This window comes from Macrobrachium rosenbergii, chromosome 23, assembly GCF_040412425.1.
Source record: "Macrobrachium rosenbergii isolate ZJJX-2024 chromosome 23, ASM4041242v1, whole genome shotgun sequence".
Classification (NCBI taxonomy): domain Eukaryota; kingdom Metazoa; phylum Arthropoda; class Malacostraca; order Decapoda; family Palaemonidae; genus Macrobrachium; species Macrobrachium rosenbergii.
The window spans coordinates 32,681,471-32,752,497 of NC_089763.1; the positions used below are offsets into that span (position 1 = coordinate 32,681,471).

The 71,027-nt window shown below is 37.1% G+C and overlaps 1 protein-coding gene and 30 non-coding genes across 31 annotated transcripts; 2 read left to right on the plus strand and 29 right to left on the minus strand.

Annotated features, from left to right (window-relative positions):
* Nucleotides 1–21,562: 21,562 nt before the first annotated feature.
* TRNAR-CCU (transfer RNA arginine (anticodon CCU)) lies at nucleotides 21,563–21,635 on the minus strand. The gene has a single exon. It is a non-coding gene; the product is annotated as a tRNA-Arg (tRNA).
* A 247-nt stretch (nucleotides 21,636–21,882) lies between these two features.
* On the minus strand, nucleotides 21,883–21,955 carry TRNAR-CCU (transfer RNA arginine (anticodon CCU)). The gene has a single exon. It is a non-coding gene; the product is annotated as a tRNA-Arg (tRNA).
* An 88-nt stretch (nucleotides 21,956–22,043) lies between these two features.
* Nucleotides 22,044–22,116, minus strand: TRNAR-CCU (transfer RNA arginine (anticodon CCU)). Its single transcript has one exon. It is a non-coding gene; the product is annotated as a tRNA-Arg (tRNA).
* Nucleotides 22,117–22,198: 82 nt separating this feature from the next.
* Nucleotides 22,199–22,271, minus strand: TRNAR-CCU (transfer RNA arginine (anticodon CCU)). The gene has a single exon. It is a non-coding gene; the product is annotated as a tRNA-Arg (tRNA).
* An 88-nt stretch (nucleotides 22,272–22,359) lies between these two features.
* On the minus strand, nucleotides 22,360–22,432 carry TRNAR-CCU (transfer RNA arginine (anticodon CCU)). Its single transcript has one exon. It is a non-coding gene; the product is annotated as a tRNA-Arg (tRNA).
* Nucleotides 22,433–22,520: 88 nt separating this feature from the next.
* Nucleotides 22,521–22,593, minus strand: TRNAR-CCU (transfer RNA arginine (anticodon CCU)). The gene has a single exon. It is a non-coding gene; the product is annotated as a tRNA-Arg (tRNA).
* Nucleotides 22,594–22,846: 253 nt separating this feature from the next.
* On the minus strand, nucleotides 22,847–22,919 carry TRNAR-CCU (transfer RNA arginine (anticodon CCU)). The gene has a single exon. It is a non-coding gene; the product is annotated as a tRNA-Arg (tRNA).
* An 88-nt stretch (nucleotides 22,920–23,007) lies between these two features.
* TRNAR-CCU (transfer RNA arginine (anticodon CCU)) lies at nucleotides 23,008–23,080 on the minus strand. The gene has a single exon. It is a non-coding gene; the product is annotated as a tRNA-Arg (tRNA).
* An 88-nt stretch (nucleotides 23,081–23,168) lies between these two features.
* Nucleotides 23,169–23,241, minus strand: TRNAR-CCU (transfer RNA arginine (anticodon CCU)). Its single transcript has one exon. It is a non-coding gene; the product is annotated as a tRNA-Arg (tRNA).
* Nucleotides 23,242–23,329: 88 nt separating this feature from the next.
* TRNAR-CCU (transfer RNA arginine (anticodon CCU)) lies at nucleotides 23,330–23,402 on the minus strand. Its single transcript has one exon. It is a non-coding gene; the product is annotated as a tRNA-Arg (tRNA).
* A 252-nt stretch (nucleotides 23,403–23,654) lies between these two features.
* Nucleotides 23,655–23,727, minus strand: TRNAR-CCU (transfer RNA arginine (anticodon CCU)). The gene has a single exon. It is a non-coding gene; the product is annotated as a tRNA-Arg (tRNA).
* An 89-nt stretch (nucleotides 23,728–23,816) lies between these two features.
* Nucleotides 23,817–23,889, minus strand: TRNAR-CCU (transfer RNA arginine (anticodon CCU)). Its single transcript has one exon. It is a non-coding gene; the product is annotated as a tRNA-Arg (tRNA).
* An 89-nt stretch (nucleotides 23,890–23,978) lies between these two features.
* On the minus strand, nucleotides 23,979–24,051 carry TRNAR-CCU (transfer RNA arginine (anticodon CCU)). The gene has a single exon. It is a non-coding gene; the product is annotated as a tRNA-Arg (tRNA).
* Nucleotides 24,052–24,139: 88 nt separating this feature from the next.
* Nucleotides 24,140–24,212, minus strand: TRNAR-CCU (transfer RNA arginine (anticodon CCU)). The gene has a single exon. It is a non-coding gene; the product is annotated as a tRNA-Arg (tRNA).
* Nucleotides 24,213–24,301: 89 nt separating this feature from the next.
* Nucleotides 24,302–24,374, minus strand: TRNAR-CCU (transfer RNA arginine (anticodon CCU)). The gene has a single exon. It is a non-coding gene; the product is annotated as a tRNA-Arg (tRNA).
* Nucleotides 24,375–24,464: 90 nt separating this feature from the next.
* On the minus strand, nucleotides 24,465–24,537 carry TRNAR-CCU (transfer RNA arginine (anticodon CCU)). Its single transcript has one exon. It is a non-coding gene; the product is annotated as a tRNA-Arg (tRNA).
* Nucleotides 24,538–26,067: 1,530 nt separating this feature from the next.
* On the minus strand, nucleotides 26,068–26,140 carry TRNAR-CCU (transfer RNA arginine (anticodon CCU)). Its single transcript has one exon. It is a non-coding gene; the product is annotated as a tRNA-Arg (tRNA).
* Nucleotides 26,141–27,085: 945 nt separating this feature from the next.
* Nucleotides 27,086–27,158, minus strand: TRNAR-CCU (transfer RNA arginine (anticodon CCU)). Its single transcript has one exon. It is a non-coding gene; the product is annotated as a tRNA-Arg (tRNA).
* A 91-nt stretch (nucleotides 27,159–27,249) lies between these two features.
* Nucleotides 27,250–27,322, minus strand: TRNAR-CCU (transfer RNA arginine (anticodon CCU)). The gene has a single exon. It is a non-coding gene; the product is annotated as a tRNA-Arg (tRNA).
* Nucleotides 27,323–27,413: 91 nt separating this feature from the next.
* Nucleotides 27,414–27,486, minus strand: TRNAR-CCU (transfer RNA arginine (anticodon CCU)). Its single transcript has one exon. It is a non-coding gene; the product is annotated as a tRNA-Arg (tRNA).
* A 91-nt stretch (nucleotides 27,487–27,577) lies between these two features.
* TRNAR-CCU (transfer RNA arginine (anticodon CCU)) lies at nucleotides 27,578–27,650 on the minus strand. The gene has a single exon. It is a non-coding gene; the product is annotated as a tRNA-Arg (tRNA).
* Nucleotides 27,651–28,219: 569 nt separating this feature from the next.
* On the minus strand, nucleotides 28,220–28,292 carry TRNAR-CCU (transfer RNA arginine (anticodon CCU)). Its single transcript has one exon. It is a non-coding gene; the product is annotated as a tRNA-Arg (tRNA).
* Nucleotides 28,293–28,383: 91 nt separating this feature from the next.
* TRNAR-CCU (transfer RNA arginine (anticodon CCU)) lies at nucleotides 28,384–28,456 on the minus strand. The gene has a single exon. It is a non-coding gene; the product is annotated as a tRNA-Arg (tRNA).
* Nucleotides 28,457–28,708: 252 nt separating this feature from the next.
* On the minus strand, nucleotides 28,709–28,781 carry TRNAR-CCU (transfer RNA arginine (anticodon CCU)). The gene has a single exon. It is a non-coding gene; the product is annotated as a tRNA-Arg (tRNA).
* A 90-nt stretch (nucleotides 28,782–28,871) lies between these two features.
* On the minus strand, nucleotides 28,872–28,944 carry TRNAR-CCU (transfer RNA arginine (anticodon CCU)). Its single transcript has one exon. It is a non-coding gene; the product is annotated as a tRNA-Arg (tRNA).
* Nucleotides 28,945–29,034: 90 nt separating this feature from the next.
* Nucleotides 29,035–29,107, minus strand: TRNAR-CCU (transfer RNA arginine (anticodon CCU)). Its single transcript has one exon. It is a non-coding gene; the product is annotated as a tRNA-Arg (tRNA).
* A 686-nt stretch (nucleotides 29,108–29,793) lies between these two features.
* On the minus strand, nucleotides 29,794–29,866 carry TRNAR-CCU (transfer RNA arginine (anticodon CCU)). Its single transcript has one exon. It is a non-coding gene; the product is annotated as a tRNA-Arg (tRNA).
* Nucleotides 29,867–29,960: 94 nt separating this feature from the next.
* Nucleotides 29,961–30,033, minus strand: TRNAR-CCU (transfer RNA arginine (anticodon CCU)). Its single transcript has one exon. It is a non-coding gene; the product is annotated as a tRNA-Arg (tRNA).
* Nucleotides 30,034–31,478: 1,445 nt separating this feature from the next.
* LOC136851072 (submandibular gland secretory Glx-rich protein CA-like) lies at nucleotides 31,479–31,913 on the plus strand. Its single transcript, XM_067125043.1, has one exon. It carries the CDS (start codon nucleotides 31,479–31,481, stop codon nucleotides 31,911–31,913), a length of 435 nt encoding a protein of 144 aa, XP_066981144.1.
* A 6,326-nt stretch (nucleotides 31,914–38,239) lies between these two features.
* TRNAN-GUU (transfer RNA asparagine (anticodon GUU)) lies at nucleotides 38,240–38,313 on the minus strand. The gene has a single exon. It is a non-coding gene; the product is annotated as a tRNA-Asn (tRNA).
* A 12,633-nt stretch (nucleotides 38,314–50,946) lies between these two features.
* Nucleotides 50,947–51,028, plus strand: TRNAS-UGA (transfer RNA serine (anticodon UGA)). The gene has a single exon. It is a non-coding gene; the product is annotated as a tRNA-Ser (tRNA).
* Nucleotides 51,029–71,027: the final 19,999 nt, after the last annotated feature.

Sequence of the window (71,027 nt, forward strand, 5' to 3'; positions counted from 1 at the left end):
AAAATAAAAAATTCAAAACACTACAACGTTACTACATTGGAAAGCAAATGGACCCAATCCCTTTAAACTTCGAAAAAGAGAGCAATCACAAAATACCTCAAATCCTCGACAAAAGGGAAACTCACAAACTCCTTCACCTTCTCCCGAGGGGAGAAATATCACGATCCTTCTCACCTTCCTCAAATAGAAAAATCTCTCTCTCTCTCTCTCTCTCTCTCTCTCTCTCTCTCTCTCTCTCTCTCTCTCTCTCTCTCTCTCTCTCCTCTTCAAAGGAGCTGAACGAGGTAATGATCGCCTCGCAATGGGCACTTACGAAGTTGATCGGGTGTGACGAACGGAGAGTTTGCCTTCGTCTGTGCTTGCAGGACGCACAGCATCGTTTCACTCTTACTCCGTTGCATGATGAAACTTTAAGAGCCAAGTGCTTGTATGCATTATGGAACATAATTAATAAATAGCATTTTCTAATCGCTTCTTTATTTCGTCTTTTAAGGACGCGTCTATATAGGTTTGTGTGGTCTTAAATTTACTCGCGTGATTTTTGGAGCGGTCTTAGTTTAAGTTTAAATATGTATATAGTATGTATGTATATATATATACTATCATACATACATACATACTACAATACTACATACTTAATATCAAATATATCAAATTCACGCTACCTCGGGAATATCCCCGATGGGGAATTATCACCGAAGGTGAATTTATAAGTGATAAATGGACTGGTACTGCCGAGTCTCGAACCCACGACACAGATACTTATCCAGCGACTCCAGTCGACCTTCTACTCGGCAGTACCAGTCCATTTATCACTTATAAATTCCCTTCGGTGATAATTCCCCATCGGGGAAATTCCCCGAGGTAGCGTGAATTTGATATTAAGCGACATTTGTAGCTTCATGATTGTATATAAATCACAGTGTGATAAAAATTTCATACATACATACATACATACACATATATATATATACATACAATATATATATAATAACGTATAACGTATGTATACGTGTGTATATATGTATGTATATAGCAACGTCAGTCATCTAACGAGTCAGTTGCTTTTAAGAAGCGGTACACTATACAGGTGGAAAAGACTATGACATAATACACAAGATACAACGACTTCATATTTGGTCTTCGCGATTAACTGTTGTCACCAAGGTCGAAACAAATCCAATCGGCAAGATGACAATACGCAACAGAAAAAGTGCAACGGCGATGACCTGCGTCATTTGAAAGCCGGAAACAGCGACAAAAACAGACTCCGCCAGCGCTTCTTAACATAAATAAAAATAAACAAACAAATAAATACTTAAATAAATAAGGACACGTCCTGAATCGAGCTCCAAAATCTGATCAGTTTCTTGGTTCGTTGCTCTAAACTCAAAAAAAAAAAAAAAAAAAAAAAAAAATCACTGAAGTGCACTGATGAATGTTTTTGCCAAGCAGACATGAATGGACAGAGCACTTCGAATATGTTCAAGTGTTTACACCTGAAAAAGGAAACAATGCGGTGCAATTTCACGATCATTACATGCACATCAAATCAGGTCCCCAAGAATAATGTTTGCCTACCAAAGCAAATGAAAGCAATGTTTAAAAAAACACAGCTTCAAAGGATGACAGAATCAATTTATCCGTTTTTAGTTTTCTGTAAAAGAAATCTATTGTGACGGCTTTGTCTGTCCGTCCGCAATTTATTCTGTCCGCACCTTTTTCTGTCCGCCCTCAGATCTTAAAAACCACTGAGGCTAGAGGGCTGCGAATTGGTATGTTCATCATCCACCCTCCAATCATTAAACATGCCAAATTGCAGCCCTCTAGTCTCAGTAGTTTTTATTTTGTTTCCAGTTAAAGTTAGCCATAATCGTGCTTCTACAACGATACAGGACACGCCACCACCGGGCCGTGGTTAAAGTTTCATGGGCCAAGGATAATACAGCATTATACCGAGCCCACCGAAAGTTACATTAACGTAGTTGAGATTCACTGTTATTGACTGACTGCCTGGAATTCTCGCAAAAGTTAACCTCAAGCATAAACAGAAGGAAATATGAGAACAGAAGAGTACTACTGTTGTATTTCTCTCTCTCTCCCTCTGACACATGTACGCGTATATAGCCACAGAATATTATGATATTACTGCATCATCATCTGTGTTGATGGGCACAGACTCATTAACTCTCTTTTTCGTTCTCTTAAACACACTCACATCGTCTGCGTATCAATATATTAGGTTATTATCTAATCTTTTAATGGGAACAGGCTCGTCCAACTGGAATATCTATCTCTCTCTCTCTCTCTCTCTATCTCTCTCTCATATATAAACAGTACATTTTATTAGTAGTTTAATATCTCCTATAAACAAATGGACTGTGCATTGCTTCCTAAGACTATATATCTTTTAATTCGAGAGAGGCAGTCTCTCTCTCTCTCTCTCTCTCTCTCTCTCTCTCTCTCTCTCTCTCTCTCTCTCTCTCTCTCTCAACATTTCCTCTCCGAAAAAAGGCGAGTGTTGCTTCTCCATTTCTCCGATCGTTTGAACTGTCATGTCGACTCCAGCCACACGATATCGCCAAAGATTTAGTGTCTCAAGAAGGCTCCTGCCGCATTTGCCGTGGAATCTCGTATTCGGGAATTCCTCTTCATTTCGGCTTTTCCTTTTTAAGCTTTAAATGGTTATTTTTGGTTCTGATCCTTCAGTAAATCATCTGCTTAATCTGAAGAGGTGATTATGACTCTGAACAACGCATAAGTGATCGGTCAAGGGAGAGCGTTAGAATGTATAGGGCGTTCGACTTTTGCAATAAATATTTTATATATATATATATATATATATATATATAAATATATATATATATATATATATATATATATATATATATATATATATATATATATATATATATATATATATATATATATTACATATATATACATATATATATATATATTATATATATTAATATATACAGTATATGTATGTATGTATGTACGTATGTATGTGTGGGTGTGTGTATGCATATATAAATGAAATTATTCACGATAATTAAACAGACTCTACTAAAATTAAAATAGAAATTATCAAAATCATATTATTTTCGTTTATTCAAAAAAAATTCTTCTCTAAAGGAATTTTCAAATAAAGACTTTAGAAAAATTTAGTCTTCAAAAACTGATGTGACCATTGCTGGGAAAAGTGCAAATCTTGTATTTTATAGGAATGAATGTGACAAACTGTCATTGTCAAATAAAATTATCTTATATTATTGTTTAGGGTTATAATATAATTACTCGTGTGTAAAATTTTACCCTTCTCTGGGTTCATCTTTTGACTTGAACCGAGATTATTCGAAATATATTTTTAGTCTTTATAACAATTATATTATTTTTATTAGTTTTTCGCCCAGTTATTATTATTATTATTATTATTATTATTATTATTATTATTATTATTACCTCTCGTGATAGAGAGTTTTTCTCCCAGTTATTATTATTATTATTATTTGCGACTGGACTTACAAAGAAGGGACACAATGAGGCCGGAGAGGCCATGGTTGGGCGGGTGAGTTATTCCAGATGAATAATAAAAAAAAAAAAAAGTGGGGATGGGGGGTGGAAGAGAATATGATAATCCCTATTGATCCAACTGTTAACAGTGTTCTTACATTTCCGATGAAGGGGAGTTTTCAAAACAAACACTAATCCATTTGATTGATTCAGTTATAAAAAACTGGGGTTGGCGTTCACAACGGATACGGCCGCCGACGCTTAAAAAAAAAAAATAAAATAAAATAAAAACTGGACTCTGTACAAGAAATTTTTTTAAAAATGGACTGTACAAGAAAATTTAAGAAAAATTGACTGTACAAGAAAGTTTAAGAAAAATTGGCTGTACAAGATCATTTAAGAAAAATGGACTGTACAAGAAAATAACAAAAAATGGACTGTACAAGAAAATCAATGGACTGTGCAAAGAAATAAAAAAACTGGACTGTACAAGAAAATAAAAAAAAACTGGACTGTACAAGAAAATAAAAAAAATGGACTGTAAAAAAAAACTGTACTGTAGAAGAAAAATAAAAATCGGGACAAGAAAGTAAAAAAACTGGACTGTCAAAGAAAAAAAAAACTGTACAATAAAATTAAAAACTGGACTGTACAACAATATAAGAAAAACTGGATTGTACAAGAAAATAAAAAAATGGACTGTACAAGAAAAAATGGACTGTACAAGAAAATTTCAGCATCCCACAACTTTACTTTGGTTATTATGCAAATAAAGACAATCTTTTCTTCTCTAATTTACTGGTTGGTGACCGAGATGTTTCATAAAGGCAGTGGTATGTTGACAAGTATTTCTCAGTTTTACATGTCTGTGTACCTTTGCTTGTTCCTGTTTTATTCAGCTCTCATTTTGATTTGTATTTTCTTGAATTTATTTATCTTTGATCTTTGCTTGTCTATCTATTATATTTATTCTTCTGAATTCACTACGTATACAGTTCCCTCCACAGGAAAAAATTTCTTTACTTCGAGACCTTCATAAAGAGTAAATGTCTTCTAAATTTTTCTCAATTTATTTTTTATTTACTCTTTTTATCTATTTATTTCTTTCCATTTAGATTTCATGTACAAGAGTAATTAATGTCTTATATTGATGTCCAAATGTGTTGAGATTCATATATAACCTACTTATAATTTCCTTAGCTCAGTTTTGTATTTGTTTCACATACGGTAATTCTAGCCAATGAAACTTCTTTTGTAGCTAAAGGGCCTTATGTGCTTACACTAGCGGATCCAGGGGGGTGGATACCTGGGCACGTGCCCCTCCACGGAAAATAATGACAAAATAATAATATTGAAGATTTAGATAATAATAACATAAATATATATAAAAATGGGAAAAATGCAAAATCCACTATAGAAATTTAAACGGTATACACACACACACACACACATATATATATACATATAATTTATGTATATGAAAATTGGTACCCCCCAACGAAATTTTTCTGGATCCGCTAGTGAGTGCTTATATCGCATAAATGGGGCATATTTTGAAAAATAACCCCCCAAAAAACAGAAAAATATTTAATGGCGCATATTTTTAAAAATAATTAAAAAATTAACAAAATATTAAACCTTATTTGTTTTTTATTTCATCTACCATCGAAGCGGACCCTCCCAATCTCATTCGAAGTAAACAAAGGACCCACGAATATTGAAAAAAAAAAACCCACTACAGCAAAAGTACACACACGATTAACGCATGTCAAGTAATATACGGAGGACATTCCCGTTATGGAAACTGCGCAGCTGATCGCATATTGGCGAGAAATGATATGCTGTACACACGAGGGGAGACTTGAATCGAGGGGACTTAGGGACGTGGGAGGGGAGACCGGTGAGGGGGGGGAGGGAATAGCAAGAGATAAGGGGAAAATGGGGAAAGGACGTGGGGGGGGGGGGGGGTAGAGAAGAAGACTGTGTACGAGCGAATGAGGAGATTTCAAAAAGAAAAGTCGGATCGGTAAAATGGTCACTCGAGCGTGAGAGATGATTGGCTTTTGTAATCAACAAGGCTTCCATTTCCTTTGAAACTTATCAGCGTGTACATACATACACACATACATTCATACACACGCATTATATATGTATATATGTATATATATATATATATATATATATATATATATATATGTATATATATATATATATTATATATATATATATTTAAGTATATATAAATATATATATATATATATATATATATATATATATATATATATATATATATATATATATATATATATATTTAAGTATAAGCCTACATCGTAAGGGTGACTTGATCTGAAGTGGTGACTTTACTGCCTCTTGCAGAGATGCTATTTGAATCCTTCTGGAAAGCACTTTATTTATTTATTTATTTATTTATTTATTTTGTATCTCAAGTACGTCATTCTCCGTTGGCTCGACACGGTCCGGTGGTACAAACCAGGCATGCCAGTCTTTTACACGCCTTACCAACACGGGAAAAAACCCCCGTGTTGGCATTTGGGCAACTTAATAGAAATCAACCTCCAAGAAAGTCCGTTTGATTAGTTTCCTAAAATAACGGCTGACTTGCTACAGTGTCTGGCAACAGTTTTCTGACGAGTAGTGTGGAGAGTGGCCATTTCTTTCATAGGTCTCGATGTATGAATGATAAAATCGTTGTGAGAAAAAGGCAATAATACACAATTTGGGAGTTAACACTTCATGAAAAGGTCCGAAAACCAGTATCATAGAGTGACAAAGACTTACAGGAAGAGGAGACTGAAAAGTCATATATGCAATCTGTGAAAAAAAAATTACCCATTAAGACTAAACATTAAACAATACTTTAAGAAACAGGACTCAAAATATACATCATTACATCACTGCACAGCAAAAGGCATTATGAAATCCTAAAAACCAAGTTTATCATAAAAAGAGATAAGAGAATTTTTGTAAAAAGATAAAGCTAACGTTGAGCTTAACATGTCCGTTATAAATACAACTGGTCTTTTTATAAAAAATAAAACTGTTCGATCCAGCCCCGGCTTTAAACTCGTAGAGCACACATAACTGGAGGACACTGACGCCAAACATGCGCGGGAGAGATTTCGACTTTATTAATAAAGTGCGACTTCCCTCGTGGAATAAAGTGGAAGACGAATAAGGAGCCTCACGCGTTGCAACCAAGCGATGGGATATCAACCGGTCGTTGCATCCATCCACTTCCTCTCTTTCCCGCCCTGGGAGAAAGGGTTTGCGATACTAAACCCCTTTAACCCAGTACTGATTACATTTGAATTTTCTCATGCAGTGTAAGGTTCATTTGAATTCTCTCTTCTTATACGTCAAAATGAATCAGTAAAGTGAAATAATATGTAAGACGTACGGTTTGTTGAAAAGTCAGCCTTATATATAGTAAAGTTATGATGACAGATAACTTATAATTCGAACAGAAACAACCCGTAAGTGAACAAAATGTACATCGTTATATATCAGTTGCAGATAATTATGCTTCCATATCCTTCGCTAATAATAAACAAAACGAATGATTTCGAACACAAACCAAAGAGAATATTATCAAAATCAATCGCAGTCACAAACACAATCTGCCATTCGCCTTACCCGAACGTAACAAATAACCTTGAACGAAAATCAAAAGCAGAACAATCCTTAATAGTGTGACGATGAAGTACAAGCAGAAAGCAAGTAAGAAATGCGCCGAAGTTTCTTCGGCGCAATCGAGTTTTCTGTACAGTCGCTACAGTGTATGATCAAGGCCACCGAAAATTGATCTATCTTTCGGTGGTCTCGGAATAATGCTGTATGAGCCGCGGCCCATCAAACTTTAACCAAGGGCTGGTAGTGGCCTATCCTATATCGTTGCCAGAAGCACAATTATGGCTAAATTTAACCTTAAATAAAACTTACTGAGGCTAGAGGGCTGCAATTTGGTATGTTTGATGGTTGGAGGGTGGATGATCAACATACCAATTTGCAGTCCTTTAGCCTGGGTAGTTTTTAAGATCTGAGGGTGGACAGAAAAAGTTCGGACAGAAAAAAGTACGGACAGACAGACAAAGCCGGCACAATTGTTTTCTTTTACAGAAAACTAAAAAATAAAATAAGAAAAAAAAAAAACACCTCAAAACCAGATGCCACGAAAAAGCCACCGAATCCCCAAGGCGTCAACCAAAGGGCTTGAGCCACGAGGGAATTCGCAAAAACTGGCTTAGAGAATAATAATAGAGATAAAACAAAATAACGGGGAAGAAATACAAGAAGCGGGAACGGAATGCCAGAATAACGGAAATGGAAAAGGGAAGGGGGAGGAAAGGCAGTCACGGCAGAAGGGTAAAGAATGGAAAAGAAAAAATGAGGAAGGGTGCAAGGACGAAAGAAAATGGGAGGAAAGGCGTAGAAAAAAGAAAAAAAAAAGAGATAGAGAGAAGAAAAAGATAGGAAGGGGTTCAGGATGAAAGAAAATGCGAGAGAGTAGACACGGAGTGGGATAACGCAGAGAGGGGCTTGATAAAAGGGGAAAAGGCGGGGAGATGTACAAAAAGATGAATAAAGTGATAAAATAATGCAAATAAATGTGAACGGAAAAGGGGAAGAACCAAAGCGTACAGAGAAGAGGGAAAAAGAAGCATAAAACGAAGTAATGGATATGATAAAGTGATGAGATATTATAGAGGGTTAGGCAGGCGGGACGGGATGGGAGAGGGATTAATAAAAGAGGAGGAGGAGGGGAAAGGAGGGAGGAGGAGGAGGAGGAGGAGGAGGAGGAGGGGGATTGGGGGGAGAGCGTTCTCGGGTGACTTGAGCACGTCCATTAGACGGATTAAGAAGCAATCACCGTGAAATGACCGCACTTACCTTGTCTAAACTGACACTTTTGAAATTGCGAATGTCCTTCAGTCGTGAGGCACGCGAGAGAGAGAGAGAGAGAGAGAGAGAGAGAGAGAGAGAGAGAGAGAGAGAGAGAGAGAGAGAGATTAATTTTATCAAGATATATTGGTAGTACAAATCACATAATCTGCTTGCTTAAAAGAGAATATGGAATACGGAGAGAGAAAGAGACTAGATGCACCTGTCAAAATAAGAGAGAGAGAGAGAGAGAGAGTGAGATTAAATTTATCAAGGTATCTTGGAAGTACAAATCACATAACCTGCTGGTTTACATGAGAATATGGACAGAGAGAGAGTGAACGATGCAGGGAGTTTACATGATTAAATAGAGAGAGAGAGAGAGAGAGAGAGAGCGATTAATTTGATTAAGATATATTGGTAGTATTAATCACATATTCGTCTTGTTTAAATGACAATATGGAATATGGAGAGAGAAAGAGACTAGGTGCACCTATCAAAATGAGAGAGAGAGAGAGAGAGAGAGAGAGAGAGAGAGAGAGAGAGAGAGAGAGAGAGAGAGAGGTTAAATTTATCAAGATATCTTGGAAGTACGAATCACATAATCTGCGAGTTTACATGAGAATATGGAGGGAGAGAATGAACGATGCAGGGAGTCTATATGATAAAAGAGAGAGAGAGAGAGAGAGAGAGAGAGAGAGAGAGAGAGAGAGAGAGAGAGAGAGAGAGCGCTGCCTGTATCAAATCAAAAGGTAGTCTTAGGACATGGTGCATAGTCCACATGTTTATAAGCGAGAGAAAATAAGCTATTAATAAAATACACGTTCTGTGAAAGAAAGAATGAGGGAATCCCATTTGACAAGCTGTCCGCATTCAAAGAGCAGATTATAGCCCAATATAATGATCCGCAGACGATGTGTGTACAGCATTATGAAAGAGCGAGAGAGAAAGTTAATGACTCTGTGCCCATCAACATAGATGATAATACAATTCTTCTTCTTTAACGTGGTGTTTTCCCATTTTTGTATGGGGTAAGCACGATGCCTTCTTTTGAAGGACTTTGATTTGGCTTTGGGGTAGACCGTATAGTCCCGATCGGCTGCCCTGCCTGACATAGATGATAATACAATAATAGCGACTATATTCGTGCGTCACAGAGAGAGAGAGAGAGAGAGAGAGAGAGAGAGAGAGAGAGAGAGAGAGAGAGAGAGAGAGAGACCGGGATTTTTTATGCATCTCATCATGATGGGAAAAAATAACCACAAAACACTATTTACATTACGGCCGAGTGCACATTTGCCTTTAGGCGTCCGAAACAGGAACGAAAAAAAACAAAACAGATAATAACTGAAAGCATTAAAAATTTAAACCAATTACAGATAATATAAAAAGCGAAATTACAACTTCACTGCCAAATCGAGTCAATAACTGGCCCAGGGCAAAAACAAATAAATAAGTAAATAAATACAAAATGTAAAATGGTAAAAAAAAAATCAACGTTTGCCCCAGGGCAAAAAACAAAAAATTAATACAACACGAAAAAATGGTAAAAAATCAAATGAAACAACTAACACTACAAAAAAGTATAAATGAAAACATTAAACAGTGAATTCTCTACCTGGTAAAGATAGAATCTGCCCAAGGGCACCGGTAATAGAATACAAATAAAATCTTAAAAATAAAACAGAATAAATAACGAGAATGAAACAGTGATACTACAAATCATCTTAATGCAAAAAAAACCGGTATTGACTTCATTGCCAAGTACAGTAGAGACAGAATTTGCTGAGAGGCAGCAGAAATTAAAAATTAACAAGTAAAAAATGCGCCTAAGTTTCTTCGGCGCAATCGACTTTTCTGGAACAGCGTATAAATGCTGTATGAAACTCTCAGCCGCGTCCCATGAAACTTTCAGCCACAGACCGGTGGTGGTCTGTGTTGTTGGCGCCTATAGCGGTGCCAGAAGAACGATCATAGGTAACTTTAACCTTAAATGAAATAAAAGCTACTGAGGTAAGAGGGCTGCAATTGGGTATGTTTGATGATTGGAGGGTGGATGATCAACATATAAATGTGTAGCCCCTCTAGCCTCAGTAATTTTTAAGATCTGAGGGCGGACGCACAGACAAAAAGCCGTCTCAACAGTTTTCTTTTACAGAAAACTAAAAAAGGAAAGATTAAAAAACACAGTAACTCATAGTCAACATTCAACTTAAAGGATAATGATGTCTGTCCTGACAATATAATTAAAGCATCTTATTGACACCGCACTACATTTGGTCCTTCGAGTTTTTTTTTTTTCTGAGGAAGGGCTGCCATCTCGTGTCGAAGGGTTCAAGAATTCTTTTTAAAGCTGGTACTCTCTCTCTCTCTCTCAAATAAATCAGATATCAGATAAAAGACCTCTCAAGATTCCGTCCAATATTCTCGCGTTCCTCTTCTCTCGAAAGAAGGAGAGAAAGATATTAATATAAAGCAACATATTTAGAGAAATAATCCGGGCACCCTCTCTCTCCAGAGCTATTAATAAATGGCAAAGTATTTTAGTGTAATATCCAGGCAACTCCTTCTCTCTCTCTCTCGCTCTCTCTGTATAGATCTTGACAAAAAATAAAGCATTCCTCCTTCATAACTAGCCAGTGATTTATATACCTCCACAGACGAACAAATTCAATTGCACAAATTAATCGAACCTGATCATTACTGATTCTGAACATTCGTTCAGGACAAAAAGTTTTTGTGGTTAATATTTTAAGACCTACAGTATATTCTACCTCAGTTGAATGTTTCAGTAAGGACGAAGTGTGAATTTTACATTAATAAAATGTATAAAATACACACACACACTATATATATATATATATATATATATATATATATATATATATATATATATATATATATATATATATATATAAGATCTATAGACAGAGAGAGAGAGAGAGAGAGAGAGAGAGAGAGAGAGAGAGAGAGAGAGAGTGTTGCCTGGATATTACACTCAAAATATTTTGCCATGTATATAAATATATTGTTCTGTGTCCCTTTTAATTTAGTTTAGTCCACAGAAGGATGGACGAAAGCTTTAAGCTTTCATACACACACACACACATATGTGTGTGTATATATATGTATACAGTATATATATACACATAGTTTCTGTTGTTCTTAACCAGCTTGCCAGCCTTTCTTATATATATATGATTTGTAGAACACAACCGTCTCTTAATTTTTGTGCACCGGGAGATTGCATTAAAACCGTAATGAATCACTGAAGAAACAAAAATAACCAAATAAAAACAAATAAATAAATAAAATAAATAAAATAATTTATTATTGCTGTGGTAGGCTGGGCCCGCTCGCTGTCCGTTATTATCTTGTCTAACCAGATCATTACGTTGGCTTCCTTCTGACGTCAGTGTATTGTACATGTTTATTACGCGGCGCCCTCATTACCCGCAATACAGTACTCATGAATTGTCGTGAAGGTCATTTATTCTGACAACACACTGCTCGTAAACCGGCGTTTATGTTGGGAATAAATGACTGAATAAATGAAAAAAAATGAAATTATCGTGCTGATCGCCGATTTTTGTTTTCGTAAAAAGTTGGGTGAGAGAGAGATTACTTACTGGTCACATCCACTGTTCCGTGTATTGTAATACACAAAGACTCTTAACTTCTTGAAGTTGTGTGTGTGTGTGTGTGTGTGTGTGTGTGTGTGTATATATATATATATATATATATATATATATATATATATATATATATATATATATATATATATATATATATATATATATATATATATATATATACTGTATATATATTTATATCATAAGCACCAACAATTATAACGGAATAAAATTTCACACAAATGTAAATAAATTATCTTTACTGCTTTTCTACAATAATGTAAAAAAAATATATATACAAAACCAAATATCAGCTTGCCGTGAATGCGCAAAATCATTGCACCACCTTTATAACAGGAAAATGACTTTTAAAGTATTACCAAACTTCACCCCACCAATAAGCAATTATGCAAAAGTTATACGAAAACATGACTCAACAATTACCAGGAGTTTTCACTCTGCTGCTGACAATAATTCCTACTGAAAATACCGTATGAATTACATGTATTTTCTGCGGAAAATACTAAGCGAGGGGTTGGGGTGACATTCAAGCGTATTATGTGTGCGGTAAGGACTGAAAGGGAGAATGTGGATATAAGCAAAAACGCAAATAAAAGTAGTAGTAGTAATCAAGTAAAAAATGCGCCGAAGTTTCTTCGGCGCAATCGAGTTTTCTGTACAGCGTATAATAAAAGCCACCGAAAGTAGCTCTATCTTTCGGTGGCCTCGGTATAATAGTGTATGAGCCGCGGACCATGAAACTTTAACCACGGCCTGGTGGCGGTTTGGCCTATATCCTTGCCAGATGCGCGATTATGGCTAACTTTAACCTTAAATAAAATAAAAACTACTGAGGCTAGATGGCTGCAATTTGGTATGTTTGATGATTGGAGGGTGGATGATCAACATACCAATTTGCAGCCCTCTAGCCCTAGTAGTTCCCAAGGTCTGAGGGCGGACAGAAAAAAGTACGGCACAATAGTTTTCTTTTCAGAAAACCAAAAGGGTTGGTTTAGGAGAAAGAATAGACCAGCGGTTTGAGGTAATTTGGTTGGAGAGAGAGAGAGAGAGAGAGAGAGAGAGAGAGAGAGAGAGAGAGAGAGAGAGAGAGAGAGCAGGAGGAAAGGTTTAGGTAAGATGAAAAATGCAATTCTGAATGATTATTAGGGTGGGCGTTGAAATCTACGAAGCGAGAGAGTACGCAAGATACAAGAGACTAATAATGTGTGTGTGTGTGTGTGTGTGTGTATAGTGCTATCATGGGAGGGGGGTGTCTAACGCGCTGCTGATAAGCTTAAGAAGATATATCAAGAGGGTGAAGTTCGACGCACAAGAAGTTCATCTTTGAATTGCCAGTAAGTGTCACCTTGTTTTTTCCTAAAACCGACCTTATCAAGGGAAACGGTTTATTTCGCAATGTGTGTGTGTTTATATATATACTTATATACATATATATATATATATATATATATATATATATATATATATATATATATATATATATATATATATATATATATATATATATATATTGCATATATATACATATATACTGTATATATATAAATATATACATACAAAAAAATTTACAAAATTCTCCTAGTAACAACATTACATTTTAAACAGATGGGTCCATTTATATATTCGGTTCTGGGGGACGTCAGATCGAGACCAGTTTAAAAAAAACAAAACTGGTCTCGATCAATTATTCCTTTCACTAGCAGCAACACAAGCAACAGCAACAGGAGTCAACGTAGCAGTAATAGTAGTAATATTAGTATTACCTGCAAGAGAAATTCTAAATCATAAAATTACTATCATCCTCATCATAATTATCATCACTACAGAAACAATCAAACCCTTCAGAGAGTTTCAAAGTGTCTGAGAGAGAGAGAGAGACCACAATAACACCACAATTCCAGCTGAGCTCTTCCAGCGCGCTGTAATGGGCACTGCCGACCGTGGGAGGAGTGAGTGGATTACGCTGGTACCTGCCATTACGCGGCGTTATGGGCACAATTACGCGCTGCTGCAGAAATGACATCCCCGAATGGGTTTCCTTGTACGCCGTTCGTTTTACTTAGCGAAGGTGGGGTGGGAAATGATAACGCTTCTACGATACTACTACTATGCGGTTACTATTATTACTGCCTAAGAATGAATGTGAAAATAATATTCACGGGGAAATAATAGTCACGGCAACTAGTTGACGTGAAGGAGAACTGCTATAGTATTACTATTACTACGAAAGAATAAATGGGAAAATTACATTCAAGGGAAAATAATAGTCACGGCAACTAGTTAACGTGAAGGAAAACTCCTTAGTGTCACTAATACTACAAAAGAATGAATGGGAAAATAATATTCACGGGAAAATAACAGCCACGGCAACCAGTTAACGTGAAGGAAAATTGCTACAGTATTACTATTACTACGAAAGAATGAATGGGAAAATAATATTCACGGGGAAATAATAGTCACGGCAACTAGTTAACGTGAAGACAAATTGCTATAGTATTACTAATATTACGAAAGAATGAGTGGGAAAATATTCACGGGAAAATAATAGTCACGGCAACTATTGTAGTTAACGTGAAGAAATACTGCTGTGGTATTATTACTACTACGACAGAATGAGTGGGAAAATAATATTTCCGGGAAAACAATAGTCACGGCTATTGGTTAACGTGAAGAAAAAATAATATATTTTGCTTTTAAAATCATTATACCTTGTTTTCAATAGCATCAATACCGCTGTTAATAAAGAATACATGAAGAGAAGGTTATTTATGAAATTTGGTTGGCCAAGATAAAAAGCTCTAGAAAAGAAAGGATACTGGGACAGGACGCTGGGAGAACGCAACCTTTAGTACTGCCTACAGTGCACCATGCGAGGTGTCCTGACGGCACTATTTCCCTATGGAGAGAAGGATTATAAAGGTTACATAACTAAAAATTACTACACTGTAATCTACAAGAAAACTGGACACTTACTATAATTGTAATAATAACACCTTGAAATGACCCAAGCATAACAACAGACACAGTAAACTAATGGTTTAAATTACATTTGCATAAAAACAAACTCGTCATTACGGCAGCTCTTCACAAATAACGCTCGCAATGACTGCACGGAAATCAGAACGTAATGGCGTTGATACATGAGCAATGACTCGTCAAAATTATGAATCATTAATTTGACGGAAAATGACGTATTCTACATTAAATGCGTTTCTGATTCAAATTACGTTTATTGCTATCATTAGGCATTACGTGTCAGGAATATTTTTCTCTTTTTTTATTTCACAGGCTAAGATTTATTTTCGTAATTTATTTACTATAAATCTCCGGTGCACTGTTTGTCTTTTGATTAGTGAAATTCAGTCATTTTGGTATTGGGGAGTACTTGGAAGGGTGACCACCGCCTGAGTTTCCTCTTGTTTCCTCTTTTTAAAGGGAAGGGTATATGTCACCACTTCAGGAGAGATCAGTTCGATTGGTCGTTCGACTGGTCAAGACAGTCTAGAGTACAATTTCAATAAGGCCAAATGCCTTCTGCTACAAGGAAAAACTGACATCATTAACGGTGACCATCGACAGAAGAAAGTAGTTGGTTCCAATTTTGTCCCAGGCTCTCACAGATATCAGAAATTCATAACAGGACCTTTCTTAGTTCATACATCAATTTTACAGTTGTTTCTTTTCGAAAAAAAAAAAAAAAGTTTCACGTAATTACTGCTAAGGAAAATCGCTGGATATGTAGCAGATCGCCCTTTTGAAATAAACGGATAATCAAGAATGTGAATTTAGAAGGAACATCGACATGCAACATGGAAAGTACTGATGATGATTACAACAACGACAACTGAGGTAGGCTAATTAAAAGTTATACAGGAGAAGATACAAAAATTACAATACCATCTACACGATGTTGATACATAAAATGAAAGTGATGATACGAAAATAACAATAGTTAAGTTAATTATGCCTTAGTTTAACCAGACCACTGAGCTGATTAGCAGCTCTCCTAGGGCTGGCCCGAAGGATTAGATTTATTTTACGTGGCTAAGAACCACAGCTTACTGTGGAATCCGAACCACATTATGCCGAGAAATGAATTTCTATCACCAGAAATAAATTCCTCTAATTCTTCATTGGCCGGTCGGAGAATCGTACGCGGGGCCAGCAGGGTGCTAGCTGAGAACGATAACCACCCGTCCAATGAGGAACTAAATAACGATAGCGGTTGTTAAATAAACCAGTTAAAGAATAATAAAAATAGTTATTTGGCCATCAACACTTTCTGCGACGTAACACTAAGACTGCCACCAACAATAATAAAAATAAAAATAAAAGCCTCACTCCTAAAAACTTATCAGTGATGATATTAAAATAACACTACCAATTATTACAAAAAAACATGACACAAAAAAAAAACATAAAAAAACATAAAACCATCATAAAAAAAATAATAAACACACATCAAATTACTTACACGCCTATGACTTAGGCATCGAAGATAACAATCGTTATAAAATCATGAACACCAATAACGATGAAAACTACAATAATAATAATAATAATAATAATAATAATAATAATAATAATAATAATACTGGCAATAAACCCTTTCTCAAACAATTACTATTGAAAGAAATCGCTGCATCAGCTGTACTGATCTAGTATAGAGTCTTCTCTATTTTCGAAGACTCTTTACAAGATCAATGCAGCTGATGCAGCGATTTCTTTCAATAATAATAATAATAATAATAATAATAATAATAATAATAAAATGATGATGCACTCAATCTTCGCTCTACCAACTAACTGTGAACCCCATCACAAAATCAACGGCTGAATCGGAACTAAACCGGTCGTTATACCACGACGCCAACTGATTAAAATGTACATCCGCTATCGGTTATAGATCGTTAACAACGAAGCGATTCCCTCGGGATGATCACATACAATTTTCCAATAATGGACACTTAATAAGGGATGGTTAATGACGGAAAGGTGTAACTATGGAAGATTAATCGTCCTGTGGAACGGGAGCATGGATGGAATAGGGGATGAAGAGTTAGGTAGTTGTGATGAAGGAATATGTGAGTTTATTATGAAGACAAGAGGTATGATTGTGGAACTGAGGAAATACAAATGGAATGGATATTATGATAAAAGGCGGTGGAATGGAAAGATACAAGTATGATTAACTTTAGATCAAATTTTCATTCATTAACATACACAAAATATGTCAATGTCAGTATGTACTTTCACACAAACATAAGGAGCTATACACGCTCATTATTGCCCGTCTCTCTTCTCTCTCTCTCTCTCTCTCTCTCTCTGTTTCATAAATATATATATATATATATATATATATATATATATATATATATATATATATATATATATATATATACACATATATATATATTATACATGTAATATATACACATCTTGAGAGAGAGAGAGAGAGAGAGCAATGATGGAGGATGAAAGTTCAGAGCTGTAAAGAAAAGAATGGCCCCGGGTGGGGATGAGGGGTGGGGAGCAGGTTGGGGTTTAGGGGTGTTATGAAGCTCTGCCATTGAGGAGGTGAGGGTGGGTAGAGGAGGAGTGAGGAACCGCTATGGAGCAATCACGATCAGCGGTTTTTTTTATTTTTTCTCTTTTTCTTTTGTGGTTTTGATCAATGACGGGTGATTGCGAAAACAACTGTGAGCGTAAATCAGAGTTCAGTCTCTGCTCCATTCCCACCAACTGAGAGAGAGAGCTTCGGGCATCGCTTGCTGCGTTCGTATGCGCACGCGCAGAGCCGACGCGTCATTAATCGCATGACGAGAACATAATGACGCAATGACGGATGGGCTGGCGGAATGATGAAGAATGACAAACGTAATGAAGCTATGATTGATGGGGCTGCCGTAACGAGTGGGAAATGAAATGAAGATAATTTTGAAGTATTGGCTGTGGAAAAAAAATTTTTTTTTTTTTCAGAATGATTTTAACTTTCCTAGCATGAAAATCATTAATGAACATCATTCGTGTGTGTAACAAGGTATTGGAAGAAAATATATAACTGGATATACATGTTCACGAATATGTACACTTATCTTTTTATACATGTATACATATATATTATAAGTACAAGTTTGATACAAAATATTTCACACTGAAGGTAACTGACTTTTTGATAACGCACCGTGGATACACTTTCCTAAGTTATGCTTTGGAATTTTTGCAAGCAGAAAATGCTTCTTATACACTTGTAAAACAGAGCTTAGGTTTTCACATTGCTCGCCATGTCTCAGCGGTTGAAAGGACATACGTCCGCAGTGATGCCAAACACATTTCCCTCAATTTTGTCTTCTTTGAGAAGCCCCTCAACGTCTCTCGTAACAGCTGTGAATCCCTTGGTAGAGGAAACCATTCTGAACTTGTTAGTGAGTTGACCTTTTCTGAACGAGGCGGAGACAGTCTTAACTCACTTTTCCTTGGAGGTCTAGATTTCAACTGTCTCCAGGCTGCTAAGCTTTATACACTGTTCTTGCAGCAAGCAATAGTGTATTTCCTGACGCTTATAACAAGTCTGGTTCTCTTACGGATTAGAAATTATACAGAAAACGGGTTCATCGCAATGTTCAGACATCAAGCCATTCAGCTAGGTGTTATTTTCACGGGATGCTAAAGGAATTGGAATCGGAGTGTAAAATTAGGCCAAAGGCCGAGCCTTGGGACCTATGAAAGCAAAATGAATGAAAGAGGTTGCTGCTATAGGGGCCGAAGGGATGATGCAATGGACTTGAATATTGCCGACAGTGCACCGTCTTGGTGCACTGACAGCACTAAGCCCCTACGGAAACGGAATGCTAACGTGAATTCAGCTGAAAATGCTTTACACAGATACTGCAGCTTGCAATAATGTATTTATTGCCATCTTTAATTAGTTTGGTTCTTGTATAGATGAGACGTTATCCAGCAATAGGTTTCTTTCGAAGATAAACAACAGGAGATCCGGAGAATTCTAAGGTTTGTGCACACAAAAATAAATGGTGTCATATTCGTGAAAGTGATTGTGTGCTAATAATGAGTAAGCCTAACCCTTTGCAACAAAGCATTACCGGATTACAATGTTCGGTGACGTTTTCTTATACCTCCACTGCAAGACTTCAGAATTTTCTCCGAACTTCCGTTTTCCATACTTAAAACCTTCCTTCCATCCATAAAAAAAAGTAAATTTATTCTGCTTCCTTCGGAGATATACTCGCGTTTTCCTACTTCATCCCCCATCTGTCCAAGAGCAGTTTCGAGACTTGCAACAATTCTTCACAAAAGCCAGAAAGCATAAGAGAGGGAGACTAAGCGTTAGAAGATTCCCCCTTCCAAAATCACGAAAAATCCCAAGAAACATTCTCTCTCTCTCTTTCTGTGACAAGCATACACACACAAACATAAATGCAACAAACACCTACTATAATTTACCGGCAAAACCCCTAATACACAGAAATGAAAACAGACCCAGCAAACCGCTTGAGGGACCCCGGTGTTACCACCTCACCATAAAATGGGTAATGACCTCCAGGAAGTCAACGTATGTTTGCGTTAGTCAGTGCTTCTAACGATACGAACAAAACAGGCATACTTTCTTGCAAAATCTTAAATTAATGGAAATAAGAAGGGTTATGTGATGCAGATATGAAATTACTAGTTCACCTCTCTCTCTCTCTCTCTCTCTCTCTCAAACCCGGCGGGTACCACCCCCTAACTACCCCGTTCGTCAGTGCCTCTAATGATATAAACACAACATGCATACTTAGCGATCACATTCTTAAATTAATAGAATTATGAACATGAGTTATGTGATACAGGGGAAATTATCTCCCCCAAACACCTTTCTCTCTCTGTATGTTCATGGCAAAAATACTATCGACATCCACGGCGGCAGAAAAAGGTGGGTCTCCCCCCACCCCACCCCCAGCACCAACAAGTTCACCAGTGCCCCTAATGACAGACCGGTTTCAAAAGGGGAGTGTGAGAGGCTATGAATCTCCCGACCGCAGACCTTAGAATTACCGCTGAATTTTTCAGGCGCTTTCCCTTCAATCTTGCGGCGTTGCCTGCTGCTATATGCAGCCACGGCGACGCTTTCTTTATCCAAGCCCTCTCATTTTCGGGACTCTGCGCCAGTGTCTCATTTCTCCGGTACAGTTTGCGTGGTGGAGAGAAGAGTTCATATTCAGCGAGACAAATCATCTGTCAATACTGTACCTTTCTCTCTCTCTCTCTCAGTCGTATGTGCAAGTGTCGCGTGCCATTCACGCTGTATTGCAGTGACTGCTAAAACTTCAGCCTCCGATCTATCTCTTGTGGCCTACCCACTTTTTTTTTTTTTTTTTTTGAGGGGGGCTAATCTTGTAAATACTCGAAGATTATGAGTTCGACAAATAACCTAATCTTATTATTGAGAAATAAGTTGAAAAAAAAAGAAAGAAAAGGCAGTATACATAGAAGCTCTGGCGTCCCGTTAGAAATAAGGAAACGCCATTTTCTCTCTCTCTCTCTCTCTCTCTCTCTCTCTCTCTCTCTCTCTCTCTCTCTCTCTCTCTCAGCAAAAGCGGCGTCGGGTTGAAAACTTATGGTTTCTTCTATTCAAGGAAGATTGAATGAAATGCGATCATTCTCAGCCAAACCAGTTTTTGTATAGGCTGAATACGAGCGCCAATAAATGCAGAATTCTACAAGCCCTGAAAATCCCTTCACATTTCGTAAACCTTGCCAATCGAGAGAGAGAGAGAGAGAGAGAGAGAGAGAGAGAGAGAGAGAGAGAGAGAGAGAGAGAGAGAGAGAGAGTGAATACACGTGCAGCTATTTGAGAAAACCCTTCAGCAAACATCGTGCAGAAGACGAGAACTTTCGCATAACGAAGCTTGATGGGAAGAATGTCAAAAGATTCATATTGTTCATCAACCAAGCTTCCTGTGTTGATGAGCATGACATTTTCATCTTCGTGTTCCCAAAACCGACCTTTAACTACATTTGATTCGGCACCAACGTCTGAGCATAAAAAGAATATATATATATATATATATATATATATATATATATATATATATATATATATATATATATATATATATATATATATATATATATATATATATATATATATATATATATATATATATATATATATATAAAACTTAACAGAAAATCAGTTGCCAAATATGGCTTAGAAATATTATGCCAATTTTAAAAACGTGACAGGTCTTGTCATAGTGTAACTCTTTTTATGTCAGGTTTCCAAAAGCTTAAATTTCCCATTACAAACCCAAAACCAACGGTCAACCCCTGGGGTGGGCCTCGAACCCCCAATCCTTGACTTAGGAGGCCTATGCCTTATCTAATCCATTGGGCTACAGGGGCCTTTTGTCCATCGTCATTGGTTAGTGCACTGTCCTAATTTTCATTAGTTTGATAGTGTTAAATTACTGGAAATTTAAAACCTACAATGTAACCCCTGGGGGGACTCGAACCCCCAATCCTTGGCTTAGGAGGCCAATGCCTTATCCATTGGGCCACAGGGGCCTTGTACCCATCGCCATTGGTTAGTGAACTTTGTCCTAATTTCATTTGGGGTTAAATTGTTAGAAATTTAAAACCTATTGTATACTGTAACCCCTGGGGGACTCGAACCCCAATCCTTGGCTTAGGAGGCCAATGCCTTATCCATTGGGCCACAGGGCGTTTGTACCCATTCTCCTTGGTTAGTGAACTTTGTCCTAATTTCATTTGGGGTTAAATTGTTAGAAATTTAAAACCTATTGTATACTGTAACCCCTGGGGGGACTCGAACCCCCAATCCTTGGCTTAGGAGGCCAATGCCTTATCCATTGGGCCACAGGGGCCTTGTACCCATTGTCCTTGGTTAGTGAACTTTGTCCTAATTTCATTTGGGGTTAAATTGTTAGAAATTTAAAACCTACTGTATACTGTAACCCCTGGGGGGACTCGAACCCCCAATCCTTGGCTTAGGAGGCCAATGCCTTATCCATTGGGCCACAGGGGCCTTATACCCATTGTCCTTGGTTAGTGAACTTTGTCCTGATTTCATTTAAATTGTTAGAAATTTAAAACCTACTGTATACTGTAACCCCTGGGGGGACTCGAACCCCCAATCCTTGGCTTAGGAGGCCAATGCCTTATCCATTGGGCCACAGGGGCCTTGTACCCATTGTCCTTGGTTAGTGAACTTTGTCCTAATTTCATTTGGGGTTAAATTGTTAGAAATTTAAAACCTACTGTACACTGTAACCCCTGGGGGGACTCGAACCCCTAATCCTTGGCTTAGGAGGCCAATGCCTTATCCATTGGGCCACAGGGGCCTTATACCCATTGTCCTTGGTTAGTGAACTTTGTCCTGATTTCATTTGGGGTTAAATTGATAGAAATTTAAAACCTACTGTACACTGTAACCCCTGGGGGGACTCGAACCCCCAATCCTTGGCTTAGGAGGCCAATGCCTTATCCATTGGGCCACAGGGGCCTTGTATGCACATTGTCCTTGGTTAGTGAACTTTGTCCTGATTTCATTTGGGGTTAAATTGTTTGAAATTTAAAACCTACTGTACATTGTAACCCCTGGGGGGGACTCAGAACCCCAATCCTTGGCTTAGGAGGCCAATGCCTTATCCATTGGGCCACAGGGCCTTATACCCATTGTCCTTGGTTAGTGAACTTTGTCCTGATTTCATTTGATGGGTTAAACTGATAGAAATTTAAAACCTACTGTACACTGTAACCCCTGGGGGGACTCGAACCCCCAATCCTTGGCTTAGGAGGCCAATGCCTTATCCATTGGGCCACAGGGGCCTTGTACCCACTGTCCTTGGTTAGTGAACTTTGTCCTGATTTCATTTGGGGTTAAATTGTTAGAAATTTAAAACCTACAGTACACTGTAACCCCTGGGGGGACTCGAACCCCCAATCCTTGGCTTAGGAGGCCAATGCCTTATCCATTGGGCCACAGGGGCCTTGTACCCATTCTCCTTGGTTAGTGAACTTTGTCCTAAGTTCATTTGGAGTTAAATTGTTAGGAATTTAAAACCTACCGTATACTGTAACCCCTGGGGGGACTCGAACCCCCAATCCTTGGCTTAGGAGGCCAATGTCTTATCCATTGGGCCACAGGGGCCTTATGCACATTGTCTTGGTCAGTGCACTTTTCCTAATTTCATTGGTTTGATAGTGTTAAATTATTGAAAATTTAAAACCTACATTGTAACCCCTGGGGGGACTCGAACCCCTAATCCTTGGCTTAGGAGGCCAATGCCTTATCCATTGGGCCACAGGGCCTTATGCACATTGTCCTTGGTTAGTGAACTTTTTCCCAATTCCATTAGTTTGATGGAGTTAAACTGTTAGAAATTTAAAACCTACATTGTAATGCCTGGGGGGACTCGAACCCCCAATCCTTGGGGCTTGGGAGGCCAATGCCTTATCCATTGGGCCACAGGGGCCTTATACCCATTGTCCTTGGTTAGTGAACTTTGTCCTAATTTCATTTGGAGTTAAACTGTTAGAAATTTAAAACCTACTGTATACTGTAACCCCTGGGGGGACTCGAACCCCCAATCCTTGGCTTAGGAGGCCAATGCCTTATCCATTGGGCCACAGGGGCCTTATACACATTGTCTTGGTTAGTGCACTTTTTCCTAATTTCATTGGTTTGATAGTGTTAAATTATTGAAAATCTAAAACCTACATTGTAACCCCTGGGGGGACTCGAACCCCCAATCCTTGGCTTAGGAGGCCAATGCCTTATCCATTGGGCCACAGGGGCCTTATGCACATTTTCTTGGTTAGTGAACTTTTTCCCAATTCCATTAGTTTGATGGCGTTCAATTGTTAGAAATTTAAAACCTACATTGTAACCCCTGGGGGTACTCGAACCCCCAATCCTTGGCTTAGGAGGCCAATGCCTTATCCATTGGGCCACAGGGGCCTTATACCCATTGTCCTTGGTTAGTGAACTTTGTCCTAATTTCATTTGGTGTTAAATTGTTAGAAATTTAAAACCTACTGTACACTGTAACCCCTGGGGGGACTCGAACCCCCAATCCTTGGCTTAGGAGGCCAATGCCTTATCCATTGGGCCACAGGGGCCTTATACCCATTGTCCTTGGTTAGTGAACTTTGTCCCAATTTCCATTTGGTGTTAAATTGTTAGAAATTTAAAACCTACTGTACACTGTAACCCCTGGGGGGACTCGAACCCCCAATCCTTGGCTTAGGAGGCCAATGCCTTATCCATTGGGCCACAGGGGCCTTATGCACATTGTCCTTGGTTAGTGCACTTTGTCCTATTTTTCATTAGTTTGATAGTGCTAATTATTGGAAATTTAAAACCTACACTGTAACCCCTGGGGGGACTCGAACCCCCAATCCTTGGCTTAGGAGGCCAATGCCTTATCCATTGGGCCACAGGGGCCTTATGCACACTCTAGGTAGTGTGATTTGTCCTAATGTTTATTAGTTTGGCAGTGTTAGATTATTCGAAATTTAAAACCTGCATTGTAGACACTGGGGTGACTCGAACCCCCAATCCTTGGCTTAGGAGGCTAATGCCTTATCCATTGGGCCACAGGAGCCTTATGCACATTATCCTTAGCTAGAGTGCTGTGTCCTATTTTCATTTAATATCAAGCAATGTTAAATGAAAATTTATAAAACAACTTCTGAAACAACATAAGGGACTCTAACATCTAATCCCTCCTGCCTTGGGATACAAATGTCTTGTGTATGGGACCACAAAGGCATTATACAAGCATTTGTCTTAATGTTTACTAGTTTACTGTAAAATATTGTAAACCAAGTCTAACATGCAACTCCTGCAGAACTCCATCCATAATTCCAATTTTTTAAGACAATGTATCATCTACTGGGACCAAAGGTCTTATGCATACTGACCTTGGTCACAGTACCTTTGGCACAACTTGCATTTGTTTAGAGTAAAATACTGGAAAACAGAAATCTATTGCACAACTCCTTGGGCGACTCAACCCTCCATTCCCATGCATAAATGTGGTTGTCTAAATTTTCACTTGTTTGGTGTCAAACACGGGCCAGTCAGAATCTAAGCATGTGGATGTACTCAAATTACCAATCCTGAGCTTTGGATGACAAAGCTTTCTTCAAACAGGCAACGAGTTCCTTTCTCACTCTGGTCAGTGCAGTTTGTCGTCATTCTCATTAATTTGTTACCAACAGTATTTTGTTTGTTAAAAATTGCTGGAAAACTAGTCATTAATAGTTAACCAGAACACATAAAACAAGATGAAGGAAGTAATATTATTTAAAGACTACTAAAATAATGATATACAAAATTAAAATCAGATTATTTTTATAGAGTTACAAGTAAGGAATAATCTTACTGGAGAATGCTATACAAATATGGAAAATGGTACTGAAAGACAGAATGAGAACAATTATTTTATGAATCTATATGATATGAGTCCATGAAGCTGATAATACACTTCTATTGAAATGTTATCTGTTTTTGCCAGCATGCGACACTAAATCATTTCATCCCTGGTGGAACACCACCTTGTATCCCTAGCTTTGGGTACCTTAGATTTATTCATAGAGCCCCAAGGACTTTTATTCCAATTTCTTGCCAAATATGCCCAGTCATATATCAAATCATCACTAATGAAAATGACATTAATAAATCAGCAGCTCCTGAACTCCCTATCCCTTGCTTTGCACCAAACATTTGATCCAACTCTTAATCCAGCTCTTACAAATGTTGCCTTTATAATTAATACATAGCAATGACATTATTATTAATAATATACCAAACCTTATGGGGTTCTTGCACGACCAATCCCTGGCTTAAGAGCCCATAGCCTAACCCCTTCGGCAACAGGCTTTATGAAGCCTTGGGTCAAACACTTAACCCAACTATAATAGGTATGACTTTTATAAACAGCCAGAAATGAAGTTATCATTAAAAGCTGCCAACCCCTGGGGGGACTCGAACCCCCAATCCCTGGCTTAGGAGGCCAATGCCTTATCCATTAGGCCACAGGGGCTTTACAATCTGCTACGTCACACATTTGTTCCAGTTTCTCAAATATGGCTCTTGTAGGTAATGTGTAGAAATGAAATAGTCTTTAAAATTCTCCTTACCCAAGTGGGATTTGGACCCCTATTTCTGGCTTAAGGGGCAAAGCCTTATCCACTGGGCCAAGGACCCTAAAGAAGAAAGATTGGACCTCTGTGGATTTGTTTTAAATACCATTAGTTTCCTGTCTAATACTGTCCAACCAAAACCTATTACAAAACCTGGGGGACCCAAGAACACCAAACCCTGGCCTAGAAAACTGCGGAGGAGATTTGAACACCCAATCCATGGCTTATAAGGCCAATACTTTAACCATCAGACCACAGGGGCTTCACAGACAATAAATGTCAAACTTCTCATTCAACTTATCAAATGTGCCTTCCATAACTAATGTGCAGTATTGAAATTATCATTAAAAACTACAAACCTTGGGGGAACTTGGAAACCCCCAATTCTGGCTGCAAGGGCTAATGCCTCATCCACTGGGCCAAAGAAGCCCAATGTTACAAGCATGGAATGATGTGGAGTTGTCTCCATTACCATAAGTTTCATATCTTATATTGTTTAAGCAAAACCTACTATGAAACACCTGGGGGGACTCGAAGCCCCAATCCTTGGCTTAGGAGGCCAATGCCTTATCCATTGGGCCACAGGGTCCTTATGCACACTGTCCTTAGCCAGAGTGCTTTGTCCTAATTTTCATGAGTTGGTTAGTGTTAATTACTGGAAATTTAAAAACTATTTTTCAACCTTGGGGGTACTCGAACCCGCAATCCTTAGCTTAGGAGGCCAATACCTTATCCACTGGGCCACAGAGCCCTCATGCACATCATTCTTGGTTAGTGCACTTTGTCCTAATTTCCATTAGTATGAGTGTTAAATTATTGGAAATTTACAGTAAAACCTACATTGTAACCCCTGGGGGGACTCGAACCCCCAATCCTTGGCTTAGGAGGCCAATGCCTTATCCATTGGGCCACAGGGGCCTTATGCACATCATCCTTGGTTAGTGCAATTTGTCCTAATTTTCATTAGTATGATAGTGTTAAATTATTGGAAATTTAAAAACTACATTGTAACCCCTGGGGGGACTCGAACCCCCAATCCTTGGCTTAGGAGGCCAATGCCTTATCCATTGGGCCACAGGGGCCTTATGCACATCATCCTTGGTTATTGCAATTTGCCCTAATTTTCATTAGTATGATAGTGTTAAATTATTGGAAATTTAAAAGCTACATTGTAACCCCTGGGGGGACTCGAACCCCCAATCCTTGGCTTAGGAGGCCAATGCCTTATCCATTGGGCCACAGGGGCCTTATGCACATTGTCCTTGGTTAGTGCACTTTGTCCTAATTTTCATTAGTTTGATGGTGTTAAATTACTGGAAATTTAAAAGCTACATTGTAACCCCTGGGGGGACTCGAACCCCCAATCCTTGGCTTAGGAGGCCAATGCCTTATCCATTGGGCCACAGGGGCCTTATGCACATCATCCTTGGTTAGTGCACTTTGTCCTAATTTTCATTAGTATGATAGTGTTAAATTACTGGAAATTTAAAAGCTACATTGTAACCCCTGGGGGAGAACCCCAATCCTTGGCTTAGGAGGCCAATGCCTTATCCATTGGGCCACAGGGCCTTATGCACACTGTCCTTGGTTAGTGCACTTTGTCCTAATTTTCATTAGTTTGATGGTGTTAAATTACTGGAAATTTAAAAGCTACATTGTAACCCCTGGGGACTTGAACCCCAATCCTTGGCTTAGAGGCCAATGCCTTATCCATTGGGCCACAGAGGCCTTATGCACATCATCCTTGGTTAGTGCACTTTGTCCTAATTTTCATTAGTATGATAGTGTTAAATTACTGGAAATTTAAAAGCTACATTGTAACCCCTGGGGACTCGAACCCCAATCCTTGGCTTAGGAGGCCAATGCCTTATCCATTGGGCCACAGGGCCTTATGCACATTGTCCTTGGTTAGTGCACTTTGTCCTAATTTTCATTAGTTTGATGGTGTTAAATTACTGGAAATTTAAAAGCTACATTGTAACCCCTGGGGGGACTCGAACCCCCAATCCTTGGCTTAGGAGGCCAATGCCTTATCCATTGGGCCACAGAGGCCTTATGCACATCATCCTTGGTTAGTGCACTTTGTCCTAATTTTCATTAGTATGATAGTGTTAAATTACTGGAAATTTAAAAGCTACATTGTAACCCCTGGGGGGACTCGAACCCCCAATCCTTGGCTTAGGAGGCCAATGCCTTATCCATTGGGCCACAGGGGCCTTATGCACACTGTCCTTGGTTAGTGCACTTTGTCCTAATTTTCATTAGTTTGATGGTGTTAAATTACTGGAAATTTAAAAGCTACATTGTAACCCTGGGGACTCAGAACCCCAATCCTTGGCTTAGGAGGCCAATGCCTTATCCATTGGGCCACAGAGGCCTTATGCACATCATCCTTGGTTAGTGCACTTTGTCCTAATTTTCATTAGTATGATAGTGTTAAATTACTGGAAATTTAAAAGCTACATTGTAACCCCTGGGGGGACTCGAACCCCCAATCCTTGGCTTAGGAGGCCAATGCCTTATCCATTGGGCCACAGGGCCTTATGCACATTGTCCTTGGTTAGTGCACTTTGTCCTAATTTTCATTAGTTTGATGGTGTTAAATTACTGGAAATTTAAAAGCTACATTGTAACCCCTGGGGGGACTCGAACCCCCAATCCTTGGCTTAGGAGGCCAATGCCTTATCCATTGGGCCACAGGGGCCTTATGCACATTGTTCTTAGCTAGAGTGCTTTGTCCTAATTTGCATGAGTTGTTTAGTGTTAATTACTGGAAATTTAAAACCTATTTTGCAACCCCTGGGGGGACTCGAACCCCCAATCCTTGGCTTAGGAGGCCAATGCCTTATCCATTGGGCCACAGGGGCCTTATACTCGTTGTTCTTGGTTAGTGAATTTCTCCAAATTTTCATTGTTAGTGTTTACTGGAAAATTAACATTTACTAGGTAACCTCTGGGGGGGGGGCTCAATCCCCTAATCCTTCTCCTATTACTTCTACAACTCTATCTGTCATTAGGGCTACATCATTTTGATGATATGAGTAATTTTGAGAGGTTAGAGCTTAATTAGTTTCTAGGTTTTTATTAAAAGTAACATCTGCTAAGGTATATATAAATATAAAATCAAATAACAGACGACAATTCTAACAAAATGTTAAAATTTAAGTGCTGGTAATTCCTTTGTAGACCCAAATATCCAAATTAATTAATTTTTCTTAGATACCCATTTTACTGGTTTGGTAACTAAGGCTATCTGCCTTAAGTGATTTATGCCAAATTACCGTCAGATTCCATGATTCTGATGATATATTTCCATCCATGAACATTTTACTTTTAAATTAAACTGGTCTAATGCCATTAAAGGTTCTTTCTCTTCCAATCAGTCCATAAAAACAGGAATTTTTCAAACCACAAAGTTGTTGGCCACCACACCCACAAAACTCACTTCAGTGAAAGTTATACCCACTGGGGAACAACAACAAGAACTTGAATTCCTTCATACCTATTTCTAACAAGTCAACTTTGCCAATCCAGATTCACTTAAAACACCACCAACCCCTGGGGGGACTCGAACCCCCAATCCCTGGCTTAGGAGGCCAATGCCTTATCCATTAGGCCACAGGGGCGCCATACAGCAACGCGACAGCTATGAAACCCAGTATTACAAATGTAGCTTCGATAATTAATGTGTAGCAGTGAAACAGGGCTTAAAAGCTTCCCAACCCCTGGGGGGACTCGAACCCCCAATCCCTGGCTTAGGAGGCCAATGCCTTATCCATTGGGCCACAGGGGCTGCATAAAGACAAGCAATTGCACGAGAGGATGCATCTTACAGCGTTAGCTATTACACATGCATTCGAGTATTTTAAATTGCTGGCACTCTCGGTGTAGTGATAACAGATCCTACAAAAACAGAACTACTTTCCTTAAGCAGCAACGGTGCCATTATTTCGAATGGAAATCTGAATTATACTTTAAAAAGAAATCTTGGAGAATACAATACTTTAACGTTGCAATTTATTGTTCACTATAGATTAGTGAATAGCTAATGCGTGCTTGTTCTAATACATAATTGAATGTATGCCATTTAACAAAAATATAAAGAAAATGTAGCGGCACTTGCTTTCAAGCGCTGTCGCACACTTGGATCCAACTTTAGTATATATATAACCTAAATTAATAACTAAAATGTGATCATTTCCCTTTGGTAACGTTGTAATTCAGCAAGTGAGAAAAATTAAGGGAAACTTAAAGGGAAATATCCCTATGTGATTTCATTTCTTGCCTTTTTCAACATTAATAATAATAATAATAACAGTTTTATTTGATATCATCACTTTCTCGTGATCTTAAATGGAAAAATAAATCCACAGTAGTATGCATGTAGTATGTAGCAATATACTACAAACATACTACTGTGGACTTTAATTTTCAATAATAATAATAATAATAATAATAATAATAATAATAATAATAATAATAATAATAATAATAATAATAATAATAATAATAAAACAATTCGATAAATGGAAATCTCACTTACAACCAGACCTCAGCGTGGGGTAATATTTAAAAAAAAAAGAAAAAAAGTTGGAGGCAATCCATTCACTGGATTCTGAGTGATTGATATGGGTGTGTCTGTGTGGGAGTGTTTTTTTTTTTTTTTGGGGGCATTGCAGTGACATAGGTTTCATGTTGAAACCGTCCTTTTCCATCATGGTTTCATTGTGTTTCCCAAAAAATTTACTTACTAAAGACTCAACAACAACAACAACAACAACAACAATAATAATAATAATAATAATAATTATTATTATTATTATTGTTATTATTATTAAGAAATTCACAATCTCGTGAAAAACAGTTTGTGCAATAAAAATCTACAATTATAAAGTAAACTATATTTTACATAGCAATGTAGTTTACTATATAAATGTGGATTTTTATTACACACAAATAATAATAATAATAATAATAATAATAATAATAATAATAATAATAATAAAACCTGGCAGACCCAATATGCAACTCTATATAATGTTAACTTGTGTATCACAATTTTGTGTGTTTGTGAGTGTGATAGGCCTATATATATATATATATATATATATATATATATATATATATATGTGTGTGTGTGTGTGTGTGTGTGTGTGTGTGTGTGTGTGTGTGTGTGTGTGTGTGTAGAGAGAGAGAGAGAGAGAGAGAGAGAGACGTCTCTGAGCTATTCACCTCCTAATGTTGCTGCGTATCGTTCCGTCTGTCTGTCTGTCTGTCTGTTCGACGGCGAGTACCAGCAGCGAGGACCAGCAGCAAGTACCAGTAGCAAGGACCAGCAGCAAGGACCAGCAAGTACCAGCAAGGACCCAAGGACCAGCAAGAGGACCAGCAGCAAGGACCAGCAGCGAGGACCAGCAGCAAGGACCAGCAGCAAGTACCAGCAGCAAGGACCAGCAGCGAGGACCAGCAGCGAGTACCAGCAGCAAGTACCAGCAGCGAGGACCAGCAGCAAGGACCAGCAGCGAGGACCAGCAGCAAGGACCAGCAGCGAGTACCAGCAGCAAGGACCAGCAGCAAGTACCAGCAGCAAGTACCAGCAGCAAGGACCAGCAGCAGCAGCAGGCGAGAAAGGAAGGAAGAAACCAAGAAGCAAGCAAGAGGTTCGGGGAATAAGGTTACCTCGGGTTACCTTCGCCTCCTTATCTCGGCGGCTCGTGTTTTGGGCAGCCCTCGGGATTTCACACCAGCGGAGCTGACGAGAACCTGTTTGTCAGATTAAGAACCTCCTCTAAGCCGGATGTTTCCCCCCCGCGGTGTTTGATCACACGTGCGATATCAGGAGGCCCTGGTCGAGATGCTCATGCTGATGATGATGATGATGATGCTGGTGAGGCGGCCTCTGTGTAAGTGTAAGTGTAAGTGTAAGTGTAAGTGTGTGCCACCTGTGAGTGGGCATTGCACACATGGAAATTTTATATATATATATATATATATATATATATATATATATATATATATATATATTACACACATATATGTATATATGAATGTGTATATACATAATGTATATGTATGTATATAAATATATATATAAAATACATACTGTATATAATATACATATATACATAATGTATTATGTATATGTATGTATATAAATATATATATATATATATATATATATATATATATACATTTTATATACCTGTATATATATATATATATATATATATATATATATATATATATATATATATATATATATATATATATATATATATATATATATATATATATATATATATATATATATTATAAATATATATATATATATAATCTAATGGTCAATTTTACCAGATCCGTATGCAATTGTAATAACCACACTGCCCTCTTAACTTCTCGAATTCTTCATACTTTTTGGACACGCTTGTCACTACAAAACCTTAGATCTAAATGCAAGAACAAGAAGTAATTCTGATGTCCGTCGCAGGGTTCGAACCCGCATCAAAAACTATATACTTCATATTCTTGCATTTGGATCTAAGATTTTGTAGTGACAAGCGTATCCAAAAAGTTCGAATAATTCGATAAGCGGGCATTGTGATTATTGCAATTATACTTGTAAGTTATGTATAAATGCCAATGCCCTACACGGGTATGAAAGAGTTTGTGCGTGAAAAAAGAATGTTCATCTTCTAAGTATTATTATTATTTATTATTATTATTATTATTATTATTATATATAACCTGTAAATATTCATACCGAATAATCTTCACATGTCAATAATTTGTAAGCATAAAAGTCCAATAAGTGAAATTCTAAATCATAAGGCCCTGTGTGTAATTCTACAGCATCGAAGTCCAATCTGCGTAATTCTAAAGCATAAAAGGCCGCATGTGTAATTCTAAAACATAAAATGCTTTATGTGTAATTCTAAAGCATAAAAGGCTTTGTGTGTAATTCTAAAGCATAAATGGCCCGTTTGTGTAATTCTAAAGCATATAAGTCAAATATATGTAATTCTAAAGGATAAAAGGCCCGTATGTGTAATTCTAAAGCATAAAAGTCCAATATATGTAATTCTAAAGCATGTAAGTCCAACATATGTAATTCTAAAGCACAAAGGCCCTCCATATGCTCAGAACTCTATGAGAAAAACTACGATAAACAAATGCAACAGATAAACAGAGATACGTGCACAAAATGATATCAGTTGGAAAAATTAAAACAACGGTACTTGGCGTTCTGTGTTCTTGAACTTGTGCTCATAATCATCAATGACGCTGGCATGAAGAGTGTGCCACAGCTTCGCAGTAAAGGGAATGAAAGACCTCTGACCTGACATAACCTGCAAACAGATATAGTACGCACTACACGTTGCAATAATTCGCTGTTTTTATTATCATTCCGTAGATGAAACTTGTTCATATGGAACAACCCCATCAAGGGGGCCAGTGACTTGAAATTCAAGCTTCCAAAGAATATGGTGTTCGTTAGGAAGAAGTAAGAGGAAGTAAAGCGAAATACAGAAAGAAGAGATCTGACTTATTATTAAAAAATTAATAAATGGATAAAAATGTATCAAAATGCAAGGAGTATTTGGGTAGCAATGCACTGCATCTTCGCTTGAACTTCTGAAGTTCAAAAAGATAAGCACAGAGGATAATCCTCAGAGGATCATTTTAATCATCATTACCACTACTGAGAAAAAAGGTATGCACCAGTTCGAGTACATTCTGTTTAAAATACCAAGGTCAGGGATCTCAATAAGTAGTGACACTCGTAGGTATTAAGGGGCCCTTTGTGCAGGCATTAGACACAGGTGTCCTTCGTATAAACAAGCGTCACAGGGCCTTCGTACAGGTGAGTGAGACGTTCACATATGAACGAATGCTGGCATCAATAAGTATAAACAAATACTAAGCCAAAAATACTGTTATTTATCGATTTCATATAATTTATAGATCAGAAGCACTTATCACTCATAATTCCCCCGAGGGTAAGTTAGATATTAAACGGTATTTGTGCCTTAATATTTGTGAACATCAAAACGTCACGCGCGTGTAAGCGACAAAATTTTTTAACTATTAAGGAATAAACGGACGGGAAAATTAGTGTACAAAAGTAAATCAGTAAATAACTGTAAAACCGGGAAAAGTAGTATAGAAAATCAAATCCGTAAATAACCCGTAAAAACAAGTATGTATCGACATATAGAAAGATTATCTTAAAACCAAGTAAAAATAATCAAAATGGCGAGGAAAAACAAAGCTACTAAAAGATTTTGGAAAAAATAAACAAACTTCACAGAAGAACTAACGGTTTTACTTATCCTGCTTCTTGCACCAAAAGTAATACTCAACACTTACGTTTTGTCAACAGCAAGTGAAGGATTACTGTAAAATTATTTACCAACAATCGCAAATGCCAAGGCCAGTGTCGCTCGTGTAGCACAAAAATATTCAGAAACTTCCTATTTAAAGGTTCTGCATCGGTAGTCTGTCATCGAAATATCATGAAAATATGTTGCCTATACATATACTTAGAGCTGGAATTCAAATCAGACAACTGGGATTTTTAGTATATGTAATCATTCAAAACTTAAAATGAGTTTGTGACCGTCGAGAGAGAGAGAGAGAGAGAGAGAGAGAGAGAGAGAGAGAGAGAGAGAGAGAGAGAGAGAGAGAGAGAGAGAGAATGTAGCCTATACACATACTTAGAGCTGGAATTGGAAATCAAACAACTAGGATTTTTAGTATATGTAACTATTCAAAACTTAAATGAGTTTTTGACCGTCAGAGAGAGAGAGAAGAGAGAGAGAGAGAGAGAGAGAGAGAGAGAATTATTTCAACATAATCACTGTCACAAATTCAGAAAAATAAGGTAGGAAAGCAAATCGATGCAATTGACAAAATTTGTGCGAAGTGATGAGAGAGAGAGAGAGAGAGAGAGAGAGAGAGAGAGAGAGAGAGAGAGAGAATTAAATGCTCGTCTTTAAAAATTAGTTCTCGTCTCTATGAATTATGTTTTTTATGTCCGTGCGGGACGAAGACCAGAACAATCTAACAATTGTAAATGACTTACATGCACGTGGCACTTAAAAAGAGCTTATGAAATACTTGCCACGTCCTTTACCCAACTAGCCTACTTGCCATACGATGGTTTGCGTGTGTGGAGAGAATGTGAGAGTTAAAGACTGAACTTACAGTTATCAGATGACTGCGAGGAAGCTTAAAGAAAACGGAAGGGTTGTGCGCAGTCCAGGATAGAGAAAGCAGGGATTGTACTATATAGAATTAGTCTGGAAGGTAAGGGAAATAAATAGGAGACTGAACTGTGTTGTGGGAAAGATAGAGGAGAACAGACTTCAAAGACTTGATTGAGAATATGAGTTTTAAAATGTGAATTTTCTTTACTGAAGAAAACAATAACTGGGGCGGGGGGGGGGGCGGTGATACTCTGTATACTGTAGCAAAAGTACTAGTATAGTGGTAATAGTAGTGGTTGATAGCGGTTAGTGGTGATGGCATCTGCAGTAAACATATAGCACAAAAAACCAGAGAGAAAATAGCAAACATTCGAACGTTTGAAACCTAAAACCTGAGAAATAAAACGAACGCATAAGACCATAATACGTCCGAGAAAGAGAACGATGCTAGACAAAACGTCAAATCAAATGTTTGCCTAATGCAAAAAAAAAAAAAAAAGAAGAGAAGCAAGCGAACAAAGGCGACAAAAAACGGCGCTCTAATCCTGCATAATGCGAGTAATCCAATCAGCGTGTTTGCATACAACGGGTATGAGATGGGAAACAAGAACCTGTCTTCAGTACGTTGACTCTCGCATAAATCCTTGGGTCTTTCGCGCGCGCGCGCGCACAGGCACACGTGTGTGTATGTTTCTTTCCTTCACAAAAACGAAAGGTTTTTTAATGCTATTTAAAAATAAAAATGTTTTAGAAAACATGTCTGTTTCATTCACCATTTTATGCTGACATTGGAGAATGATATATAAACATACATATGCATATATATACACATATATACATTATATAAATACATATATATATATAATATACATATATATATACATATATATATATATATATATATATATATATATATATATATATATATATATATATATATATATATATATATATATATATATATATATAGTAGTAAGATGAGGAATGGCTGGAGGGAAGCATATCAGATCATTGTGTGGTTGAAGCATTAGTTAAGACAAATTAAGTTTAGATTGGAGATGAGAGAGTAAAATGTGACTTTAAATGCAATGAAGACAAATGAGTTTGGTGACAAGTGACAAAAGCACATATAAAGGAAACAGCTAGAATATGTGCTGGGGTTAAAGGCATGAGGTGGGTGGGGTATGAGTATAAAAAAAAAAAAAGTCCAAGAAGGGGTCATAGGTCCAACGAGGAGTGTTGTGAGTAGAAGAAGGCAGTAAGAGGGAATAAAAATATAAGTTGAGGGGTGAGGAAATGAGAATTTTGGTGAAGAAGAAGAAAAAGGGTTGTTGGAGGTACAACTGCATGACAGAAGGAAAGATTACGAACAGGTATACAGGAGGATGAACACTAGCCATGAAGAAGGTGACAAAGATAAGGAGGGAAAATATTAATAAAAGGGAACGTAAGCAAGAACTTCAACGAAGAGGAAATTGTCCTATGGGAAAATAAATACAAAGGGAAAGGTTATTATAATAAACAAGTGGATACTAGAATAAAACAATTAAATGGAGAAGCAATGTTGAAACGATTGAAGTCATGGGTTGATGAACTGGGTATTTTCAAATCGGCATTGCAGAACATGGAAGAGAGGCAGAGTTGACTGATGCAAGAACAGAGGGGTTTGAGGAAGTTTGAGAAAGCTTGCGGAAGTCACTATTGAGCAGCTATGGAGGACAGTTAAAAGGCTGAAAAAATGGAAAGAAATTAGTTGATACGAGGCTATATGCTACGGCATGGTGGTGGTAAGATTCACCAAGTGGCTGACCAGGGTTTGTATGGTATGTACAGATGAGGACAAGATTCCGATGGAAGGGCCAAAATGAATTTTGTTCAGTGGCATAAAGGAGAGAGTGAAAAATAAGACTTTATGAATCATAGGAACATAGAATACCATTAATACCTTGCATTTTATAATTTACTTACATTTTTTATCTATTTATTAATTCGTCAATTTATTTTTTCTTTTGTAATAACTAGTTTTTTTTTTTTTTATTTCCTATTACCCTCCGTTTCTTCTTTCCAGTGAACACCATACTCTTTGGAAGCTTGAATTTCAAATCATTGACCCCTCTGAGCTTGTTCCATATGAATAGGGTTCATCTTCTGAATAGCAGTAATAATAATTCAGATTATGACTGAAAAAGTAAGACAGATAACAACGTATTAAGACTGGGAAATGGGTGTGGATCAAGTGTTCGTTCTGAAAAAATGTGAGAAATTTGAAAGCAAAAGGGAATAAGCTACTTGGCACATATGGACCTAAGAAAAAGCTTATGATAGAGGCAATGTGAAAGTCCTTACGAATGAGTGAAAGATATTGAAAATTAAAGTTGCTGAGAATAACTTAAAAATTATATAGTAAATTAAACCATATTAGGATATGCGAACAGAGGGGTGATTGATTTGCAGACACACACACACACACACACGCGTGCGCACACACTCAAGCAGAAGCACTATTAAAATACTCGTTTTATCTTCCGCTGTTTCCTGATTCATATGGTGTATGTTTAGTAACATTCATTGTTGCTCTTGGCGTCTTTTTGTTAAATTATCCGTATTTTGATAATTTTGTAACGTGCAAACCAGACTCATACTTTGAAATATACAAAGCACGTTACGTACATACTTGACCAAAAAAATTTTTTTGACCAAGTTACAAGGGGAAAAAAATGTTGTCCCTAAACTCAACATTGCATATAAAATTATTTACAATCATAGTAAAATTAAACAAACTGAAAAAGATTCCGCCCCCGGGTGGGCTCGAACCACCAACCTTTCGGTTAACAGCCGAACGCGCTAACCGATTGTGCCACGGAGGCTTGAGAAGCAACAGCGGATTTTGTCAATAGAACGTTAGCCTTCCATTGGATTCTGCTAGACTAAGTTTATCTGTGGAACAGTATTTTACGTTCAAATCTAGGGTTTAATTATCAAAATACTTCCAAAACATGCTGTAACACTTACATTCACATTACTGCAAGATTATTACGAAAACAAAATCTAGTACGATACAAAACATTACTTCAGTTCGTAGTCTGGTGTACGGCGAGTCTTCTTGCTTATTCACCTAACGCTGCGAGTACGATGTTTGACTGACTAACAGTTTGCTTTATAAAGGTTATTTGGCTTTATTTACGTGATTTCCTTAATCCCAGACTCCCTTTCTTAGACAGTACGCTCATATTTTAACGTCTTTTTTGGCTTTCGACATCCATAACACAGTAGGATTTTGTCAATAGAAGGTTAGCCGTCCCATGGCTTCTGCTGGACTAAGTTCGCCTTTGTAATAGTATTCTACGCTCAAATCAAATTTTATATTAACATACCTACTAAAGCATGCTGTAATACCTGAATTCACGTTAATGAACGATTACGAAAACATCACTTCAGTCAATAATATCGTAGACGGCGAGTCTGTTTACACCAAACGCTACGAGTGCCGTCTTTTACTACAACAGTTGGTTTATAAAGTTCTTATTTTTCATTTTTTACACAATTTTCTGAAAGCTAATCCCGCTCTTTATGGCAGTACGCTCATATGTCGCCTTCCATTATGCATTCTCTACCTCCCGACCGACTAACTGATGTGATACTATGCACCTGCTCTTGAATAAAGGGACTATTTGCTTATTTACGTGCTATTTTCTGGCTAGTTTTCAAAATGAATTATCCATGAAAAAATTACTTTAGAATACTGTACACAGCCAGAGTCATCGGCATATGAGTTTGCAATATTACTGTTGAAAGCACGACGAACGCACGCAAGTCAGGGCGCTTCTGACCTTGAACGAAGCTTTATGTGAATTAATGTTACTTAAACAAAAAATTCCTGCACGCCACACCATACAGATTAAGATGTACCCTCGGCTTAGGCCTATACTTTATATATTATTTCTTTTTTGTTGTGAACCAAGGAATACATCAGCCTATCCTCAATTCAGCAAACGCTTCAGAATAACTGGGTGTTTGGATTACAGTTGTGGGGAAACCTATATCATACAGAGAGAGAGAGAGAGAGAGAGAGAGAGAGAGAGAGAGAGAGAGAGAGAGAGTGACGACCTTGAATATGAACATAAGAAAAAGGAAATGATAAAAAGAAGAGTAGAGTACTGAATTCTCCCACCCCTAACCAATACGAACAACTTTAGAGAGAAGAAAGAGAAATATGGGTAAACGCACGCAAATAGAATTCCGGAGCCTGGCAGTAGAGGGAAGGACAGGACTTCTGCTTCGTAAATGGAAGATGTAATGGTAAGACAGGTTTTACGAAACTATATGCACTGTATCTCTCTCTCTCTCTCTCTCTCTCTCTCTCTCTCTCTCTATATATATATATATATATATATATATATATATATATATATATATATATATATATATATATATATATATTTTTTTTTTTAAATATACATGCACATATATATTATATATTTTACTAATATATATATATATATATATATATATATATATATATATATATATATATATATATATATATACACGTGTAAGTGTGACACCAGAGAAAAACAAATCAGCAATCACTTCCGCGTTACGCCCGTAACTACTAAATGAAGGATGAAACTCTTGCGCAGAAGACTTCCCAAACCTCAGTCGCGCCGTATAGAATATACAACAAAGCTAATCAGTTGCACGTCGAGCCCATGTCCTGCTTAAACGATGAAACACTTCATAGGTATAAACCATTTCTTATTTTCAACCGAGTCACTTCTCTTGTAGTGGCAACGAGAACCGTCATTCGCGGCGTCGATAACCTAGATGTTGTCACGCCAGTTTTAGTAGCCATAAATCAATCAATCAATCCGTCATTCAGTGGTGGGTACCCATCCCAAGGTGTAAAGAGGTTAATAAATATTTTGATAGTCGCCCTTACAAGCGCTGATCAAACACGAGGTACACTATAACAGGGGTCCGATAGAGATGGTATGGTATTCTCGTGGCATTGTTCAATGCGAAGAGAGCGCCATGCAAAAGGAGGGAGTAATGTGCAGCATGGCAAAGAAGCCATGTTGTCACGAAAGTCCAAATTGTTAACATAAGGTAACAGAAACCTCGTTGGGAAATCAGATAACAAAAGATCGTCATTAAGAAGATTCAACTTTCCAAAAATATTCCGGTCTTATTTTCTCCAAAGTTCCATCTCCGTTTATACAAATGTACTTTATATCCACAATTTCTTTTGATAAGGACGCGCTGACCTAATATAAGTCTGACGTGAGAGTTTATATACTTCAGCCGGTCCTGAGCCCGGATAAAAAAGGACTGTCAAATGACTATGGGTCTTTCTTGTACTAAAAAAAAAAAAAAAAATGAAATACGGTACAGACTTTAGCGTTGTGATGCAAGCAGAAATGGGCGATAAAATCTGATAAGCGCTAAGGTAAATTATGAAACAAGGTTGGACTAAAATAAAATGTCCTATTCCTTTCGACAAAAATAAAATACCACATTCCATTCGCTAAAAAGTCCTATTTCGTCTGACAAAGACGAGGCAATTTTATATAAAAAAAGTCCCAATTGTTTTCCTGGTAGGCTAATCGATGCGGGAAACAAACAAACCAGCTCTACCTATTGGTTATCCTTGCAAACAAGGCAGAAGACAAACAACCTAACCAAACATGCAAACAAAACTGAAACGGGAAATATACAGAGCTAGTCAATACCCAGTCTGCTATTAGCAGCCCCGTTATCTCCCATAACATTCCGTAATTGGAGGGTAATAACAAGGTAATGACGGTCAGCAACCTTTGCCTAATTACAAACGCACGCCTGGCAGACATGAGGGGGCATGCGCCTAGACCCAGCGCTTGCTCCTAAGAAGTGCTTTAGCTGGGAACGTTATAAATTAACTCATTATGAGACCATTAAAATATCAGCTATATCTCAACCATCTCTGAAACTGTACAATGAACATTAGTCCATAAATTTGTACTTGGGCGTTCAAGCACACCTCACAAAGGTTATGTAGTGAAGTTTCTGTAGTGTAATGCTACAGTACATTGAAAGCAACAAGGCAAGTTCTCTACAGAGCCTAATACCTATTTTCTATAACTTTCAATACAAGTTTACGGAGGAGCAAATAGGGGCAGCCCTGTGATAGTATGAAGGAATCGGTGGTCCGGTTAAAATACTCAAGAATGGGAAATTTCAATAAATAAAACAATGTAACATGCATATACAAGCATAATGTTACACCAGGACGCTGAAGTTCTTTAGAAGCTCGCTCTCTCTCTCTCTCTCTATATATATAGACCATATACAGTATATGCGAGTGTGAATGCCATAACCCATAAGCAAACTTCTACCGAACCTTAGCGGTCGGACGAATTAACACTACAATAACCCGAAAACCTACAGAGAGGAATAAGCATTTAGATAAACCAACAAAATATTTTATACGAACAAGGAGGCGTTTTTCACTAACCCCTTTCGAGAGATACTATTGCACTAAATATGGAATATTTTAATTGTTGAAGTTATAATCTACCTCGAGATACGCCAAGTAAGGATTATTTCAACCGTTGCCTTTAAAATCTGCAATGAAACCATGTTTGTGGATGTCTTTAATATTGACGAATGGATTGCTCTGTCTATATAGCTGCAACAGCGCCGAAAACTGCGCAGGGGAACATAGGCCTATAATCCCTTGACCCACTATAGCCTAGGGCGCATGGGACTCTCAACCTCATCTCCAAATCCATGCTTACAAGACTTTCATACCACTTTATCAGTCTGGTGTGAGTAGCATGGATCGCAATGAAGCCGGAACATTCAAACAAAATGAGGGACTACGTAGCTTACGAAGAATGGACAAGTATAACGAATGTGTTAAACCGGTGTATAAGAATAGGGTAGTACTAGGTCTAGCCCTCAGGCGTAGCAAATGGCTGAAGGTACCCAGGCCAGGTGCCAATGATGCTGACATGGGTTGAATTTATACCCGGTAAGTTTGTAAACAAGCATTTAAAAAGATAAACAAAATAACAAACATGCTCAGTGACATACATCACAATGATTGGTCACGTGGCGCTCAAGGGAAAGCATTATGGAGGTTGAACCTTACCTTGGCAAGTCGAGCAGAAAACCTTCTCGTTCTAGTCGTTAATCGTTTGATAATAATCACAAAATTATCCTCAGACTGTTGCAGAATCAATCAGCGATATGGATGCAATAAATATCACCTCAAATAAACCAAGATGATGTAGATAATCGACGATAATGCGAACAGGTCATTGAAAGAGCGGGTAACTACAACAACCTGCTACGTCACTACAGGAAGTTACGTCATCACACGACCTTAAATCACAAAACGTTATACCTTCTTCGTAGATTTACGGCTAATAAATACAATTAAAAATTAGCGATATTATAAACACTAACCTCTGTATAGTCAGAACGTCCTTAAACAAATGAAATATATACGTTTTTTCATTCCTCCGAAAATGAGAGGCCGCCAATGAATTGACCGAAAAGTTACGGAACAAATGACTACCGTCAATCCGTTCCGGTTAACTTTCCAAAAAATCAACAAAGACGGTCTTCTAATGAGTTAATTATTGTCAATAACTGTTAAGGTCTTGTTGGTTTACGAAGTAACGGTTATTCCTAAGCAGTTAACTCCTGTTCCCTGAAAAAAATACATAAATAAAGCCGATCGTAGGCTCAGTTCTGCTTGTCCATTCACTGGTTTCGAAAGACCAGTTGACGTTTGTGTGTGAAATCAAAATTGACCGTTGTTGTTCCTTCTTTATTATTATCTGATTCCTCTCTAATATCTCTAGTTTATTTAATTTCTTAATCATAGCGTTCATATAAAGACAGAAAATTCATAAAATATACAAAAACAAATAAAATACACTAAAAGCCCCTTTTAATAAGACGATTCAATCATCATTGAACGCAAGGCCTTTCCTCCAAAAGTGTGTCGTCATTAGTACTTAACTCTTAACGCTTGTAAGACGTTTCGGTGTACGAGGTCCAACAATCGCGGTAGTATTACTAATTGATCGGTGAAAGTTAATTTTTTTTCGCTTTTTAAGCAAAGTGTAAACGTTTTACGCAACGCTTTGACATCTGACGAACCGAGGATCATTTAAATATTCAGGTTCGTTGAAGCAGACGACGATAAACCGGTGTGGTTCGTGGAGGAAGTCGTCACAACAAGGTGAGATTGGTTTAAATTGTTCAGCGTATGCTGTTTCAGTGGCGTATTACGCATTTAATTCTATATATAGTGTGATTTTGGGACAGTTTGTCTTTTCGGTAGATTAAATGTAGATATTGTTACCGCCGCTGGCGTGGATAACCCAGAGCTAGAAAACTAGGCCTATGTGTTGCTAAACTCTTTAAATGCATAGGTCTAGGCCGATATACTTTTTCCGTGACCTCTTTTCCCCAAGTCGAATATGATGTTGGTTTGATCGGCAGTTTTTTGGTTTTTATACCTCAAGTGCCATAGCCCCGTAAGCCTGTGTGGTTTTAATTCCTTTGCTTGAAATAAAAAGTGGGTTTGAAGCCATATTTTTTTTGGGGGGGGAGGGTCGTCTTAAGTGAGGTGTGTACTCTGTAGGCATATGTAATGAACTGAGACGGGTCTCGGCCGAAGATGTGTAGGGTATGGTATGAAAATTATCTTTCAAATAGTAACAAAAATAATTAGTTTGCATTCATTTACAATTTAGGAGGCGCAATGTGTACATATGCAGTTGTTTTTTGCTGATGTTTGCCGGTCGCAATTCTGCCCTTAGATTGTTCCAGAACAATGCATGTTTCTTTCTAAGTTGAAATTCCCCAACCTCTGCATCCTGTTGACTAGTAAACTGTCAATGCGTTTTAAATGCACTTGTAAAATTAGGTGTGGAATGTACGCTTGGGTACTTGACGTGGTTTTTTTTTTTTTTTTTAATTAACTTAGTTATTGGGATGTCTTCATGCACAATCATTAAAGCAGTGGCTTATCACGTTAGGAATGAAAAAAAAATTGTTGATTGTATAAGTACGACAGTTTACCTTAGTTATGGCAGTATGAAGGACCCTTTTCCTAACACGACATGAAGGCTAAGTGCGCATTTATTGAAAATGAACCAGAGAGCCGACAGTTTGCTGGTCATGGTAGAGCGTGAGTTTGGCATGTTACCCTCCCCCTCCCTCTCCCCCTCCCCCTCCCCCCAAACGCCACTCCTGACTGACGAAGGATCATGGAAAGGATCATCTTGATGTCGGGTTGGGTATGTTTGATGGATTAAAGCAATGCATGGCTAAATGGTTGTAAAGGAAGTGTACGGAGACGAAGCCGTGTTCAGGGGTTTAACTTTTTATTTATTGAGAGGAAAGGGTTCGGAATGGCTTGAGACACAGCATGAGCTCCACCAAAGGCCATGAACTGACGGAATCATTATTAGCGTTGACCGGAATTTCGTATTTTAATCGGTATTGGTCTGCTGGGAGGTAAAGTGCACAGGTTCCCCTCCCTTCCCCCTCCACCCCCTTCGTCCCAGATCGGGTACGTTTCTGCTATTGCCAGTTCATTCATAACCATTTCGACCTTTATGCCACGACGCACGTAATTAATTCAGTCGTATTGCATATTCGTCCACTGGCTGTTTTTGTGACCTGCGACTGAATCGTTCATTGGTTATCATCAGATCGTCTATAGATTTTTCGTAGTATTCCATACTTATTTTGTCCTGTTACCAAGTTTACCTAGGCCTAGTTTTTTTTTTTTTGCCTTAGTTTTACCAGACCACTGAGCTGATTTCCTTTTTCTTATTTTTTGGCTAAGAACCAATTGGAACGGGGCAGCGAATGGTGCGTTTGCTCTTGGTACCTTTTTTAAAGGAAGAGGGTTTAGCCCCAGGAATGTTATAATCCTGCTCACATTATAGCGAGAAATGAATTTCTATCACCAGAAATAAATTCCCTAACTCTTCATCAGCCGGACGGAGACTCGAACTCGGGTATAATGACTCGCCCAACGATGAGTTTTTTTATAGAAAACTTCTCGGATACTTATTGATTACTCCCATGAGGTGTTGGTATAATGATTAGAGATTTTTTTAAACTGAAGGGATGAGCTAGCACAAAGTCTGTTAACCTGATTGGTTGTAATGTTATTTTTTCAATAACTTGAGTAACTTCAATGGTATACTTTTAATACCCGAGACTGCATCGACAAGTTTTTATTAACCTAAAATGTACCCGTGCATTTGTACTGAATTTTTGCGAACGTGTTGTATGCGAGGATACAATTTTACTTCGTCGAGATTTAGGCCTAGATCAATGATATCACGGTTAGTGGGTAAAATAACTTACAGAGAACTGATGATTTGCCAACAAATGTCATTGATACCCAGTAAAGGGACCGAGTTACAGAATTTTTTGTCACATTATTGATAATTTTTTTTATTATTTCAAAATAGTGTAGGCTAATCGAACGACATGTAGTCTGTGTTTTCCATATACTCATCTGTTGGGGAAGTGTCTGTGCTTGAGGAATTGTCTGTATGGCAACAGGCGGTTAGTGCTCTGATGAATCAACGGAAGCGTAGACTTAAGTAAATGTGCGTGCGCATGTGCACCCACGACAGTGCTCAAGGACCCGTGCACTGCATGAACTAGTGAATGGAGTTACAGCAGGTTTTGTTTTTTCTATTGTGAACTTGTTTCATATATGAGAATGATGGGATAATATATATTATTATTAAGGAAGGGCCACAAATGAATTTTTTACCATACTCCAAACAGGTATAATATATGTGTATATATATACTGTATATATATGTATGTATGTATGTATATACATATATGATTATATGTATATAATTTATATTATAAATATAATTTATGATTATATATTTAAAATTTATTATATATATAAAATAAATTTATTTTATATATATATATATATATATGTATATTTATTTATGTAAATTAGAAATTATCTTGAACTCTTATCAGTCTTATCATTCGAGTACGATACTTACCTAATCGACGGCTGTAAATAATCTTTGAACCTTATTGTAACTGATTGTCGGTGAAACCAGCACGCGAAGGCAATGCGGTTTACTTATATAATTAATTAATTAATTTTTTTTTGTGGAGTCATTACCCTCTACTTTCAACCCTTCTCTGTTTTCGGGGATTCGAACCGTCATTATTATCATTATATTATTGCTGTTTCGACAAAATTGAATTCGTTTTCCCGTGTAACTACCCTCCTTCCACCGCATTTCCATAACCCTTTTAAACCTTTTCGTTTAAGAGGCAAGTTTTTATCAGCCTGAAAAGTCTTTGAAAACTTTCTTACGATGGTACAGCAGCTTCAGGAGTGTCCTGCGCTTGAGGATGACCTACCTGATAACGCTCGTTAGGCTACATCCCACATTTACAGTGTCTCCTTATCCCTCCACCTCCCGGCCCCAAATCTCGTTATCAAAATTGGCATTCTGAGGCTGTTTTCTTTCCTCATAGACACTCGTATTGTTCATGAGGTGAGCCTGTCCCCTGCTTCGTTGGCATTTCAGTAAAGCAATCAGTGGTCGGTCACCGCAAGAAAATTTCGTGTAATTATAACTTGAAACTGTAAACTCAACTACATTTGCCTTCGTTGAAATCGCATACACAGAATACACGTTCACCCTAATGTGAAGATTTTGCCGAATAGGCACTGACAGCTTGGTTGGAGAGAGAAAGAGTTGTTTCCCTTGAGTACAGATCTTCTGCAGATTTTTCCCTGACAGCCTTTCGTAAATTAAAACTGTTTTTAATGACATGTTTATACGTTTCCCTCAGGGGGAGATTGTGGTACCATTTCAAACTGAGCATTCATTATTAGTTACTACTAGTCAGAAAAAACGCACATCATATATTAGTCAGGCAAACTTCGTCTTGTTAACATTATATTAAATTAGAAAGTCACCAACTTGCGTAACCAACATCAATAGTTACACGTCTCCCATCCTAATTAGCCTCATGAATCGTTAAAAATCACGTCACATACCGTAATTCTATTAAAACTTTTTCAGCCAACGGACAAATATGTAAAATTAATAGTCTGTCTTTAAAGAATAAACGAAATTATAAAGTAAGCAGCTATTTAAATTCGTAAATGTACTTGTCATTGGTGCCAGTTAGCGTCTCTACCCAACGAACAGGAGAAATTACGCATTTATAAATTGCTATATTTAATTACAGAACGAAGGGTGAAGGATTGTCCGCATTCATCTATGAATTTATATATAGATCTAGAAGCTAGAGACGTGGGTCTGATTAATTTATGAAGTCTACAATATTACGAGGAATGTTTTTCATTGTGAGCATGAAGTACCATAATTATTCATCAGCCGTCTTTGTTGCTGGCAACACTGCCTTCATTTGGCATAAAAGAATCCTAGCATTTATGAGGTTTGAATTTTTCTTACGCATCAGAGTGAGTGATTGGTGTTTTAATTTACAAACGCTCTTTTAATTTATAAAAGGCCTTAGAAACATGAAGAAGACAGCCTTCACCGTACTGTGGGTGGTTTGTGATCAGGGAACAGAAGGAACTAATGTAATAATTTATTAGCTGTCTTGGTATGTGACGACCGTGGCTTAATTTTTCTATGACCACTGTACAGAATTAGCTCGTGGAGACTGATGTGGCCAGAGCAGAGAAAATAGCTTTGTTATTTCAGTTTAAGCCCTTTTTTGTTGCTGTTAGTCATTGTGGATAGATACAGTTTTGATTGTACACTCACTGACCCAGCAGTGTATGAAGGCAAAGTTTTTAAATGGCGAAATATAAGATTATCATAGTTGTATATATGAATGGCTTCAGTGGTCAGCGACGTGTCTGATTTATGCAAAATTACCTTATGATTTTTTTTTCCCTAAAATGTGATGATGTGAATACTAACGATCGCACTATTTGCCATTGCGTTTTGACTGTAATGAAGAAGCTGCAGCTGTAATTAATTTTAGATAATACAAGGAGCTGGCATACTTATTAGTGAGTTATGTATGGGAAACTCGAAGTTCAGGAAGTAGGGAAGTATTAACGGCTTCTCACAAACAGGGGCAGTTATCAATGTTGCAAGTGTACCTCCGGTTGCTAACGAATGCTTATGGGATTTACATGAATTTATGCAGGTTTTGTAGGTTATGGTTTTGCAGAACATAAGAAATTGCTGTATATCTGTAGGGGATAGGCCCGGCATGAACCTTAAGCTGTGCACTGTATACACTTAAGGTTCTTTGCACAGTCTGCTCGGCCCCTGGTTGCAACCGTTTTCAGCCGCTTTTACTGTACCTCCGTTCATATTTTCGTTCTTCCATCATACTTGTCAGCTTCTCTTAACAGTTTTGTAACATTGTGTTCAGCGATGAATGACCTCACAGTTCCCAGCGCTTGGGCTTTGGCTCAAATTTTATATTCCAGTTCCTACAGCGGCCAGCGAAATGTAGTCGGTGTTAGCGTGAAATATAGGAACTTGGTCTTTAACCCTACAGGAAGAACTGGGAATGGAGTGGACGGGTTGAGCAGTAATTCTCTTTCATAGAAGTGTAAGAAGATTTTGGACAGTGTATGTCAAGAGGATATATACATTTTTCCTCCTTTTTTTGAAATGAAAATTTTCTGCGAAGTATTAACTTTTTTATGAAAAATATTTTTCAAAGTATTTACGCGTTAAATGTAAACAAAATTTACTACAGCACACAAACTGATGTGAAATATTTAATGCCTATTCATCATTACATTAATATTATTTTTACATTAACGTTAACTTGTGATCTGTCAACTTGCGTAACCATTCCACTGTAGGAAGCTTGCGAAGTCAAACTGAATCAGATTCCTTCGTCATAAACACTAATAAAAGTTGATTGAATAATAATAGAGAGATTTATTGAGTAAATTGATATGTAAGTGCAACAATCTCTCTCTCTCTCTCTCTCTCTCTCTCTCTCTCTCTCTCTCTCTCTCTCTCTCTCTCTCTCTTGAATAATATTTCATGATGTAGCAACATATAGTATGTTCCCCATATGGAGGATACTGCCGTCAGTGCACCTCGTGCGGTTCACTGTAGGCAGTACTTACAGTTCTTTGCAGCGTGCCTTCGGCCCCCTATAGCTGCAGCCCCCTTTCGTTTCTTTAACTGTACCTCCTTTCATACTCCCTTTCTTCCATCTTCCTATCCACTCTCTCCTAACAATTAATCGATTCATAGTGCAACTGCGAGGTTTTACTCTTGTTACACCTTTCAAACCTTTTACTGTCAATTGCCGTTTCAGTGCAGAATGACCTCGTAGGTCCCAGTGCTTGGAATTTGGCCTAAATTCTATAGTCATTTCAATAGTGTGTTCCAAATACTGTGGGAGAATGAGTGGTAAATGATAACATTTTTAATGCTTTGCATGAATATCAAAATGATCTCACAGACCATTTGTAATTTCAGTGTATGATAAATGATTGCATTTGATTTTTATTTTTATAAGGTAAAGAAATGACATTTTCATGATTATGCCTCTCTATTACTCAGCTGGGTGTGAATTAGGTGATAAATTGGCAATAGCTAAACTTCCTTGGGTGCATGCATTGTTGGGCAAGGTTTGTGTCATTTTGTTCCTATGTCCGTTCACAACAGCTGAGTGTAGCTTGTAAGTTTATCAAAAAGCTTTGCAGTAATATAAGTTTCTGTTTTACTCAGTATCACCCATTCGTGTAACATGGGTGCCGTGAAACGCGTATATAGGAAAGGTATTGTTTTATACTAATACTGTTACATGTGCAAGTTTTTAATGCACCCACCCACTACACAAGTCTATATATATATATATATATATATATATATATATATATATATATATATATATATATATATATATATATATATATATATATATATATATATATATATATATATGTGTGTGTGTGTGTGTGTGTGTGTGTGTGTGTGTGTGTGTAAACATTTAATGTGTGTTTTATCATATAAATAAAAAAATAAATGTAAATATAAATATATATATATATATATATATATATATATATAATATATATATATATATATAACATATATAACAAATATATATATATATATGTATATATGTTTTATCAGATATATATTTTATCTATATTTTATCTATATATATATTTATTTGATAAAACATATATATATATTTGTTTGTGTATATATATTTATATTTTTATATTTATTTATTTTTATTTTTAATTTATTTAATAAAACACACATTGAATGATTACATACACAAACATGTAATATATATTTTATATATATATATATATATTATATATATATATATATATAGTATATATATGTGTCTGTGTGTGTGTGTGCTGGAATTAATTGTATTATGGTAGATGGTAAATAAAAGATTATCTCTGTAGGTTAGATTTCCGCTGCTGCCCAAGATGAGGACGGTTTCTATATCCGTATGGAGCTGCGGTGTCCGAGTGGTTAAGGAGATGGACTTGAAATCCATTGGGCTCTGCCCGCACAGGTTCGAATCCTGTCCGCAGCGGTTGTAGTCTTTATGGATCCTAGTAGTTGGATGGTTAGAACAGGTTCGAATCCTATATACCTCAAAGGTTTCACGCTCACTTAACGTAAAGAGTTACATTCACTGAGTTTAAATCTTACCTAAAAAATCATGTTTTAAAACTTTTCAAGAACTTGTTCGTTTTGTGATCATAGTGGGTCATAATGAGGCCTGGGGAAACATGAGATTAGGAGATTTGCAAAGAAATCGAAGCGCATAAAAAAACTACATTTTTGTAATAAAATGTTGAGGTTCGGTTATGATGCTTCTTTCTTTGCAGTTGGTGTTCAGAATATCGAGCCAAGGTCTTCAGTCCTAGTTTGTTGTAACAATTGCAAGAGACTGTGAAAAATAATGTAAGTGTGAAAATTTTATATTTGAATAACAGTATTAAGACATTTTGAAAGAACTGGAATTTAACATTTAATATGTGAATATCATTATTAAGAGGTTGGAAAGGACAGAATTGATTTGCAGTTGTTGAGACTGTAGGAGTGTTTAAAACTGGAATTTGTATTACGTTATTTCTGTTATAACGAAGTTCCTTGTGTGATTGTTGGTAGATTAATAGTTACTGTGCCTATTATGAGCGTTTAATAATTATAATTATAAAACTAATTACCGTTGATTATTCATCAAATTTTGTAACTGAATTCATATGTAGTCAATATAATGACGGTCGTAGGGAAAAATTAAGCCGTGACCAAATAATTAGTAGATACGCGCATTTGAATTTACACACAAATATATACTGTATATGTGTATATATATATATATATATATATATATATATATATATATATATATATATATATATATATATATATATATATATATATACTGTACATATTACATATACATATACAATATACACACACACACAAAAGTTAATTTTTAAAATGTGGTCTACGACGTTTGATCCTTCCTTCTCTTGGTAGCCTATGTGTTTGTCCTGCCTAACCTGCATCTACAATATGGATTAGAGGTCTATACGCATATGAAAATGTCGCGAAATAACCTTTGCGTACACAATACCCCTGTTTCACAGCCCCTCGCTCGTCGCGCACGTGGACGCCTGCGTTGCGTAACAACGCGTAACACGGCGTTGCATCAACGGCTCCGAATGTATTTTGGGGACGGCAATCGCCACTTGCCGAATGACGGAGCCATGAATTACGCACACCTAACCTTTCCGTGGAAACGGCTGTAGCTTTCGCTGGTCAAATGTCGGGGCTGAAAGATTCAGGGATTTTGGAGAAGTCCTCTCTCTCTCTCTCTCTCTCTCTCTCTCTCTCTCTCTCTCTCTCTCTCTCTCTCTCTCTCTCGTATTGTCGTGAATTAAGGAATCTCTGATTGACGGTTTGATTTTGTCCGGCTGGTGACGTCAGTGCAAGTGCTGTCCTTTTGGTACCCCCTCCTTCCTCCTTCCTCTCCTCCTACCCTCTGTCTCTCTTGTTCGCTCTCTCTCTCTCTCCTTTCCCAAAGCTTTGTTATGAAATTCTTATGGGTGGGGTTGGTGTAGTTGTCTCCTTCTCCCTCTCTTTCTGCATTCGTGCATACAAACACGTGCTCACACACACACACATACACATATATAAAATATTATACCCGTGTGTTTTTAACTATTGTCATTTTCTCATAGATGGAATGGCTTCGGATTGAGCAGTTCATTGGGCATTCACCCAGTGTTTGGCATTTCATGCATCCACCCATCCAAATACTGCCCAGACCAAGCGTTGACTCACTTATAGAACAGCCCATAATGTCATGCAAGAGAGATGGTCTCCCCGTCTTTCAACCAAGAAGTAATATTGAAGCTTAAAATACGCCACAAGTTATTGGTCGTCCTCTTCCCAAACAGATAAAAGTGAAATCGTTTTAATTCGGCTGAGGACTGGGAGGTAACGCTTTAACAGTATATTTTAGAGAGGATAGCAGGACCCTTGAGTGTGCTCACTCTGATGAATTATTATTAGGTGAGAATACTTTATGGAAATCATTTGTCTGATATTTTGGGAGATTTTGCCGACATTCTTTATCTCGTCAGATATTTTAAAGATATTTTTAGAGAAACATCATTACTTTATAATTTGATCACTTCAAGAGGTACCTATTTTTTTATGTGATTCCCAAAAGTTACTTATTTCAAGAAATTAAGTGTCCTGGTATTCGTATATTAACTAAATGTTTTCATTCCTCGCCATTTCGGCAAGTGTTTTTAGTTCCTATCCACTTTTTGTTTTTATGATTTATGTATAAAAGCATTGGTAGAATTCATATCTCTTTGAACAAGGATAGTGTCGCCTTAGTTTATGTTAGGTAGGTCATGGGGAATAATAGTCCTGTAGGTTGGCCTTAATTTGTTTGTTAGGTAGGTCATAGGGAATAATAGTCTTTTGGGTTTGCCATGGTTTGTTTTCCTCTGGCCTTAATGCTTTGTCTCTACAAATTTTAGCCATCTTCTTCGCTCATTGTAAGTTGACATATATGTATTTTGCCTTTACCAAAAAGTTAGCATCAAAGTTGAGTTGTATAATTGATTTAACGGAGCGTGGACGGGCGTTGCAGGGCGTAAGGTGAAGCAATGCTAAGTTGGAATTTGTAGTTTTAATATAGGTTATTTCAACTCATATAGTGTTAATTCTGAGTTGTCGTATTTACTACAAGTTTGGCCACAAGTCCGTTGGAATGTGTGCTTAAAAAGACATCATTATCAAATATTTTAATTTTTATATTCGCTCTTGTTTTGTAGCTTTTACTCCATAGGTGAAACCAGCGATAATCCTTTGCATTAAGAACAACCGCGTCTTAAATGATTAGAATATATGGTAATTATCCGGGAAATACGACGTGAGTAACAGAAGTTTGTCAAGTTGAAAATAATTGAAATATTAACACCTTACAGGGGAAAGTCATTATTAAAATGCTAAATATCTGAAAGCTCTTTAGGAGAGGTCTTCTTTAAAAGGGTTAGTTTAAATAGTTTTGATGTTTTATGATATTCTAGTTGACATTGATTAAGAATTCAAAATATGCTAGTGGAGAGTCACGTTGAAAATTGAGTGTAAATATATTCGTAAAATAACGCGTGAAAGTACAAGCACACGGTATATTTGTTTTTTGGACTAGACTGCAATTTCTGCAGCTATAAACACGACTGCATTTTATTATGTAAATAAATTTTTATGCTTCATTAGAATAGCATGGAAAACAGACTCAATAATTTAGTTAACGAAGCCAGGTGATTAAGAGCTGTAAACATTACTATACTGTATATTTGATATAATATTTATGGTTCATTAGAATGGCTCGGAAAACAATCGTAATGTTTTGCTCTCTTTTTGTATATTAACGAATGCCAGGTGATTAAAAGTTCCGGGTAGCAGTATCGATTAGGCGTTAGATTAATGAATGAAATGACATTTAATAGAGTGATATTTCAGTTAAGCGAGGGAGGGAGAATGCGTTTTACTGGTTAGGGAAGGACGTTAATACTGTCTATAAGTTTCTAAGTTTCAGAGTTTTCTATCTTGATCGTTGGTATTTAATTGCGTGATATTTTACCCGATGCACGTTTGTTTCGAAGCTCGGAAATCGGGTTTGTTCTTAGAATCAGGTCACGTTTGTTCTTTGTCAACATATATGTTAGAGTCAGGTTGGTATGTTAGTGTCAGGTTTGTGTTTTGGCAACATAGATGTTAGAGTCAGGTTTGTTATTTGTAAAAATATATGTTAGAATCAGGTTTGTTCTTTGTCAAAATATATTTTAGAATCAGGTTTGTTCTTTGTCAAAATATATGTTAGAATCAGGTTTGTTCTTCGTCAAAATATATGTTAGAATCAGGTTTGTTCTTTGTCAAAATATATGTTAGAACAAGGTTTGTTCTTTGTCAGCATATATGTTAGAACTAGTTCCTTCTTTGTCAACGTACAATTTAGAGTCAGGTTTGCTCTTTGTCAGCATATATGTTAGAATCAGGTTTGTTCCTTGTCACCATATATTTTAGAATCGGGTTCGTTCTTTTTCAACGTATGTTAGAGTCAGATTTGTACTCTCAACACATATGTTAATAATGCTGATTCCTCAAAGGAAATTTATTAAATTTAATGTCACAATTATGGGAGCCTTTATCGATACCTCATGTTCATTTGGAAAAGAGGTTTTATTCCTAAACTAACAGATATTTCGTTAAAAGTAAATTGACATATCCATGTGACTTGGCGAAGTAAGAAAGAAAATAATGAATATTTTGTTTGACAGGAAGACGATGAATGAATAAAAAACACAACATAACGTAATGTATGTGTACAGTATATATATACACATTATATTGCGTGTGTTTTTTCATTCATTCATCGTCTTCCTGTCAAAAACAAAATTCATTATTTTCATTATATATATAATTATATATATACACATTATTAATAGATTAATTATTTACTTATATATTACAGTAGAGTTTTTGGAAATGAATATTCGTTACATTACAGTAGAGCCTTTGGAAATGATTATTCGTTAGTGGTGTTCAGTGTCATAAAAGAACGAAACTGGTGTTAACGAACTGCAATGTCATGCGGTTGATAATGAATGTGTGCATTAGAGAGGGACAACAATATGTGATAGAGAACAACTACCTTTTACGATGCAGAACGTGTTAAGAGAACCAAGTGATGCAGGAACGAATCGATTTCTGTTGGGCTTCCCCTTAGGTGCGCATTCGTTACTCTAAAACTCGTCAACAACTCCTCTTTTGGGTTATTTATGAAGGTAATGAAATCTCTTACCACCCTCCCTCCTCCTCCTCCTCTCCCTGCCACCCAATCAACCCCCCAAACCCAGACAAGGAAGGACCTCTTTCTATCCCCGTCCCACACCAGTACCCGCCTACCCTTTGCCTGGTCTGTTCGGTTTTGTAAGTACCTGTCAGCATTGTCTCTCCCCCTCCTCCTCCCACCATCAATTCTTCTTGGAGGGTGGGGGAGCACCGCCGTAGTCAGTATGCATAGGCAAGTTTGGTAAAGTTAATTGATATCAAGGGAAATCGTTTATCCGGATATCAAACCCAGTGGCTTTAGTTTTTCCATCTTTTTATACACGGGTTTCATGTTTTAATTGACCACCAAGCGGAGATTTACTTAGCATTTAGTGAGATATTTTTTTTATTAGGCCTTTAACAATTTTTTTAAACATTTCGATGCCATACAGCCTTGTATTAATGTGTACCGTTACTTAGCTTTACCGGTAGTAAAAGCTTGTGATTATATGCTTGGCTGCTTGCATCCTACACTCTCCAGACTTCATTGAACACGTTAAGCATAATAAACCCTCGGTTATAATGTGGAGGTCATGAACCCGAGAGTCAACTAGTTTGTTCAGCCTTTTGAACCATTAAATTCCGTAATGTGGAAGCCTTGTCATCATTGAAAATGACTCCTAGTTGGCGGGTTTGTTGCAAGTATAATGAACACTGTGTGAACATAAGCAGTCACGAGAATATATATGTATATATATATATATTTATATATATGTGTGTGTGTATGTATATATATATATATATTAGTTTATATATATATATATATATATATATATATATATATATATATATATATATATATATATATATATATATATATATATATATATATATATATATATATATATATATATATATATCAAAAAAGCATGAAAGAATTCGAGAAGTTAAGAGGGCATGTTGGCTGTTACAATTACATATGTATCTGGTAAAAAGTGACCTGGTAGATTCTATATGTATGCATATATATTATATATATATATATATATATATATATATATATATATATATATATATATATATATATACTGTATGTATATATATATATATATATATATATATATATATAATATATATATATTATATATACATACAGTATATATATATAAGCATTGAGCTACAAATGTATTTAATATCCAATTTGCTCTACTGAAATGATATTTGTATATATATATATATATATATATATATATATATATATATATATATATATATTTATGGAAGAGTAATTATAGTTGATAAGAATGCTTTATAAACCAAGGTGATGTGATAAAAATTCATTTATATATATATATATATATATATATATATATATATATATATATATATATATATATATATATATATATATATATATATATATATATATATATATATAATGTGTGTGTGTTAGATTTATTTTCAAAAAAGTTGAAAGCAGAGCTACTAAAATACTTGAAAAATAGAGTAAGTGCCAAAGAAAGTAACGAATATAAAATCGAATTTTCTATATAGAAAGAAATATGTGCAGCGAAAAGCGCCTAGGTAGTTTCGTCATTAAAGACATTGGAGTATTTGTTGTATTTATTTGAGGCTTCGTGTTTTTAAATGAAGGGAAGTGGCGAGATTAAGTGTATTGAGAGATGAAGGCCAATAGAACATGTTTTAAATGGAGGTAACAGCTGAAAATAGGAAAATGTTTTGCAAGCGCGGTGGTTATTTCCAAGCAAATATAATTAACTATCATTAAAAGACTTCAGCCTCTTCTCGAACCGTCCCCAAGACTGGAAGGAAAATAATAAGAACATTAATTTTGAGTATAAAAGCTTATTCAAGAGTTAAGAAGGTCTAAAACACAGTATTCAGAGCGACATTTAATGTGTTCATTATAATAAATTGGCAAATGGTTACAAACAAGGTCTCTTTAAGAAGAGTGTAGCTAGTTAATTTGCAATGAAATATAGATGTAAAGTTTAATATCGAATTTAATTATGGGATGAAAAAGAATCTTGCTTCAGCCCACCAAATTTCAGAAAGAGAAAAGATACGTTTCAAGGTTTCTTCATTGGCTTATAAGGTAATTTGTAAAAAAATCTCTAACTTTTCAAGCAAGACTAGAGAATTGAATGCCTTCAACATTAGGGAGAGAAAGGCGGGTTTAAAAGAATATAGTTAAACTCTTAACGCTTTGTCTCTTAAACTTGCTTTTCTCTCTCTAATGTTGAAGCATTCAATTCTCTAGTCTTGCTTGAAAAATTATAGAGGGTTTTTTTTTCTAACAAATTACCTTATAAGTCAACGATGAAGCCTTGAAACCTATTTTTTCTCTTTCTGAAATTTGGTGGTCTGAAGCAAGATTCTTTTTCATCCCATAATTAGATTCGATTTTTCTGTTTTTCTCGATATTCTCTTAAACTTTGCACCTAAATTTCAGTGTAAATTACAGGCACCTGTAACACGGTTGAACGTACTGAATAAGTCAGGACGAAACCAGTGAAGCCCACATCAGTTGAGAAATGCCAGAAAAATTAAGGATAATTAAAGGAGCATTGCAAGTTTTTATTCCCCCCCTTTTTTTCCCATTAGAATCGTCAAGTATTTTTATCCTTTTTTTTCCCCCTCGGCATCAGGAAAAGAGTTCTAGAGTTCAACAGCAGCAAAGTGCACAAAACAAAAGTCGCCCACCATTCATCCGTAACCAGACGTCTTTAGCCTTCCAACAAATGCAGACTTAAACTTTCCTATTTTCTGAGGGAGGGGATGTAATTTTTTTTTGGTGGAGGGAGGGGAGGGGTAGGAGGAGGTCGGGGGTGGTTGGGGGTGGGCATTGGCCGAAAGGCGAGAGACGGTCTTGTATAATGAAAGGCGCCGGAGAAAAGTTTGCGATCGCTATGTCAGTCAGTGTCAGCGGGAGATTGCGGGTTTGGTCATCGTTTATTAAGGGACACATGGATTTATTGATGCCGTGCCACACGGTGCGTTGGCGTTTTCCTGGTTTGTTTTTTTTCGGGTTGTACTTCTTTTCTTTTTTTTGGGGAGGGGGAAGGTTTTTTTTTTTTGAGGGGGAGGGTGGGGAAGGTGTCTCTGGGTTCGTCATTAGCGATGCTCTGTAAGTGCAGTATTGGTGGTCAGTGGTTGAACTTTTGTTTGCGTGTATGTAATGTATGTTTGCAAGTTTATATGTATGTATGTATATGTAAAAAGTCCTGTGTTTGTGTATGTACAAGTGTGGATGTCTTCGGTATTTGACAAATACAATATATATATATATATATATATATATATATATATATATATATATATATATATATATATATATATATATATATATATATATAGATATATATATATATATATATATATATATATGTATATATATATATATATATATATACTGTATATATATACACACACACACACACACACACATATATATATATATATATATATATATATATATATATATATATATATATATATATATATATATATATATATATATATAAAACCTACGTGTGAAATAATGTTTAAAGATGTATAAGTGTAAGTTTGTGTGTTTGTTACATGACAGGATTACCAACATACATAATATATAGTTGATACATTTACAAACAGCATCAGAACTCTGTGAAAACAGAAACACTTTCTTGAGGTATAAAGGTTTGCCTCCATTTACGTTTTAGTAGTCTTGTATTATTGGTAACTGTTTCAGTTTTATCGGTTTTATCTTTTGTCGCTTTTGGTGCTCCAGCGAAACCTTGCAAAGACTATTCTAGGTGGCTGTTAATTTTATATGCAGCGACCAGTTTATAACGGCAGGCTGATGCATGTTTCTTGTTTGACCTCAATCCGTATGGAAAATGTAAAGGAAGAGTTAGTAAACAGAGAAGGCAGTAATCCGGGAAGGAGAAATAGGCAACACTTGAATATATATATACGAATCATTCCTGAGAATTGAAGGCAGGTTTAAATAGAGGAAAATTAGATTGCTGAATCTTACTTCTTCGTTCTCGAGCACAGATGCTGTTCCTCAGTCAGACTTTCTTTACTGTTGTTCATACATAATTCCTCACTCCGTTGTCCCGATTGGTAGGCAAAACCTGTTATGCAAGGAAAATATTTTCCAGTGTCGAATCCTACAGTTGGGTAGCCTTAGGTCCTATCACTCGAGTTTTTTTTTTTTTTTTTTTTTTTTTGGGAACAGCTTTAACGTTGCAAAGATTTTCAAGTCGAGGAATTATTTTAAGCTGCGTTTTCTCTCTCTCTCTCTCTCTCTCTCTCTCTCTCTCTCTCTCTCTCTCTCTCTCTCTCTCTCTCTCTCTAACTGTTTGCCCATATTCCAATATATACACGTTTTTTGTTAGTGTATGATGATACAGAAGAATCTCTCTCTCTCTCTCTCTCTCTCTCTCTCTCTCTCTCTCTCTCTCTCTCTCTCTCTCTCTCTCTCTCTCTAACTGTTTACCCAGATTGCAATACACGTTTGTGTTAGTGTATGATGATGAAAGAAGACTCTCTCCCTCTCTCTCCAAAGTGCAGTGTAGGTTGTATGTTAGTGTATGATGATGAAGACGACACGCTTTCTCTCTCTCTCTCTCTCTCTCTCTCTCTCTCTCTCTCTCTCTCTCTCTCTCTCTCTCTCTCTCTCTCTCTCTGGCGTACCCGAAGATACCGAATCCCCAAGCGAACGTATTCGGATACGGACTGTGCAGCTTTAATAATGAACTGTGACTAGCTGGGATCATCCGCATTCTCGCTCCCGTCTTCGCTATCTCAAGCACAGGTCACACAACTCCAAGACACACAACGGCTCTCTCTCTCTCTCTCTCTCTCTCTCTCTCTCTCTCTCACACAATTTCGTATCGCACTTGTGTATTAGTGCATGATGATCTCTCTCTCTCTCTCTCTCTCTCTCTCTCTCTCTCTCTCTCTCTCTCTCTAACAATTTACCCAAAGCATAACGCACATGTGTTAGTGTTTGATGGTAAAAACGTCTCTCTCTCTCTCTCTCTCTCTCTCTCTCTCTCTCTCTCTCTTAATTGGACAAGTATAAGGATGCAGATTGAAATGCCTTGGTACGAGCTTCTGGATAGTGCGAAACGTCCTTAGAGTGGAACTTAACGTCGTTTTAACGGTATTCCCCCCCCCCTCTCTCTCTCTCTCTCTCTCAGTGGACGTGCACGAGCATTCTTGTGTTAATACACTTTTCCTGTTGTGTTCTTTAAAGAGAGAGAGAGGTACATGTGCTTATGCTTGAAATTCAACAAAACCTAATTGATTGACTTGGCATATTAATGCCAATATATGCACGTATTCTGTATAACATGATAAGTGTGTTACTGACGAAAGATCTCTCTGGCGAGGCTTTTAAAGATCTGCCCTGATGCCAGTTTTACGAAAACAGGCTACTCTCGTGTGTGACAGACCTTTAAATGTCTTCGAGACAAACCCTGAGGCTATACTTATAAGATTTTTGGGGATTTCAGTGCTCTCTCTCTCTCTCTCTCTCTCTCTCTCTTTTCTAAATCTTACGGCTTTTTTTTTTTTTACATATGATCACCTTATCTATTTTGACTTGTAGATAGAGTACATTTATCATTAGGATACTTAAAAGTATTTAATTAATGCTATAGAAATAGGTGATATATTTCTTGTTCATTTTTCGAAACGAATTAAAATAAACTTCTTTGTCGCCTATATATTATCTATAACGAGGAGTAACGATCATCTGGAAGGTTTAAAAGACTACTTTTTCAATCAAACTTTTTTTTCCACACCACCACTGAGGTAAAAGTCAAGGTGAACTTAAGAGGTTTCCCCTGTAGGCCTAATCCTCTCTTTTTTTATATATAATTTATTCAGAAAACTAGTCATCAGAGCTATCAGGTATGTTGATGACAAAACCCCTTGTCTACAGCCACATCTTGCCGGGCATCCTCTTTTTGAATTTTCTCGTGCTCCGCCCGCTGCATTCTCCGTGACATTGTTCGATGCTTCCTGCACTAAAATTTTAAGGTCTGCCAGTTTTGAACGTATTCTTTTGTATAAGACTTCACTTGAGCCCAGTGTAATTTTGATTGACCCAAGTTTCGTCGAGTTCATCTCTCTCAAAAATCTTGAGAGCTACAGTTACATCTTGCCTTTCCAAGAGAAATTTGCCCATCAACCTTCTTAAGAGAGAGACAGAATTCATGTTTATTTTCTCTTGCCAAAAATGCTTTATTTCATATTTCCTTGAATTTATTCTTTACCTACGATGTTAAGAAATCAAGGTATATGTATGAAACAAGAAATGCCTGACATAATAATACCGTGATGACCGTGACCACCGAAAGTGCTCCTAGCTGCTTTACCCGTGGATTTAAACGCACGTGGATCCGTGTGTGAGGTACTGGCAACATGATATTGATAGAAACTCTGATTCCGTGTAATTGCTTAAAAAAACATTATCAATCGTGTGTAATGAAATTCCGTAACGAAAAAGGTGATATCTGTAATGGGAGAAATGATTTTATCTCGCTGTTGTTGTTATACATTTGGCATATATGCCTTACCTGCGAAGACCCAGACAACCACGCCAGAGAGATCTATACATTTTGGAAAGGGTATAGTGAATGAAATCCTCGAAGGTGATAGATTGAGTGACCGGGAATTATCTGGCATTACAGTTACTATGGTCAAGAAGAACCGTTACTCATAAAGGAGTATAAAAATACAGGTAAAAGTAAATAAGACAAAGTTAGCGCTTGGGGAAATAGATAAGCCAAGTATGGGACTCTCAAGAAACCGTTTCGTCCCCTTTTTGGACTTACCAGCTTCCACGTTCACGTTTCCAGGAGAACTGGATCGATACTGGAAATGTGCTGGAAGGAGTAGGAGTTAAAAATGAAATATTGTACGGTGGCCAAGTCATACGATTAACTCTTGGGGGAAAAAATGCTAGAAAATCACGAATACTTTGTTGCAAAAAATAAAGTTCTCGGGATGCTGTTGACATTCCGCCAGCAGGATGATATAATAGCTTTTTGGCAATAATTAATATATGATAATTATTGTCGTATTTGGTGTATAAACAAAGTAACCTCAGTACTATAGTCATGATACGGGGCCTTCCGAATGGTCCCTGCTTATCTTTAAGCAGTATGTTTCCAGTTGTAACTGATGGAATGAAAGGTTGGTGCCGTGGATTTTGCCAAAGTCAATTCTGTTTTACTAAACCATGATCGCCATAGGACTCACGTAAGTTAACACACACACACACAAGTACCTTAAAGTCATTGTTTGATGGCTTTTATTGAAATTCCTGCCGGTCTGGTTTGGTTTTATTGCATCGTGTTTCGTTTTTCGTAACATGTGAGTCCATTTTCGTCTTCATCATCTTCGTGGTTTAAATTCGGGGACTCTCTGTGGGCCCTCATCTTGTCATCAGACTTAGACGGAAATATTTGCCCAGTGTAGATTAGGGTAAATTTTTGTTTTGGCTTTCAAGTCGATTTTGGTGGTTCAGTGCGACCGACACCGTGAGAAGGATAAGGCGTAGTCGTTGAACATAAAGATGGCCTCGTTGCTACTACAGTCTCTTGCTCTCGGATTTGGCTGTAAATAGAACTCGTGCATTTGAAAGCACATGCAAAAAAAAACACTAATCGTGGCTGCTTGCTTTGGAAACACGTGTCGAGAAAGCCACTTGAAAACGCGTGTATGTGCACAGAAAAAACATTTTGAAAGCGTGCATTGGAAGCACACATGAAAGAACAACCATTCAAGAGCGTATTAGGAACACGTGCTGAGTAAACTATTTTAAAACGCTTGCAATAGAAACACCTGTAAGGTAAATTTATTTTAGAACTCTTGCAGTGGGAACACGAGTAAAGAAAGCTATATTATAAAACCTGTGCACTCGAAATGCGGTGGGAACACGAGTAAAGAAAGCTATATTATAAAACCTGTGCACTCGAAATACACTTCAAGTTTTCTGTTAAAGAAGGTTAATTGACGGATGACTCGACCCCCATATAGAGCCTGAATTGGAGAAACGCAAATGATGAGGATAGTAGCCATAATCAAACACGAAGGAATCAGGTGTTTGCAGGCTGTACATTTTATGTACGCATGGTTTTAGAAGGGGCACTATGACTATTTAATGCTTTGCACTATTGGATTTTGGTTTCATGGCTTGTAATAGTGTTATGTATTGTTGCAAAGTTTTCGCTGTTTGTTATTTATTTATTTATTTATTCTTTTCGTTTTGTCGTTTATCGTTTATGTACATGCTACTTTGTGGAAACTCGCTTTGCCAGTTATCGGCCTGGTTTCAGCGCTTCAAATGAGCCTTTTGCTTATTATTATTATTATTATTATTATTATTATTATTATTATTATTATTATTATTATTATTATTATTATTATTATTATTATTATTATTATTATTTTATTCACAAAGATCTCATCATAGCATGAGTCACTAAAATGGTGAAGAAATTCACAGTGGAGTAAGTGTAAATATATATTAGAAATATACTGTATATTTAATAAATATTAGAAATTTGAAAGTAAGGCGCTCAGACGAGTATGAGGAATTAATTGGAGTAAGATCTTGAGGAGTTGGCTCAGGACAGAATGTGGTGGCGTGCGTTCATCGAGGCCCTATGCATCCCCGTGGGTGCCACAGGAAATGATTGATTGATGGTAGATTATATTAGAAATATATATTTAGTGGTTAATTGGTTAATGTAAAAGTTTCAAACAGTTCGTTGTTTTATACTTGAATTTAATTGTGAGATGAAAGTTGAAATTTCTCCACAGATGGTAAAGATTTGTGTCCATTATGACGAAGTTTTTCTTAAGAAAAAACACTTCTGAAAGATGAAAAAAAAAATAGTCAAGAACATCCCATTGTTATTAACTTTCTATGTCAATTACGGCGTCGTTTCTGTTAATGAAGTCAATGGCGCTCTGCGCTTAATTAAAACGTCTGATCATTACATGTGGCGTGATCAGAAGCAATAGGTGAAATCGGTCCAATTTACCTCCTTTAAAGCCTTCATTAACGGCCGGAAGCGTAGGTTTAATTGGCTGCCCGGCCGGTGCGGCATTTACCGTAGAACAAAAAAAAAAATAAAAGTAAAAAAGAAAAGATAGAAAAAAAAATTGTTCCAGCGACCGTGGTATTTTAGTTACTAAAGTAGAGGCTACTTGTTGTTGTTTAGTGGAAGGCGATCAAGCGTTTAGTTCTCTGGAGTAAAATTACAGCATTTTTATTTCAGATATGTAAATGTTAATTCTCTCTCTCTCTCTCTCTCTCTCTCTCTCTCTCTCTCTCTCTCTCTCTCTCTCTATATATATATATATATATATATATATATATATATATATATATATATATATATATATATATATATAATATAGATAAATATATAATGTTTTTAATAACCAAAACGTCTTCTCGATTTCTTTGTACTTTTGGGATACGCATGTCACCGTAAACCTCATTCTGACACATCGGGCACGGGTTCGAATCTTGCCACGGGTGTCGGAGTTTTTTTTTTTTTTTTTTTTTGATTTTTCATCTGGAACTTGGGCTTTGTTTGGGATAATCATATTGTGTGTGTGCGTTTGTGTGTTTTAACACCCTAAGAGCTGTGGTAAAAAAAAAAAAAACACTAATTTGTTAAATTTTACGTAAATCAAATGAATGCATATAATTGCGGTGGACAAAAATTGCAGCTTTGTACATACTAAGGAATCGCGCCGACAACCAATCTCTCTCAACGTAATACACCGGGTATTACAGCTATATAAAAAATCTTTAAAAGTTACGCTGCACAGGTAAGCCATTACTTCAATTCGTATGATTGTTGTATAGCCAGTGCGAAGCATTGATTGTAGCAGATTAGTCTTTAAACAATTTCAGCCGGTGATTTTGATACAGAGCACGAAACGCAAGCGTAGGAAAAGAAGCTTTTATAAATAATTAAGTTGGGTGAAATCCAAATGTAATCTGTAATTCAATCTTTGTTATACAAGTTATAGTTTTTGTATCCCTTGCGAAATATTGGTGGCTGTAATCTTTAATGGTACAGCTTAAATTATTTCAAATGCACAAAACAAAAATGCACTTTTAGATAAGAAGCAGTAATGCCCGATCTTTCGTATATCGTGCCATGTGCATTAGCAACAAGTATACAGGGAAAATTTCCTTTCTCAAAGTCAGTATGATGTAGGTCACTATGTATTTCAACCGGCATGTAACGGAAAGAGAGACAAATTGTAAAATTGGAAACATTCCACAGTTGTGTCCTACCACGAACACTTGAATATACTGCGACATTCACGTGTAATTACGGCTCAAGAAAATGAGCTTAAAGAACATTTGTACAGTCTTACTGAAAATCCGGACGTGACTCCAATTGCGAAATGAATTTCACGATTTACCTTCATGGCCTTACAAACGAAACTTCAAACACCTTTATTCCTCTGGGGGATAGTGCTGTCAGTGCGCCTCATGTGATGCACTGTATCGGCATTACTAAATGTTGTTTGCAGCGTCCCTTCGATCCCTGGCTGCACCCACTTTTTAACCTTTTACTTGACCTCTGTTCCCCTTTTTTTCTTCCATCTTGCTGTCCAACCACTCCAACTGCCTTGATTCACTTGAAGCACTGAATGGCTGAAAGTGCCCCAGTGTATGGCCTTATTGCCAGATTTTCACAAGTTAGTCAAACACCCTCAGTAATAATGTATATCTTGGAAGACTCCTTTCTGTACTACAAAGTTTAATGTAAAATTGCGTCAGGAACAGTCATGTTTTTAGGCCACAGAAAATCATTAATCGGTAAACATTATTCTGTGGTTGTAGCCCTGCGTATATCATTCCTACAGAGAAGAAATATATAGCATAGTTCAATCTGGTATATCACTTCTTCCCAATACTATGTTTATGTGTACTCAGAATATATGTGGTTTGGTCTCGTTAGCAAGCTTATTCATTTTGCAGATGACACAGCTGTTTGCATGGGTACCATCTTCTGAGTATAGACCCCCGTAGGGGGTTAGTACCGTCAGTGCACGCCATGCAGTGCACTGTAGGCATTACTTAAGGTTCTTTGCGGCGTGCCTTCGGTCCCTTACTGCAACCCCTTTCATTCCTTTTACTGCACCTCATCTCATATCTCTTTCTTCCATCTTACTTTCCAGGCGCTCCTAACAGTTGATTCATAGTAAAACTGCGAGGTTTTCTTCCTGTTACACCTTTCAGACCTTTTTACAGTCAGTTTCCGTTTCGGCGCTGAATGACCTCATAGGTCCCAGCGCTTGGCCTTTGGACCAGAACTCTATATTCTATTCTGTTCTATTCTATTCTGTTCTGAGTATGGACCTGAAGTTGTTGAATCTGTTAACAGAGATTATGGTAACTTTAGAGCATGTGCAAATTAGGGACCATCACCATTTTACCCAAACTTACTGAAGTGTATTACCACTGCAGTAGGCCCCCGAGTATCATGGAGTACGCTACAGGAGTATCGTGTAATAATAACAGCCTTCCCGTAGCGGAGAAATTAAGGAAATCATCGAGTTCATTATGTGAGGGAAGGCGTGACATGCTTCCTATAAAGGGAGCCTTTTGTTCCGACCGGTAGCCCTTGGTCGTGGGGATAATTGGCTCTTCGTAATTAGCACCTGATTAGACCGGTCGCCTAGGACCTGGTGGGAGAGTGATCGGACACGCCGATCTGGCTGTTAACAGTTTATGGTATGTGCGATTGTTTCTGGTTGTTTATTTGTTTGTTGAGTGAACGGAGATGGTGTCTTTGCATTGCTTCAATATGACGATTGTTGGCTGATTGTTTGTTGCTTGAATGGAGATTGGTGTTTCTACATTGCTTTTGTTTGTGGAGTTGTCCCCGTGTGCCTGCGGAAGAGTTGGTTGGTTTATGGTAGGTTAAGCATATACATTTATAAGTTTATTAATCACAGGTGCTTGTGCTTGTACACGTGTAGATTTACATTCACTATATTTAGAAATGCCTCTCTCTCTTTAGAAATCTCCTCTCTCTCTCTCTCTCTCTGTGAGTGTGTATGTTTGATTTTAAATCACGGAAAGGTAAAAGTGATGATTAGACGAAAAATTTCAAATATGCATATACAGTAGTGTGTATGCATTTATGTATATGTATATACATAGATACATTTATATATTTGTATGATTACAAAATGCCAACGAAACTGCATATATATATATATATATATATATATATATATCTATATATACTGTATACATATATATACATATATATATATATATATATATATATATATATATATATATATATATATATATATATATATATATATATATTAACATAAATGTTAGATCTCCAGTGGTCTGGCTGGTTATAAGTGTCAGGGAAAACGAAATCAGGAAGAGAGTGCCCAAGATTGCCAGTGGATTGAAAGATTCGAATCTAATCTAGTCACGTGATTTGACTTCATTGTCCTAGACGGTCATGATTGCCCAATTCAGTCATTCGGGAAAAATGACTTAGAAGAAAATCTGGAAGATTGATGCCTTGTGGAGAAAGAGGAAGGTAGAGAGTTCCGTTTGTTTGGAAGTGACTTGTGTGAAATATTCCCAGGCTGACTCTCGAGTTCGTAATATCCAGACTAGGGACTCCTGAGGAACCAGAAAATTCACCTTTTGCGTCGTCTGTAATGTTGGTAGTTTTGTGTATATTTGCATTTAGAATTATCGCTCTCTCTCTCTCTCTCTCTCTCTCTCTCTCTCTCTCTCTCTCTCTCTCTCCCCGTATGTTTGCGCATGCGTACTGCGTACGGATACATTTTTTGTCGACTTAACTTTTGAGTGATACGTATTCACCATTTACTGTACGAATTTTTTTTGTAATTTGTAAATACCCAAATTACGACAAAAATTCGTGAATACGTATGACTCAAAAATTAAAAGAATGTCAGTTTTAGGTTATAGGTATTTAGGTATTATTTGTCATGGGTAGGTAATGTGTTGTATTGAAAAATGTGCTTATCTTTGCTATACTCTTACTTGGGCAGAATTTTTTTTTTTTTTTAATAGAGAGGCATTTGTGAACGTCTTAGTTCGTTTTATGATTATCTTCGTTATAAGTACCATTTTATTAAATATCGAATAGTTGAGTATACGTAGATTGATATTGACAACAACCGAATATGTCTTCTCTTGCGCACAAGAATGTGTATGTTTGTGTGTGTGTGTGTGTGTGTCTGTGTTTGTTTTTAGAGAGAGAGAGAGAGAGAGAGAGAGAGAGAGAGAGAGAGAGAGAGAGAGAGAGAGAGAGAGAGAGAGATTTATTACCGACTTGAGTAGTTGGACGTTCGACATTTATTCGTGATTACATGAAGAGAGAGAGAGAGAGAGAGAGAGAGAGAGAGAGAGAGATAGAAGAGAGAGAGAGTTTATTGTATTGTTTAAAGTTATTTAGGTTTGCTAGTCGACGGCCGTAAACCATCTCAATTCGCGGCCCTCATCAATAAACAAGAAAACAAACCAACCGGAACGGTGTAAAATCAACAAGGTATTCGAGGTAAAGCAATCAGCAGATCCCCTAGACTTGATAGTGGGGGCGGGTGGGGGAAGACCTGAGTGACTCCCTCCATTTCATGGGAGTGTTGGGAATGGGGGGGGGAAGGGAGATTGTGAGAGGGGAGAGGGTGAGGGAAGTGGCTAAAGACCCCGTGTAATCATAACAGGTGTGTAATTAAGAAGCCGTAGTCACGGGGGCTCTGGGAACGCATTTGATGGCCGGTAAGAAAGTAATCAGAGTTGTCGGAATTCTCTCTCTCTCTCTCTCTCTCTCTCTCTCTCTCTCTCTCTCTCTCTCTCTGTGCAACAGCTGAAGTAATTTGTATCACTGTATTTTTTTTTTTTTTTTAGATTTCTTAAACGACTTGAGTTCTTTGTCTTTACGACTGATAAAGCGTTAATTTCGAGCCATGTTGCATCTCTGCTTTTTGTGAGGACGAAAAAGTTGGAATGATAATATCAGCTAGACACGAAATCACGCATTGATCATTGATTAACCTCCTAATTAGGCGATCTAAGTTGTGCATTTTATAATGGAAATTTTCGACTTATCGCACGTATATGTGTTCCCGCTGTTGTATTATAACATCCGAAGTAATTTTTTCTTCTTCTTCTTCTTCTTCTTCTTCTTCTTCTTCTTCTTCTTCTTCTTCAACATGAAACATCCTTTTTGGGGAAGCTCAGAAAGTTAATGGTCATTTTGGGGAAGCCCATAAGAATGTACAGATAACATATGTTTTTTTCTGAAGGGATGTGCTCTTGGTTGTAATACTAATCATCATAAATATATTTGTGTATCAGTCTGTCCAGAATGGTGCATCATTCTGGGGGCTTCTGGCTTGTATCCTTCCTTAATAATAATAATAATAATAATAATAATAATAATAATAATGTCCATTGATACTCCGATCAAATTGAATGCCCGTGTTGCCTACACATCCTCAACATCATAAGTACAGTAGTATCATCAAAATGTCTACTGCAAGCCCGGTTAGATCGCGTGCAGCAGTTACCGTACGACAAGCCGAGCATGATCAGCTAATCAAGCGGGACTCTGTTCCAGCTAATCAAAAAACCTTGACGGATGTCCAGTGGATGAATCACCTCTTTGTAATCGACCCTCCTCCTTCTAATCTTCTTTCTAATCAGCCTCGTAATCGGTAGGTCTGTTAATATTGAAAAGGGCTTTTCCTGTGACCCAACATGCTGCTTGGGGTCACGGCCTTGCGTAGTTCTTAATTCTTGTCCTTGTTCGTGCTCTCTCTCTCTCTCTCTCTCTCCTCTCTCTCTCTCTCTCTCTCTCTCTCTCTCTCTCTCTCTCTCACGCAGATGATTATATACTGAAGTATATATTCATTATATAATTCAATATATACATGGGGTCACGACCTTGCGTAATTCTTAATTCTTGTCCTTGTTCGTGCACCTCTCTCTCTCTCTCTCTCTCTCTCTCTCTCTCTCTCTCTCTCTCTCTCTCTCTCTCTCTCTCAGATGATTATATACAGAAGTATATATTCATTATATATAATTCAATATATACAGGAGTGTACATTGAATTTTCTGTAGACATTTAAACGTGTACAGGTTTCTCTCTCTCTCTCTCTCTCTCTCT

Coding starts and splice junctions, on each gene's coding strand:
- LOC136851072 (XM_067125043.1), top strand. CDS start 31,479: ATGTTGCTGCGTATCGTTCCGTCTGTCTGTCTGTCTGTCTGTTCGACG.